At 40.7% G+C, this 72,089-nt stretch overlaps 1 long non-coding RNA gene across 1 annotated transcript; it reads right to left on the reverse strand.

The window, feature by feature from the left end:
- Window positions 1–2,647: 2,647 nt before the first annotated feature.
- Window positions 2,648–50,813, reverse strand: LOC135232412 (uncharacterized). The gene is made up of 3 exons (XR_010322916.1): window positions 49,949–50,813; window positions 5,607–5,695; window positions 2,648–2,901 (listed from the first exon to the last, which is right to left on the reverse strand). It is a non-coding gene; the product is annotated as an uncharacterized LOC135232412 (long non-coding RNA).
- Window positions 50,814–72,089: the final 21,276 nt, after the last annotated feature.

Genomic DNA, 72,089 nt, shown 5'->3' on the forward strand with positions numbered 1-72,089 from the left:
ACCATCCTTCCCCTCCTGCTACTTGACCAGCTGCTGAAGGGTGGGAAGCGAGCCCATACCACTCCCCATCCAACACCCGTGCCTACCTGACAAGGGACTTTGAAGTCTCCCACACCAGTGGACCAACATCAGGAGGAAGACAGTGCCTGCCCAGTCCACACTTGGTCACCTTGCTAAACCAGTGGACAACAAAGTGGGAAAGTGGAAGTATATTTGACCTCCTCCTTATAGGAACCATCCTTATGCTGATTCTGGATCACACTGTTGTCCTTACACCCTCCTTCTCACAACTCCTTGGCCCACGCCACACTCAGGACACCACCAATTGGCTTTGTGTTGCTACGGATTAGTTCAAATTTTGTACCATTATTTATTTATTTATTTTCCATAGTTGGGACCTTGAAGTGTTTTATTTATCTTTCTTTCCCAAAGTCCTAGGCACTGGATTTTCTATTCAGTAGGTGCTCAATTAAATGTCTGTTAAAGTGAAGGAAAAATTAATGCTTCGCAGTCCCCCTCTGTTTTGCCACCAGTGTTGACAGTTTAAAATGTGTTAGTATTCCTTACGCCTAGAGCCACGTTGTAAGGCAGAAGGCACAGGGCCCCTTACGGTCATTACTTAAGCTGAGAGGGCAGGACAAGTAGACAGTTATCCACATTCTCTACCATTTCATTCTGTGTCTCTCTGCTACATTCGCTAATTCACTGCAACGATCACGCAGAGCTCATTAACTCACAGACTATATTCACTGTTATGTGGTTTTATTAGGGCAATAACACAGAAGTAGCAGGATATAATCAGGGAAGCAACTCACGGTCAACATCAGAAAATTCAGGATACGGCTCAGGGGAAGCTAAATGGGCAAGGTCCAGGAAGGTCCCCGAAGAAGAGAGCATGTCTTTCCCTCCGTCAACCAGGGCAACTTCCGATAAACTCCCCACTGGACCAGGTCGGTCTCAGGGCTACTCTCTGGCAGCTCTCCTTCAGATCGGGACCACTCTGCCCTCTGGCTCCAGGGTTTTTATAAACTAGCCCATGTACTCCTTGTCAATTACAAGGCAGACCTCTCTAACAAATCCTGGCAAATGTCAGACTGCACAGGGGCCCCCAGTCAACCCTGATTAAGGTCAACCATTGGGCAAGGCCCCCAGCCAATCCCTTAGGAGGATAGTAAACCGACCAATATTTGCAAGCAGCTTATGCGGATAGCAAACAAATCAGTCTTTGCAAGCTGCTTATGTGGATAGCAAAGGGACTAATCCTTTGGCAGATTGCGACCTGATCAATCATTTTGGGAGAATTGCAAACCCAGGGTTAGAAAGGCCACGTAATGGAAACCACTGCATCACAGAAGGATTACAACAATGTCTGAGGAAACTCTTGGGGGTGATGGATATGTTTACTCTCTTGATTGTGGTGGTGGTTTCACAGGTTTATACATACGACAAAATCATCAAATTGTGTAAATTAAATATGTTTATGTTATCTTCATATCTCAATAAAGCTGTTAAAATTATACTACTTGGTGGAATGAATGTGCCCCTACAAATCAACAAGCCAAATATATTCAACTCAATAGAAAAATGGGCAAGAGACTTGGGGAAAAAAAAATAACTTCACAAAAGAGACTACCCAAATGGCCAGTAAACATAGCTCATTAATAAGTAGGGAAATGAAAATTAGGCTTATAAGCACTACATAGTCACCAGAACGGCTTTAAGAGCCTAACAATAACAATTGTTGGAGAAGATGGAATGGTGGGAATTCAGACACTTTTCGGGGGAAGTAAAGTGGTATAACTCCTTTTAAAAACAGTTTGGCGATATCAACTGATGTTGAACATACGCTTACCCATGGTCAACAACTCAACCCCTAGGTATATACTAAATAAAACTGTGTGTGTACGTGCAGAAGAACACATGTACAGATAGATTTGCACTCTCTGTAAAAGCTAAAATCTTGAAAAGTTTAGATGTCATCAGTAGAGGAAAAAATAAACTGTAGTGTGCTCATGCAATGTTCTGTTTCTTATTTAAAATACAAGCATGATCCCTTTAATACAGATAAGGAAATTGAGGCACCCAGAGATGAAGAAGATCACACCGTTTGTAAATGGTCATGTTAAGATACAAACGCAAACAGTCTGGCTCCAGACACCTTTGGTAAGTCCACGCATCACCTTAAAAAGGGAGAGTGTGTCAAGTGTTCCCAGGAGACAACAGACTAAATTTGATAAACAAATATGTGCTTTTGGACACTTACACTTAGTATCTGTAACCCCGTGAGGGTGAACCCTGCCTGGTGCACCCCTTGATTCAGTTGAGAGACACCAGGCCTTAGAGAAAAAGACAGTGGCCTTTATTGCAAGCCGGTCAAGCAAGGAGTTCTGAGACTGAGTCTCAAATCAAGCTCCTTGAGGTTGGGAATTCTAAGGCAGTTACAGGGTTAAAGAATTGTGCATATGGAACTTATGCATAATTCATTAAATCTTCTGGGAATTTGTAGGCAATTCCAGGAACTAATTTACGTGTATAGGCATGCAAGGGGGGGTTGCACCGTGTATAGGCATGCAAGGGGGGGGTTGCAATATGGCAGCTAGGGGGCATGTGTTTTGGGGGCTATGACACATGAAGTTTATCTAAGGACAGCTTTGCAGCTTATTGCTCACATCTGAATGGAGTGGGAGTGATTAATGAAGCGGCCTTGAACAGAGAAGCAGTAAGATGAATTCGGGCTGCTACACAGAATGTCTTATCAGGAACTCACAAACCCTGGTGTGGTGGGAGGAGGGGGAATAGTTTAATCCTGTTGGTTACATATTTGCCACAAATTTTTCTTTTATAAATCATCTATGTTTCAACTTCAACTTCCAGTAATATGGCAGGCTGCCGCGAACAATCCTTAAAATGAAACAAAAAATTATGAGACAAGAATGTTTATTTTATAAAATTTTCCTTAAATTAATTACAGAGCTGATACAAAAAAAACAAATCTTCAGAGACAAAAAAAAAAAAAAAAGAGTATGGTGGTGAGGGGACAGGAATCAGGAATCCTGGGAAGAGAATACCAAAGACATCTGTCACCAGGGAGACTCGCTATGTCCCGGAGATCTTAAGCTTCACTACTGATGGCTTCAAGTGCATGGAAAATGAGTTACAGTGCATAGGAGAAAACTGGGGATCACTCAGATTTTCCCCTGTGTGCAGGTGAAGAAACAATTAGTCTGCCACCTGGTGGGAGACCAGCCCATCTCCATCTTGACATCTATTGAAGGAAAGAATTTGAAACCAACCAGTAGCCCTCCATGGGGGGGGGGGGGTCAGCAGTTAGAATCCCCCAGCTGCTCCTTGGAAACCCAGTGGGGCAGTTCTACTCTGTCCTATAGGGACACTATGAGTTGGAATTGACTCCATGGCAATGGGTTTGGTTTTACTTTGAGTCATTCATCAGAGCCCTGGTGGTGAGTGGTTAAGAGCTCAGCTACTAGCCTGAAGGTGGGCAGTTTAAATCCACCAGCCGCTCCTTGGAAACACTATGGGGCAGTTCTACTCTGTTTGATAGGGTCTCTTTAAGTCAGAATCAACTCGAGGACAACAGGTTTTTGTGTTGTTTTGTTAGCCATCCTTCAGGGTGCCTTAGTACTGAAGCACACTGCCTGTGTGCTCCAAAAAGCTTTAAGTGGAGAAATTAAAGTAGTTTACAGTAGGTGGTACAACCATGGGACCATCAAAAATGAATGCTAATCCTCTCTGGAAGATAAAATTATACCCAGGGCCTCACATAAGGAGCCCTGGTAGAGCAGTGGGTTAAGCGCCTGGCTGCTAACCAAAAAGTCAGTGGTTCTGTTACAGGGCAGGGCTTCCCAGCTCAGGACTAAGCTCTGCTTAGGTTCTTACCTTCTTTTGACCAAGAACGACCAGGAGAGTTTCAGAGATTCCACACGAACAAAGGTTTATTAGGGACAGAGTAAAAGGCTCATGAGAGAGAGAGGGAGAGGGGTTCCCATCTATGCTAGCCTCCAGTCTCTCACTGGACAAAGGATTCCCTAGGACTTATAAAAGTTTTTAGGTGGGAAAAAGGCATTATCTTTATTCATTAGATGGGTGGAGATTTCCAGGAGAAGGGGAGGGATTATGAAAACCAAATTCATGCACAATTAGAATTCAAGATGGACTTCCTCAGAAAGGTTGCTGGAACCAAGATGGAGTCTGTCACAAAGGCTGCCAGCAGGTCAAACAGGACTTATTCCAGGATGGTGTGCATGCATGATGCCTCTGGGTCTTGGTTCAAGCCCCGGCTAGGGGTCCCTGTTCATGTTTGTCTTATGTGGAAAGTCATTCATAGTCCACGTTGATCATTACTGCACATGCTTTGTACCTGGTGAGGCCTTGAAAAACGACTCAGGAGGATTATTAGTAATTTATAGCTGGTCAAGCACACAGGGCCTTGAAATGTAGCCCCTTATATTGTCTAAGCACCTCGTTTGTTAATCACAAGTAGTTTTCAGGTGCCAGCAGCAAAAGTTATATGGTGGTCTGCACTTAGGTTTAGTCTCAGAGACTGTTTAATTACAGCTGGTCAAGTACACAGGGCCTTGAAATGTAGCCTTGATTTAGTTCAGCCAGCCCGATCTCTTCCCTGTCTCAGTTCGATAAAGGGGTTCCAATCAGTTCATTCTAGTTTGACCCCCTGCTAAGAATTTGCATTTATACCCCTGGGGACCTTGTTAACATGTACATTACAAGATTCCTGGGGATCTTGTGGAGCCCTGGTGGCACAGTGATGAAGCACTCAGCCGCTAACCAAAAGGGCAGCAGTTTGAACCCACCAGCCAATTCTTGGAAAAAAGATGTAGAAGCCTGCTTCCCTAAAGATTTACAGCTTTGGAAGCTCTTTGGGAGCGGTTCTACTTCAAAAAGCTCTAAGTGGAGAAGTTAAATTGGTTTACACTATGTGGTACCACCACGGGACCAGTGGAAATCAATGCAAACACTCTGTGGAGGACAAAATTATACCCAGGGCCTCACATATTGCTACAGATAAACTTTCCCCCAAAATTTGGCAGCTTAGAATTAAAACACACAGACACACACAAAAACACACACATTTACGCACAAACACATGTACACACAGAGAGACACACAAATGGAAACAAGACACTGTTTAGACTAATCACTAAATTGAGAGTAATACAGCATAAAACTTCCAAACACATAGGGGGGGAATAGAATGAAAAAAATAAACAGATAAATCATTCCAAAGTATTTTTAAATTCAAGAAGAAAAACAAAAGAGACAGAAAAAACAAGACAAACAGGTTGTATAAATGAAATTGAAAAAGAACAATTCCCATACCAAAGTAATCAAAATTAATGTATATGGATAAACTCTTCAATTTAAGATGCTAACCAGAAAAGGAAAATAATTAAAAGAATTAGAGAATGAACAAGATTGTTACAGATAATAAGACAGCCCACAAGGAAAAGTCAAAAGAGTCTACTGACTTAACAACAGAATTAAAGGAGAGTTTAGCAAATTGTCTAATTACAAGATTAGTAACTGGGAGATCCTGAATGGTGCAAACGGTTAAGCACTCAGATACTTACAGAAAAGTTGGCAGCTTGAGTTCACCTAGAGGTGCCTTGGAAGAAAGGCCTGTTGATCTATTTCTGAGAAGTCACAGCCATTGAAAACCCTAAGGAGAATGATATTACATGAGGTCATCAAGAATCAGAGCCAACTTGAAAAAAAAATCTATCCATAAAATGTATTCATGCATGTAGGGAATTATCAGTTTGAATTTTTAATCAAAACTACAATGAGATATCATCTCACCCTGACATTACCAGCACAAATTAAAAAAAAAAAAAAAAACGCAAATAGAAAATGACAAATGTTTGAGAGGGTGCAGGGAAGTTTGAACTCTTACGCACTGCTGGTTGAAATATAAAATGGTACAACCACTTTGGAAGACAGTACGGCACTTCCTTAAAAAGCTAGAAATAGAAGAGATGGAGTCAAGATGTCGAAATAGACAGACGCTTCCAGCAAGCCCTCTTTACAACAAAGACCCAAAAAAACAAGTGAAACGAGTATATTTGTGACAAGCTGGGAGCCCTGAGCATTAAAGGCAAGCTTAGAAAATGAACCGAGGGGGAGGGGGAGGGGGAGGGGGAGGAAGAGGCCATTCAGAAGTGGAGAGGAGTTACCGGACCTGAATCGCAGGGATTCCTCAGGCACCATTCCCGGAGCGGTGGCAGCAGGCTGGTACTAGCATTCAGCCACAGTTTCCTCAGGGAGAAGCAGCCAGCCACACAGCCTACTTAAACCTCCGGAACCTGACAAGAACAGCACTCTCGGCAAAAGATAAGTGCTTGCATATATTTTACCGCACCCCCCCACCCCCAAGCCAGCTTCAGTGGGTGGATCCCTGGACCTGAGATAGACCCTGGTGAGCACCTAGAGCCATCCTCCTGGCCTTGGGGAAGGAAAAAATCTGCAACTGGGGGGAAAAGATAATTTGCTAGCTCCATTAACTGGGGGAGCTCAGGACAGAAGCCGCTCCTGTCCAGGCATAAACTGTCCTTGGACCTTGAGCACCTTTCCTTTCTGCATGGACCTGTGTGCACCTATTTCGGGAGAATAGGCCCTTGTTGGCAAACTCCAACCATTTCAGCCGTGCAGTGGAGAGGTGGGTGTTTGATGTTTGACATTGCTCTGCCTATTAAACAAGTTCCTCACCTACCCACATCATGGACCTAAGGACTGGTAGCTCCACACAGGACACCCAGCCACCTGCAACAGATCCAAAGATAACTGGTACCTCCCAGTCCTTACAACCAAAAACTTTGAGCTCCCATGGTCCTTCTACAGAACCCACCCACCAGGACACCCTAGGAAACAGAGACGTGTTTTCCTCAGAGATACTTGGGGGTTGGTTCTCAGCCCCCTGCCTTGTTTAGAGCATGACCCCCTCCTGCAATCAGATACAGGTATATATGCCAATCACCCCTACCCCTCTAAGACTGTAGGACAGAGCCTGTACCACACACTTGATGATCAGCTACCTGGAAACCTAAGCTGAATTCATACAAGAAAATGAATGGACTCCTAGACTGATATACCTGGTAACAGCTCTAGCCAGCTGGGGTCAGGACACCAGAGCTACAAAGGTGAAAATAATCAAGCTAGCTCACTCAAGCAACCCATAGGGGTATACCAAAACAAAACAAAGCAAGCAGCTATGACACAGTAAGCAAGCATAAACTAATACAATAATGTATACATAGCTCGGAGACAACAGTCAGTATCAAGTCACATAAAGGAACAGACCATGATCACCTCAACAGGCTGTCAAAACAAAGAATCCAGGGATCTTCTAGATGAAACTGCATTCCTGGAATTAGCAGATGCAGAATACAAAAGTTTAATATACAGAACCCTTCAAGACATCAGGGAGGAAATGAGGCAATACGCAGAACAAGCCAAGGAACACACAGATAAAGCAACTGAAGAAATTAGAAAGATTATTCGGGAACATAATGAAAAGTTTAATAAGCTGGAAAATCCATAGACAGACAGCAATCAGAAATTCAGAAGATTAACAATAAAATTACAGAATTAGACAACTCTAGAGAAAGTCAGAGGAGCAGAATTGAGCAAGTAGAAGCTAAAATTTTTGAACTTGAAGATGAATCACTTGGCGCTAATATATTTGAAGAAAAATCAGATAAAAGAATTTTAAAAAATGAAGAAACTTGAAGAATCATGTGGGACTCTATCAAGAGAAATAACCTACGAGTGATTGGAGTACCAGAACAGGGAGGGATAATAGAAAATACAGAGAAAATTGTTGAGGATTTGTTGGCAGGAAACATCCCTGATATTGGGAAAGATGAGAAGATATCTATCCAAGATGCTCATCAAACTCCACATAAGGTAGATGTTAAAAGAAAGTCACCAAAACACATTATAATCAAATTTGCCAAAACCAAAGATCAGGAGAGAATTATAAGAGCAGTGAGGGATAAATGAAAAGTCACCTACAAAGGACAGCCAGTAAGAATAAGCTAGGACTACGTGGCAGAAACCATGCAGGCAAGAAGGCAATGGGAGGACATATTTGAAAAATTGAAGGAAAAAAATTGCCAGCCAAGAATCATGTATCCAGTAAAACTGCCTCTTAAATGTGAAGGTGAAAGTAAGACATTCCCAGATAAACACAAGTTTAGGGAATTCGTAAAAGCCAAACCAAAACTACAAGAAATACTAAGGGAGTTCTTTGGTTAGAAAACCAATAATATCAGGTATTGACCCAAGACTAGAACACTGGGCAGAGCAACCAGAAGTCAACCCAGACAGGGAAATCCAAGAAAAACAAAGCAAGATTATAAAAAAATCCAAAACAGGGTAACAGTGATGTTATTATATAAAAGAAGGCAACATTAAAATAATAAGGAGGGACTAAGAAATGTAATCATATACCTTCCATATGGAGAGGAAGATACGGTCATAGAAAGAAATAAAAGTTCGTTTTAAATTTAGAAAAATAGGGGTAAATAATAAGGTAACCACAAAGAAAAAAAACTATCCTACCTATCAGAATAAAATACAAGGGAAAAACAGAGACTCAGCATGAACAAAATCAATAACAACGAATATAAGGAAAGGATAATATATAAAGATAATCTACTCAGCACATGCAATTAGGTGGAATAAAGAAACTGTCAACAGCACACAAAAAAGACATCAAAATGATAGCACTAAATTCATACCTATACACAATTACGCAGAATGTAAACAGACTAAATTCACCAATAAAGAGACAGAGAGTGGCAGAATGGATTAAAAAACACGATCCATCTATTTGCTACCTACAAGAGACACACCTTAGACTTAGAGACACAAACAAACTAAAACTCAAAGGATGGAAAAAAATATATCAAGCAAACAACAATCGAAAAACAGCAGAAGTGGCAATATTAATTTCTGACAAAATAGACTTCAAAGTTAAATCCATCAGAAAGGATAAGGAAGAACACTATATAATGATTAAAGGGACAATACACCAAGAAGATATAACCATATTAAATATTTATGCACCCAATGACAGGGCTGCAAGATACATAAAACAAACTCTATCAGCATTGAAAAGTGAGATAGACAGCTCCACAATAATAGTAGGACACTTCAACACACCACTTTTGGTGAAGGACAGGACATCCAGAAAGAAGATCAATAAAGACACGGAAGATCTAAATGCCACAATCAACAAACCTGACCTCATAGACATACAGAACACTCCACCCAACAGCAACCAAGTATACTTTCTTTTCTAGTGCACATGGGACATTCTCTGGAATAGACCACATATTAGGTCATAAAGCAAGCCTTAGCAGAATCCAAAACATTGAAATATTACAAAGCATCTTCCCTAACCATAAGGCCATGGAAATCAATAACAGGAAAAGCAGGGAAAAGAAATCAAACACTTGGAAACACTTGGAAACTGAATAATACCCTGCTCAAAAAAGACTGGATTATAGAAGACAGTAAGGATGGAATAAAGAAATTCAGAGAATCCAATAAGAATGAAAACACTTCCTATCAGAACCTTTGGGACACAGCAAAAGCAGTGCTCAGAAGCCAATTTATATCAATAAATGCACACACCCAAAAAGAAGAAAGGGCCAAAATCAAAGAATTATCCCTACAACTTGAACAAATAGAAAGAGAGCAACAAAAGAAACCCACAGGCACCAGAAGGAAACAAATAACAAAAATTAGAGCTGAACTAAATGAAATAGAAAACAGAAAAACAGCTGAAAGAATTAACAAGACCAAAATCTGGTTTTTTTAAAAAATCAACAAAATTGATAAAGCACTGGCCGAACTGATAAAAGAAAAACAGGAGAAGAAGCAAATAACCCAAATAAGAAATCAGAAGACCGATATTACCCCAGACCCAACTGAAATTAAAAGAATCCTATCAGATTACTGTGAAAAAATGCACTCTAACAAATTTGAAAACCTAGAAGTAATGGATGAATTCCTAGAATCACACTACCTACCTAAACTCACGCAAACAGAGGCAGAACAACTAAATAGACCCATAACGAAAGAAGAGATTGAAAAGGTAATCAAAAAACTCCCAACAAAAAAAAGGCCCTGGTCCGGATGGCTTCACTGCAGAGTTCTACCGAACTTTCAGAGAAGAGTTAACACCACTACTACTAAAGATATTTCAGAGTATAGAAAAGGATGGAATACTATGAAACCCATTTTATGAAGCCACCATATCCCTGATACCAAAACCACGTAAAGACACCACAAGAAAATTATAGACCCTTATCCCACATGAATGTAGATGCAAAAACCCTCAACAAAATTCTAGCCAATAGAACTCAACAACATATGAAAAAAAGAATTAACCATGATCAAGTGGGATTCATTTTTTTTTTTTATGCAGGGATAGTTCAACATTAGAAAAACAATTAATGTAATCCACCACATAAATAAAACAAAAGACAAGAATCACATGATTTTATCAATTGATGCAGAAAAGGCATTTGACAAAGTTCAACACTCATTCATGATAAAAACTCTCTGCAAAATAGGAATAGAAGGAAAATTCCGCAACACAATAAAGGGCATTTATACAAAGCCAAGAGCCAACATCACCCTAAATGGAGAGAGCCTGAAAAAATTCCCGTTGAGATCAGGAACCAGACAAGGATGCCCTTTATCACCACTCTTATTCAACATTGTGCTGGAGGTCCTAGCCAGAGCAATTAGGCTAGATAAAGAAATAAAGGGCATACAGATTGGCAAGGAAGAAGTAAAATTATCTCTATTTGGAGATGACATGATCTTATACACAGAAAAACCTAAGGAATCCTCAAGAAAACTACTGAAACTAATAGAAGAGTTCAGCAGAGTATCAGGATACAAGATAAACATATAAAAATCAGTTGGATTCTTGTACACCAACAAAAAGAACATCAAACAGGAAATCACCAAATCAATGCCATTTACAGTAGCCCCCAAGAAGATAAAATGCTTAGGACTAAATCTTACCAGAGATGTAAAAGACTTATACAAAGAAAACTACAGTACACTTCTGCAAGAAACCAAAAGAGGCTTACATAAGTGGAAGAATATACCTCGTTCGTGGATAGGAAGACTTAACGTTATAAAAATGTCTATTCTACCAAAACTGATTTATACATTTAATGCACTTCTGATCCAAATCCCAACGACATTCTTTAATGAGATGGAGAAACAAATCACCAACTTCACATGAAAGGGAAAGAGGCCCCGGATAAATAAGGCATTATTGAAAAAGAAGAACAAAGTGGGAGGCCTTACTTTACCTGATTTTAGAACCTATTATACCGCCACAGTACTCAAAACAGCCTGGTACTGGTACAACAACAGATACATGGACCAATGGAACAGAATTGAGAATCCAGACATAAATCCATCCACATATGAGCAGTTGATATTTGTCAAAGGCCCCAAAACAGTTAAATGGGGAAAAGACAGTCTTTTCAACAAATGTTGCTGGCATAACTGGATATCCACCTGCAAAAAAATGAAACAAGACCCTTACCTCACTCCAGGCACAAAAACTAACTCAAAATGGATCAAAGACATAAATATAAAATCTAAGACAATAAAGACCATGGAAGAAAAAATAGGGACAACATTAGGAGCCCTAATACATGGCATAAACAGTACACAAAACATTATAAATAATGTAGAAGAAAAACTAGATAACTGGGAGTTCCTAAAAATCAAACACCTATGCTCATCCAAAGACTTCACCAAAAGAGTAAAAAGACTACCTACAAGCTAGGAAAAAGTTTTTAGCTATAACATTTCCAATCAGCACCTGATGTCTAAAATCTACATGATACTGCAAAAACTCAACTGCAAAAAGACAAACAACCCAATTACAAAATGAGCAAAAGATATGAATAGACACTTCACTAAAGAAGACTTTCAGGTAGCTAACAGATATATGAGGAAATGTTCACGATCATTAGCCATTAGAGAAACGCAGATCAAAACTACAATGAGATTTCATCTCACTCCAGCAAGGCTGGCATTAATCCAAAAAACACAAAATAATAAATGTTGGAGAGGCTGTGGAGAGACTGGAACACTTCTACACTGCTGGTGGGAATGTCAAATGGTACAACCACTTTGGAAATCGATTTGGCGCTTCCTTAAAACACTAGAACTACCATACGATCCAGCAATCCCACTCCTTGGAATATATCCTAGAGTAATAAGACCCTTTATATAAACAGGTATATGCACACCCATGTTTATTGAAGCACTGTTTACAATAGCAAAAAGATGGAAGCAGCCAAGGTGGCCATCAATGGATGAATGGATAAATAAATTATGGTATATTCACACAATGGAATACTACACATCTATAAAGAACAGTGATGAATCTGTGAAACTTTTCATAACATGGAGGAACCTGGAAGGCATTATGCTGAGCAAAATGAATCAGTTGCAAAAGGACAAATATTGCATAAGACCACTATTATAAGAACTTGAGAAATAGTTTAAACTGAGAAGAAAACATTCTTTCGTGGTTACAAGAGGGGAGAGGAAAGGAGGTTGGAAGAGGGGCATTCACTAATTAGATAGTAGATAAGAAGTACTTTAGGTGAAGGGAAAGACAGCACACAATACAGGGGAGGTCAGCCCAACTGGATTAAACCAAAAGCAAAGAATCTTCCTGAAAAAGCTGAATGCTTCGAAGGCCAGCGTAGCAAGGGCAGGGGTCTGGGGACCATGGCTTCAGGGGACATCTAAGTCAATTGGCATAATGAAATCTATTAAGAAAACATTCTGCATCCCACTTTGAAGAGTGGCGTCTGGGGTCTTAAACGCTAGTAAGCAGCCATCTAAGTTGCATCAATTGGTTTCAACCCACCTGGATCAAAGGAGAATGAAGAACACCAAGGATACAAGGCGATTACGAGCCCAAGAGACAGAATGGTTCACATGAGCCAGAGACTACATCATCCTGAGACCAGAAGAACTAGATGGTGCCCAGCTACAACCGATGACTGCCCTGACAGGGAACATAACAAAGAACCCCTGAGGGAGCAGGAGAGCAGTGGGATGCAGACCCCAAATTCTCATAAGACCAGACTTAGTGGTCTTCCTGAGACTAGAAGGACCCCAGTTTTCATGGCCCCCAGGCCTTCTGTTGGCCCAGGACAGGAACCATTCCCAAAGCCGACTTTTCAGACAGGGATTGGACTGGACAATGGCTTGGAGAGGGATGCTGGTGAGGAGTGAGCTTCTTGGATCAGGTGAACACTTGAGACTACGTTGGCATCTCCTGCCTGGAGGGGGGATGGGGAGGGGGGAGTTAGAAGCTGGTGAAATGGACATGAAAAGAGAGAGTGGAGAGAGGGAGTGAGCTGTCTCATTAGGAGGAGAGTAATTGGGAGTGTGTTTTTTTTTTAGCAAGGTGTATACGGGTTTTTGTGTGAGAGACTGACTTGATTTGTAAACTTTCACTTAAAGCACAATAAAAATTATTAAAAAAAAAAAAAGCTAGAAAAAGAAATACCATATGTTCCAGCAATTCCACTCCCAGGAATATAGCCTAGAGAAATAAGAGCCCTCACACAAATAGACATGTGCACATCTATGTTCATTGCAACCTTATTCACAATAGCAAAAAGATGGAAAAAGCCTAGATGCCCATCAACAGATGAGTGGATAAACTATGGTACATACACATAATGAACTATTATGCAACGATAAAGAACAATGATGAATCTGTGAAGGATCTCATAGCATGAGTGAATCTGGAGAACATTATGCTGAGTGAAATAAGTCAATCACAAAAGGACAAATATTGTATGAGACCACTACTGTAAAAACTCATGAAAAGATTTATATACAAAAAGAAACAACCTTTGATGGTCAAGAGGGAGGGAAGGGGTGGGGAGGGAAAAACACTTAATATACAATAGGTAAGTGGAAAGTTTGATGAAGGGTAAGACAGTACACAATACTGGGGAAACCAGCAGAGCCTGTACAAGGCAAGGTCATGGCAGCTCCATAGATACATCCAAACTCCCTGAAGGACCGCATTGCTGGGCTGAGGGCTGTGGGGACCATGGTCTCGGGGAACATCTAGCTCAACAGGCACAACGTAGTTTATAAAAAATATGTTCTACATTCGACTTTGGTGAGTAGCATCTGGGGTCTTAAAAGGACTTGAAACACTTACTGATGAAGATCAAAGACCACAGCCTTCAGTATGGATTGCACTTTCAGCAAGCAAGGCTGTGTCATCTGCATAACTCAGGTTGTTAATGAGTCTTCCTCCAATCCTGATGCCCCGTTCTTCTTCATATAGCCCAGCTTCTCGGATTATTTGCTCAGCATACAGATTGAATAGGTATGGTGAAAGAATACAACCCTGATGCACACCTTTCCTGACTTTAAACCAATCAGTATCCCCTTGTTCTGTCCAAACAACTGCCTCTTGATCTATGTAAAGGTTCCTCATGAGCACGATTAAGCGTTCTGGAGTTTCCACTCTTTGCAATGTTATCCATAATTTGTTATGATCCACACGGTTGAATGCCTTTGCATAGTCAATATTGTCAGCTATAGTGCTGGAAAATGAGACCCCTAGGTTGGAAGGCACTACATAAAAAAAAAAAAAAAAAATACTATCAATCATGAAGATGGTGCCGGACCAGGCAATAATTCCTTCTGTTATCCATAAGTTTGCAGTGAGTCGGAGTCAACTCAACAGCACCTGATAACAATATAGCTAATATAACAATACCTTGGGTAGAAGTCAATAGTTTTATGCCTCACACATGTATGAGTTGGTGTTTAATCCAACTGGGGGGTAAGCGATACCTTAGAATGTCCTTGAGTGTCCACTGACTCCTGGTTGATTATTCATACTTACTAATGAACGAGGGGCTGGGTTAATCAATACAGGCTTTTTTGTGTGGTTTTCCCCTGCCTTGACCAGCTTCCCCATGGGTAAGGAAGCTGACAGCAGGGCCTGCGAATGTGGCACGGTGAGTTAACTGTCAGATTTGCTTCAGTAGGTAGACCTGGGCACACAGAAGCAGGCCAGGCTCTTCCGGAGATGCCAAAACCAGGTGGCCATCACTCTGGGGCACAAACCCGCCTCTTGGACTGCAGTCCCTCTTCAGGGATATCATTCCACTTCTTTAGTGATTATTTCTTTGCTTTCATCCCAGGGTATAGCTTGCTATTCCACCTCAACATGGAGCAAGCAGACCCTTTCACCCCTCCTACAGAGAGTTTTTTTTCCTTTTTTAATTAATTACTTTGGTTTATCTTCCTCTCCCAACACCCGTTACCCATACCTCTGTACCCTGGGGTCACCACAGAGAGAAAATTCTCCTCTGCTCCAGTCTTCTTCTATGAAGCACTGGTCTGTAGTTCCTACCGCCATTACTATTCCATCAACCTAAACCCAAAATCAAACCAAACCCACTGCCGTCGAGTCGATTCCAACTCATAGTGACCCTATGGAACAGAGTAGAACTGCCTGGTAGAGTTTCCAAGGAGCACCTGGTGGGTTCGAACTGACAACCTCTTGGGAAACAGCCATAGCACTTAACCACTACGCCACCAGGGTTTCTGATCCTACACATAGAAAATCCCAAAGATCCCACAAGAAAACTGCTGGATCTAATAGAAGAATTTAACAATATTGCAGGATACAAGATAAACACACAAAAATCAGTTGGTTTGCTTTTAAGTTTGAGTAGTTCTCCCACTTTTCTTTATACTGAAACTTAGACTAGAGAACTTCCTAAGACTATTGCCCTGAGATATTCTTTAAACCTTAAGCCAAATAGTCCCTGAAGTCATCTTGTAGCTAAATAACAGATTGGCTCAAAAATAAAGAACATCGCTTGCAATTATGTGCTCTTTAAAAAATCATCTATATGGAGACTCAACAGCCAATGACGACCTTAAAGAAAAGATGAGAAGGTATGGGGGTGGGGAAACTAGATTACTGGAAACGAAACAACCAGAACAGAAATAACGAGAATACTGACACATTGTAAAAAATGTAACCAATGTCATTGAACAATTTGTGTAGAAATTGTTAAATGGGAACCAAATTTTCTGTGTAAACTGTCACCCAAAACACAATAAAATATATATATTTTAAATCTTACTGTCACTGTTAGTTACCATTGAGTCAGCTCCAATTCACAGCAACCTTATGTATAACAGAACAAAATGCTGCCCAGTCCTGCACCATCTTCATGTTCGTTGGTATGTTTTAGTTTATTTTCGTGCCTATTTGGAACTGAAAGGGAAACTAGAGATAATCTATTACACCTCTTTCAGGATATTAAGCCCTAGAGAAAGTGAATGGAGGGTCTGATCAGCAAAGTAGAAAATCCCTGATACCATTTGTTTCTTACAGTTGGTAGTTTTCTCACTCTACCACTGGGTTTCTCCAATACCTTATACCCCTTCCCTTCTCCTGATCTCCCAGTAAGCCTGGGAGGATGCTGCAAGTATGAAGCTAAATTATTACCAAGTTTAATTCCAAGAATCCTCCCACCAGCAATATTCTCCTAAGGCAGATATTTGAAAAACAGCCTAGTGCCCCTTAGGTATGTCTGCGGCTTGTTGGCTGCCTGGCCAGAACTGGACTGCAGCACACCTTCAGGTACCTGGATGGCAGCTTCTGTGGAGACTGCAGGCCAGGTAGCCTAAGGAAAGGCAGGAGGAGAAGCTCCCCTCTTTGCTGGGACTCTCAAGGCTTTGTCCTCTATATGTCACACTGGCCTTGCTGGAACCACAGCACGACCCCACCACCATCACAACAATGGGAGGGCAGGAACCTTGCTTACCCAGCCTCTGTGCCTAGCAAAGTCCTTTGAGAATCGCAGGCATTCCAATTAGAAGTTCCTGAATTAAATGTCAATCAATTGCTTATTTAAGCAGGTCCGAGTAACTGTGCGCAGTTTTTTAATTTAAGCTGCAAAGGGTAAACGTGGCCTGTGAAAATGAAGTAGAAGAAGTCACTGTCCTTGAATAATTAATTATTCCATCTTCTCGCACAGAAATTGGTTTATTATCTCAAATGGAACTCCTTCAATTCTCATTACCCGATGCATAAGTGACATTTAAATGAATGTCTTCTGGCATCCTGTATCATTTCTTTGTTCTGTAGAAGCCTCTTCTGCATGCAAGAGTGAGACTCTCATTGAGACCATCGTTTGGAAAGCATGCAATGCCACGTTGCAGTCATCCATCACTCCTTTGTTCTGTTATTGCTGTTCCAATAGCAGCCTGAACTGGGTTATTTGAACAGAAAAGATCGGAGAGATGGCATTTCTTCTCCTATTTTTGGCTATCTCAAGTCAAGTTGGAATTTTTCAGTTAGGTGAGAGAGGAAAATCGCAGTAAATGAACACCGGGCTTCAATTCTGCGTGTGCCTCTTCTGAATATATTCTTGATGCTCGGTATTTTTAAATACAGCTCTTTTGTAAATCATGTGTTACATAGCATTATATCTCATAAAATATTAATTATCATCAAAATTTTTTTAAAAAGTTCCACAGAATGTTAGAATTGGAAGTATGCCTCCCTTACAGTACAGACAATGGGATAAAAAAAATATAGGATTAACCTTAAGGAGCAAAAAGTATGCCTCTGGGGTAAGAGGAAAATAAAATGAGTTTACAAAAGGTCTATTTCAGAAAAAATAGGAAAAAGGAATTCTATGTCTAGTGGACAGTCCCTTTTGAGTAAACAAGGTGGCAATCACTGAGGTGTGCAAATATGATAATATAGAAAAGTAAAGAGCTTACCTCTGTACTTTGTGCATTTTTCTGAAAGGTCACTGTCTTTCCTGCCCCTTGAAGCAATCCCTGGCAACTGCCTTTGAGAACATTGTTCTCTGTGTGTACTCTTCTAAAATGATTCCCATAAGCTTGCAAGAGTAACGTGTGTACGTGAAACTGTCTCTGAACTTGAGGCGTTATAACAAAGCAAATGGGTGAGTGTGTTTCTTAAACACAGGGACCAAAATGCATGTCTTCCTGAAAATCTAGGGTGAAACTAAGAGAGCTCAGTACTTACCTAAAGAATACAGAAATGACTAATAAGAGAAAAAATGAAACTAGGGAGAAAATTTCCATATAAACAAAAGCTGAAATTAATAAACTTGAAATTAAAAATGGTATCGATAAATCCAAGAATTGCTTTTTTGAACAGGCCTACAAAATAGATAAATCTCTCATGAGCCTACTGAATGAAAACAGAAAGGGAAAATATTATACAAGCTTAGAAATGAAAAAGTATTCTGAAGCCCACTCTTCAGACAACGATTATTCGGGCTATAGAGCAAAAAGTCATACATATGAGGAAAGTGTTTCTTAGTTCAGTCAAATATACGAGACCAAATGGGCAGCTCCTGTCCAAAAGCAGTATGAGAAGGCAGGAAAGGATAGAACTGGTTGAATGGACGCAGGGAACCTGGGGTGGAAAGCGGTGTGTGCTGTCACATTGTGGGGATTGGAACCAATGTCACAAGACAGTGTGTGTATACATTTTTGAACAAGACATTAACTTAAGCTGTAAACTTTTACCTGAAGCACAATAAAAAAAAAAAAAAAAACAGAAAGAAAAACGAAATGAAAAAGGAGACATCATAGGTACAGGGAATTAAAAGAAGCATAGGAGAAGGCTACAGACAACTCCGTTGCAACACAATGTACGATTTCCTATCAAAATGTAAATTACAAGAAGGAAATATAATGATTTCCACAGAAAGACTGGAAATACAATTGAAGATCATCTTTTTTTTTTTAATAAAAGACACTAGGTACATAAGTCTTCACAACTAAATTCTATCTAAACTTTCAATAACCTGTTATTCCAGAGATATTTAAAATATTCAAGACCATAGAAGAAAAAAAAGGTAAGCCAATTTATTTGATAAGCTATTATATACTATAAGTCATCTTATAATAATAGAATTGAAAAAGAAAATACGTCAACCCAATTATGAACAAAATGTTCAAAAATAGAATATAGCAGTATCTTTAAAAAATCCAAAATGATAAAAAATATAAGGACAATTCAATAATAGTAAAATCATTGATATAATTTATTATATCAACAAATTAGAGGTGAAAAGTCATGTGATATTGTCAATAGATGTTAAAAGGTAGAATTTAGCAATTATTCCTAACAAAAGTTATAGATGAAACAGGAAGAGCCATCCAGCAACAAACATAGTTGTTGAAATGTTTGTCATTTTCGTTAAAATTCACTGCACTGTTCCAAGCCGCCATTACCTTCACAAGCATGACTACCTCGCCTTTGAATGCCTGCTTGTTTCCACTTTGCCTCTTACAACTGATTCTTTTCACATCAGCCAGTGTGATCTTTTAGAACTATGAGTCAGATCGCACATCTCCTTTGGTTAAAGCCCTCCAAACTAAGAACACTGGGGTTGAACCTCAGGGAGCACAGAACAGGATGGGAAGAAACAGGTCAGAGGGGCAGGCAGGGGCCAGAAAGTCACAGAAGAACAAACCGTTAAGTGACCTGTTAGCTTTAGAAACGTGCTCAGTACTCAGGAAGTAAAAATTAACATAATAACGATATGTCATCCTTTAGTGGATTGGCAAAACTTGAGATTAGACACCAATGCTTGGAATGATGTGGTCTCAAAAAGTTCAAGACCAGGGCAAGCGTCAAGTACAGAAATAGGACTTCCCCTAGCCCAATGATCACACACCTCGTTAGAGCAGAACCAGAAACCAGCTCACTTAGAAGCTTCCACAATACTAACTCCTTGTAAATGTGCCTTGTTTGTTTATTTATCTCTTCATATGCATGACAAATCAAAATTACTTGTATGTATATACTAAGCATCATTCTTCTACCCAGAAATGAGACTGGACGGCATTTGGCACACTTCCTTCCAAGTCATTCCTATGTATGCACAGTTCCATGTATTACCTCCATTTGTGTATTACCGTCACTGCGTAAGGCACAATCATGCTATACAAACCTTCTCATAAATACTACTTTTATGGCTTCATAACACAGGATCACTCCTTGTGGACTTGCCATAATTAACCGAAACATTTTCCTGTGATTGAGCATGTGATGGTACACAAGTTTCCCAAAACTATATGCCAACTTCCCTACATTCCCAGTTGGGGGCTCCAGATCTCAGTCTCTCCTAGCCCAAATATTTCTTCTGTCAGAGACCTACTCTTATGCAAATATCTGGGATTACTTGTTCTAAATCCAGCACCCTTGTCTTTGACCGCTCCCCTCTCCAGTATCCAACCCACACCCTCATTACATCTGAACCCAAAACCTTTCTCTATTTTCACCAAGGCCATAAGTAGCCCCCAATGGGTGCCTATGCACCACCATTGATTGAGGGCCACCCATGCTTCCAGTCCAACTCCAGGATGTCTTTTCTTCCCTCAAGTAGTTTACATTCTAGTTGGAGAAGCCAGACTACACCCATGCAAAGACATGCATGCAACAACCCCAGGTACTGATAAGGCTGATTTGAAAGCGAGTGACTGCCTCATGTAGAAGTATCTGTGGTGACATTCAAGTTGGTCTTCAGTGAGGAGAACAAAATGAGTGAAGATCTGTGGGACGTGACTTCTAAGCAGAGGGAAGAGCATTGTTCCAAGGCTCTGGATAGAGATAGCTTAGCATGTTTGAGAGGAAAAAAGGGCAGTGTGGCTGTAGTATAATAATCTAGGAGGACAGTGGAGGGAAAGGAATTCAGAGATGTAGGGCCTTTTAATCCTGTTGTCATCCAGTCAATTCTGACTCATGGTAAACCCAATATGCTAGAGAATAGAACTGTTTCATAGAGTTTTCTTGGCTGTAACCTTTAGGAAAACAGATCACCAGGCCTTTTTTCATGGACCCACTGGGTGGGTTTGAACTACCAACCTTTAGTTTAGCAGCCAAGCTCAAGCCATTTGTGCCACCTAGAAAAGTGAAGCACTTATATCTATATTTTATGCATTTTTCTGAAAGGTCTCTGTCTTTCCTGCCCCTCAAAGAAATCCCTGGGGACTGCCTTTGAGAATGTTGCTCTCTGCTGTGTAAATCCATTGTTGATGAGTTGATTCCAACTCATAGCCACCTTACAGGACAGAGTAGAAGTGATCCATAGAGTTTCCAAGGCTGTAATCTTTACAGAAGCAGACTGCCACATCTTTCTCCCACAAAGCGGCTGGTGGGTTCGAACCACTGACGTCTTCCGAAATAGTTTGTGTAAGTGTCCAAGAGTAAGATGTGTAGGGCCTTTTAGGCTCTGGTAAAGAATTTGATGTTCTTCATCGTGATGGGACTCTATCAGGGGTTTTTCTCTAAGCAGTAAGTAACTAGACCTGATTTATATTTTTGAAAAGGCATCAGGTGAATTTAGAAGTTATAAGGTGTTTAGTGAGTAACTAGATCTGATTTATGTTTTGAACAGCCATCAGGTGGATTTAGAAGTTAGAAGTTATTTTTAAAAATAACTGGAAATTCTTTGACTTTCTCCCATTAAGAAGTAGAGTCTGCATCCCTTCCCTTGATTTGAGTAGGCTTCGAATTGCTTTAACAACAGAGTTTGGTGGAGGTGATGTTATGCTGAGGTTGGGTCAAGGAGCTCTTGCAATGCAGTGGTTAAGGGGTTAGCTGCTAACCAATAGGTTGGCAATTTGAACCCACCAGCTGCTCCACTCCACAGAAGAAGGATGTGGCAGTCTGCTTCAGTAAAGGTGTATAGCCTGGGAAACCCTATGGGGCAGTTCTACTCTGTCCTATAGGGTCACTATGAGTTGGAATTGGCTCGACAGCAATGGGGAGACTGGGTCATAAAAGGCCATGAAGCCTCTCCCTGGCTGTCTTAGATCACTCACTCTTAGAAGCTTCCTCCTCAGGGTTCTCCCTTTTGGAACCCAGCCAGCATGCTCTGAGAAGTCCCACACGCATGGAGAGACTATGCTTACATTCTCCCTTCAACAGTCCCAGTAGATCCCAGACTCTGAGTTGTCCCAACCCCAGGCACCAGATATATGAGTAAACAAGTCTTCAGACAATTTCAGCCCTAGCTGCTCTCACCCGCAGCTGAGGCCCAGATGTCGTGTAGCAGAGACAAGTCATTCCTGTTGGGTTATGCATGAATTTTGAACCACAGAGTTTACAGCACTTAAGTTTGACATGCTTTAGTTCCTAGTAATAGTAACAGGATCTTGTCTCAATAGTACAAACTAAAGTGAACAGTGACTTGGACTAGGCCTGATGTGAGTGAAACTGGTCATACATTTGGGGATCTTTCCAAATATCCTGATGTTAGGTACAATGGGAAGAGGACTCAAGTACAACTTCTAGGTTTTTTGTCTAAGCGATAGGGGAAAAGGTGGGCCATTTACTAAAAATGGAAAGGCCTTGGGGAGAAAATATCTAAAGGGATAGAGTTAGAGGAGTAGGAGCCAGACACTTTTGGTTTGCTCTTTTGGCCATGTTAAGTTTGAGATGCTTAGTATACATTCATTTGGGAACAACAAGTAAGCAAGTGCATATGTGAATCTGGAACCCTAGGAAGTGATCAAGACTGGGGATATAGATATCATCAGAGAATAGAAAGCATTTAACGCTGTTGGAGTGAATTAGATCACGCAGAGATGACTGTGGACAGGGGGTTGATGGCTGAGCCTGTTAATTCTGACATAGGGGGATCTGGTAGAAGAAAAGCATCAAGAGATTAGAAACAAGTAGCCTGTGAGGTGGGTGAGAAAACAGTGGCATTACAAACACCATGAGAAGAAAGTGTGATGAAGGAGGGAGAAGCTGTCAACTCATACTAGATTCTGAGAAGCCAGTAAGATGCAGACTGAGAATCCACTGTTGGCCTTGGCCAGATGATCATCATGGGTGATGTAATAAGAGCTTTTGTAGAGGAAAATAAGACATAATAAGAGCTCTTGAAGAGTAGAAGTGAGGACCCAAACCCAATGACAGAACCTCAAGGAAAAAAGAAAAGATGGAGAAACAAAGGCAGCAAGTAGACACATCAGTTTTGAGAAGTTTTGCTGTGAAGCAAATGGTCCCTGTGTGGCACAGATGGTTTACTTTCAACTACTAAACAAAAGGTTAGCAGTTTGAGCCCAACAAGAAGTACCAAAGAAGAAAGGCCTAGAAATCTTTTTTTGTAAAAGATTACAGCCAAGAAAACCCCCGGAGCAGTTCTATTCTATAAAACATATGTTTGCCGTGAGTTGGAATCAACTCGACGGCAACAAGTTTGAGTTTTTTGGCTTGCTATGAAAGGTGTGTGTGAAAGCTAAATGCACACAAGGGATGCAACGACAGTTTGCATGGGATAGTGACTATAAGTCTTCACACCTGACTCTCCTGAAAGTTCCACCTCAATGTTTTCTTATGTTTCTTACTTTTCCTTGCCTTTTTGTGACCTTTAGCCAGTTAAGTTTTCTGAGCTGTGACAGACCAGAAAATGGTGGACAGGCCAGCAGTTTCTCCTGAAAAGACCCATTGGTATGTGATCTTGCAGTCACCTCTCTGCTGAGGTGAGGGACGGTGCTCCCTCCTCCCAGGTTTACTCTTTGAAGGGGCTGCCAAGATGAGAGGAAGAATCTCCCTCAGGTCCACAGGGCGCCTGTAGGACCAGGAACACCAGATGGACAGGCGAAACTGATTTTCATTATGGGCCTTGATAGGGGATAGGCCCATCCTCTACCTCTGACTCCCCAGCTGTCTCCTGAAGGTGGTGACAGAATCCAGGGCCCATGTGCTCCCTGCAGGCTCTGCCAGCATGCCTCCCTGTTGTTGAATTACTTCATAGAAAACTGGGAGGTGGGGAGAATGGAGCTAGAGATTCATGCTCAAACTGCAATATTTTCCAGGATTTCCCAGAGTGCTATCCCCACAACTCATTAATCTTTGAAATTTGCATTCATATTTGCTAAGGAGCAGTGAGCCTGAAAACGTTAAGCAGACATCAATCCTCTGCAAGCCACTGGTCTCCTCATGACTTTTGGTCACCATCGTGATACCTTCTGCTACCGGTTTTATACCACACTTTCCCCTCTCCACCTTTCAGAACTACTCAGGCAGCCATATTTTGCTTCTGTGCCTTACTGAACATGGCTATGGCAAAGAGAAATGTCAGCTTCCCAAAGCCAAGCCCTGAGAATGGAGGATGAGGAACCAGCATTGCCAATCCCGCCAACACTGGAGTGTTTCCACTTTCCACAACCCTACACAGAGGCCCTGAACACTTTTTACCATCTGATTCTTTTCACCCCAATGCTTTCTTTCTCTCTCTCTGCCTTTCCTTCTTTGCCTTCTGCCCTCCTTCCTTCCCTAAATCAGAGCTTTTCCATTCCATTCTTGTTGTATGAGAGCTTCCTTTACGTCATATCCCGAGTTTTTCATCCTTACACTTACAATAAGCTCTACACATAAGCCTACAAGCTTGAGTTTTGAGCTGTAAAAGTAGCTTTTACTTTTAGAAATTCCTTTTCTGTCTCTCAGAACCTAGATTTTTAGACGATCGTCTGCCTAGGAACCCAAAAAAATCAGCTTCAGGATTTAAAGTTAGTTAAAAACCCCTGTTTTCTATCAACAGATGAATGAATAAACAAATTGAGGTGCACACATACAAATGGAATAACACTCAATGATAAAAACTAAGGATGAATATGCAAAACATCTCACAACATGGGTGAATCTGGAGGACATTACTCTAGGAATGAGGTAAGTCAATCACAAAATGACAAATGCTGTCTGAGGCCACTATTATAATAAGGCAAGAATAGGGGTATACGCAGAAAGAAACATTCTTTGATGGCTACCAGGGTGGGGTGGGGAGGGAGGGCGAATCACAAACTACATAGTAAAAAACAAAAAATTTGTTATGGTAGACAGGTATTAATTCTGGTGAAGGCAAAAGCAATACACAATAAGGAGGAAGTCAGCACAATGTGCCTAAAGTAAAGGAAGACACTGGGAAGTATGCAAGAATAAAGGACAACTTTTTTTTTTTTATGGTAAATACTAGGAAACCCTGGTGGCGTAGTGGTTAAGTGCTATGGCTGCTAACCAAAAGATCAGCAGTTTGAAACCACCAGGCGCTTCTTGGAAACTTTATGGGGCAGTTCTACTCCGCCCTATAGGGTCACTATGAGTCGGAATCGACCCGACGGCAGCAGGTTTGTTTTTTTTTTTTTTGGTTTATGGTAAATACTATGGCATATGCAATCCTGCAACAATGGTAATATCAAACAATAATTTGTGAGTACATACATAGGTAGACACATATGCTAAATAGGTGTAGGAGGTCTTACGGGAGCATACCCACATGCATTAAAAAAAAAATATATAGGTACAATTGCAGATACTTCTACATACCTATTTGTGTGTGCTGCATGTATATTCACGTATACAGCAGAGCACATAGGGGACACAGTTATAGAAGCTTCTTAGACATAACCAATTACCTCACAGGACTAAGTCACTGGGCTTGAAGACTAAGAAGACATCTGGGGAGACATCTAGGTCAATTGGCATAACATAGTTCATAAAGATAATGTTCTACGTCCTAGTTTGGTGAGTAGCATTTGGGGTCTTAGAAGCTGAGAGTGGCCATCTAAGATACAACTATTGATCTCTTCCTGTCTGGAGCAAAGGAGAATGAAGAAAACAAAGATTCAACGAAGCAGTTAGTTCAAAGGACTAATGGCCCACAGGAATCACAGCCTCCTCTAGCTGGAGACTAGAGCTATATGGTGCCCAGTTACCACTACTGACATTCTCTGACCAGGAACACAATAGAAGGGCCCAGTTAAAAAGGGAGAAAAATGTAGAACAAAAATAAAATTCATAAAAATAGACCAGACTTAGTGGTCTGAAAGAGACTGGAGGAATCCCTGAGACTATTGCCCTAAGACGCCCTTCTAACTTGAAAGTTAAGCCATTCCCAGAGATCACCTTTCACCGAAATAATAGACTGGCCTATAAAATAAACAATAACACCCGTGATGAATGTGCTCCTTAGAACTATCAACTATCTGAGGCCAAAAGGGCAACATCCCCCAAAAGCAAAGACAAGAAGGCAGGGAGCGGCAGGGAAACCAGACAAATGGAAACAAAACCCAGGGTGAAATTGGGAACAGAAAATAACGCGTTGTGGGGATTTCAACCAATGTCACCGGACAATTTGGGTATGAATTATTGAATGGGAAACTAATTGGCTGTGTAAACTTTTGCCTAAAACACTATAAAACTGTTCAAAAAAAAAATTAAAAACTTCTTTTTTCTAGGTAATAACTATCCTGTCCCACTGAAGGGAACTATTCCTTTGAATGGATTGAAACCATCCACAGACTACAAGTTTTTTTTTTTGCAATATACCTCAAAGACATTTTCTCCGTTACATCAAAAATAAGTTTTACCTTACACTACACATCACAAAACCATACGGTTCCATATTCAGTCAAGTAAAATGTACATTCAGGTTTAGTAAAAGTAAATTTTTGACATTCACCAACATTAAGGAGCACAGTGGGAAGGGCAAAGTATTTCCATGACCCTGACATACCAGGCGAAAGGCCTGACCACCACATGATGGCCTGACGCGCCAGATGAGACCTCAACCAACCAGATGAGTTGGTACACTAGATGCCAGTCCTGAACACGAGGTGAGAGCAAACCACTAGGTGAGAGCGAAGCCACCAGGTGAGAGCTATGACAGATCAGATGGTCAGCCTGACATACCAGGTGGGAGCTTAATCACCAGATGAGACCTTGAACTAACAGGTCGGATGAGACCCTTGGCCACCAGATGAAAGCCTGATCACCAGATGAGAGCCCTGACACACCAGGTGAGAGTCCTGACACACTAGGTGAAAGCACAAGCCCACTAGGTGAGAAGCTCAACCATCAGATGAGAGCTCTGATACCCCAGGTGAGAGCCTTCTCACACTGAGTGATAGCTCCGACATACCAGGTAGGAGCTCTGACACACAGGGTGAGAGCCACTGATGTAGTCTATCCAATATGAGAAAGACTTTGTGTCAGCAATGAAGTAATTAAACTGCCCTGGTCTTAGCAGTAATTACAAGCTCCATGGAGATGGCTATGTTCTGTGAAATCAAGTTCTCCTACTTATCTGCACAGTGCTCATAGAATTTACCTCTATGCAGATTTTGGGTTCACCGGACCCCACAACCTCATAAGCCAGCAAAGGTCTCCAGCCTGTTGTCTGACCCATGGATTTGGGACTTCTATCCCACAAAATTGTGTGAGCCATTTCGTTGAAGTAAATCTCTCTCTGTTTATATGTGTTTCACTGGTTTTGCTCCTCTAGAGAACCCAGACTAAGACGTGGGGTCACGAGAAAACAGAAAGACTTTAATAGTGACTATTGATCATAATTAGGTAAAGTTCTGCTAGATGGACAGAAATGTGAGCCCCTGATCTGCTTCCGAGTGGTCGTGAAATGAGGGCATTAAAGTTACTTGAGACATTGAGCACCAGGGTAAGATTACTGTTGCAAATTAGGCAGCAGTCATCCTGGGTAGGTTTGAGGAACCTGAGATTTATTGCTGCACCCAGGCCACAAAGGAAAAGAATAGTTGAATCACATCTCAGCTTTATTAAAATGTGACAGAGGCCCTGTGCCATGAGACGTGCAGAGCAGGGTAGTTGGTGCTGCTGCTTACAGTCAGCTTGTATGGCACATGAAATTTTCAGTTCACTGACTATGCTGCTGCTGCAGCACTCCTCCAAGCCCAAGTCGGTCCAGATGGGAGTCCCCAAGAGACTCACCAGGCCCACTATCCATTTGCCCTCTTCTTGGATGCTGCCAGTGGAGAATGCAAGAGGGTCGTGAGAATGAAACACAATGGCATTTGGGGTTTGGTGAGAATGGGTGCACCAGGTTTAGGAATTTTGGAGCAAGCTACCCCAGTATGAGCTACCATTTCTCAGCTTTTGAGCCCTAAAATTAGGATCATTCCCAAGGGAAGCAGTGCCCAGAGGAGCTCTATCACAATAGTTTCATCTGTGTTGAGACCTGATATAGATCACAAGGTCATGGGCATCAGCCTGATGATGTGATGAGATGAGACTCTGAAGGTCTGGGCACAAACGTGAATCACTGGTGCCAGGCGGCAACCTGTGATAGATGGTTACAATGATGGCCCCTGGTGAATTATGCCTCCTTGTGTCCACATTCCTTTGCAAGGTGACTTTTCTGTTCTGTTCCCCCCCTTCAAGAATGGAGACTATATGTTTCCTCATCCCCTGAATTTGAGCTAGCCTAGTCATTTGCTTTGACCAGTAGAATCTGTTGGAAGTGACCATGTGCAACTTCCAAGGCTAGGCCCTAGAGTGGTCTTACAATGTCTGCTTTGGATATAACTGGAACACTTTTGGCAGCACACGCGAAAGCCCAGGACAAAGGACCATGTGGAAGAGAGGCCCAGCCGGCCCAGCCCAGGCCCTAGCTGAGGAGTCTATGTGGGACCATCCTAAGCCCTTCAGTCTCAGCTGAGGCTCCAGCTGACTACAGCAGGTGAGTAACAGGCAAGACTACTAGAAGGAAGCCCCAGAAAAACCACAGAATCACGAAAATGCTTTCTGCCATTAAGTTCTGGGATTTTGTTTTGTTTTGTTTTTATGCAGCAATAGATAACCGATTCAGAGATTAGCATCATTTCATCTACAAAGAACAAATGAACCACAGATGATAGATGGAAGGATGGATGGTTAGACAGATGGACGGACAGATGGATGGACGGATGGATGGACGGACAGACGGACGGACGGACGGATGGACGGACGGATGAATGGGTAGGTCGGTAGGTAGGTACACAGGTACATAGGTAGGTAGACAGATGGATGATAGACAGCTGCCATCAAGTTTACTCCAACTCATGGTGATCTTATGTACAACAGAACAAAATGTCACCAGGTCCTGCCTTATCCTCATGATCACCAGCATGTTCAAGTCCATCACTGCAACTACTGTGCTAATCCATCTCACCAAGAGTCTCCCTCACCCTCATTGACCCTATACTTCACCAAACATGATGTCTTCCTCCAGCAATTGATCCCTCCTGATGACAAAGCAAGCAAGCAAGCTGGACGGTGTTCTGTTGTGATCCGTAAGGTTTTCCTTGGCTGATTTTTGGAAGTAGATGATTAGGTCTTTCTTCCTCATCTGTCTTAGCCTGGAAGCTCCACTGAAACCTGTCCACCATGGGTGACCCTGCTGGTATTTGAAATACCAGTGACATAGCTTTCAGCATCATAGAAACACATAAGCCACCACAAATTGACAGACAGGTGGTAGCATTGAGCCATAGAGGCAGCAAAAAATAATGATAATAATAATAATAAAGCAAAGCAAACAAGATCATAGCTATCCACAAATGAGGAAACCGAAATCTAAGAAATAGCAACTTTCTAGGTCAGACAGCTAGTTAGTATAGCCAGTCTGAAGCCTAGTTCTCCCATTGCCTGAGGACAATCACCCAACCTCTCTGAACCTCTTCTCCCTAGCTATAGAATAGGAATAATAATAATATACCTGCCATTCACATCTGATATACGGAGCAAATGCAGTTCTGTAATGGAATTTTCTTTTTTATTGTAATGTACTATAAATGTGTAAGATTTGACTTTTATATAACTATCCATAGGTCTTGTATTTTTTTTCCTTCCATTTCTTTATTAGAATCAAAAAAACACTTTTGACAGTAAATCATCGTTAACTTGAGAAAAGCTAGGGAAGATGTTCTAAGTTAGGAAAAATTTGAATTATTGAAGACTTTTTATATGAGTATAATTTGGGGACAAAAAGAATAGATGTAAGAAAGAGATGGGGTTTGGCTATAGTTAAAAAGGGGGGGGGGCTTTTTTACTATTAAGCTATGTCCAAAAATGCAATGAACTGCCTCAGTTCCCCATCACCCAAGGCAGAGTCCAATAACATTTGCGCACCCTGAGCAAGAGCATAAATGGAAGCCTACATACTGTAGTTACACATTTAAATATTTAAAAGGTATAAATCAGGCTTCTTACAAGCTATTAAATAAAACATGGTTTCTATTACCTTGAAAAATAAGCCCCTACAACAAATTTCCTGATTCAAATTGAGGTTGTTCAAACTCTTTTGGGTACCAATCTAGAACATGGTGACACAGAAAGATGCATCCTTGCCCAGCCCCTCACACGTGTGGCCCCTCTCAGGATCTCAGGACACTCCACCCACTCATCCAAGCTCCTTCCAAACATCCTCAAATAGCCTCCCTTGACCACTCCTTTGGCCTAGGGGTTCACAATAATAAGGAGGTTGCCTTCTGGCCTCCAGTGAGGCATATGCCCTTGCCCCCTGGATTCCTCCCTCCAGAGGGAGTGGTCAGCTACGGAAAGGCCAGAGCAGGGCCTTCTAAAGGAGCAGAGAGTGGACCACCATTTATGAAGTGTCTTATAGAATAGACTCACGCTCAGTAGAGGGTTAGGCTACTTCACATCTTGATGCACCTTCCAACTTTGACTTTTATAATTCCATTACTTTCATATACTGTATAACATGTGAGCTAAACTATAGATTTTTTAATCACCTCATATGCATGCAAAAGCTGGACAATAAAAAAGGAAGACAGAAGAATTGATGGGCTTGACTTGGGGTGCTGGAGAAGAATATTGAACATATATCATTGACTGCCAGGACAAACAAATTGGTTTTAAAAGAAATACAACAAGAATGCTCCTTAGAAGCGAGGATGGAGAGACTTCCACTAGGTTAAATTAGACACATCATCAGGAAAGACCAATCGCTATAAAAGGACATCATGTTTGGTAAAGCAGAGGACCAGTAAAACGAGGGAAACCTTCAATGACATGAATTGACAATATGGCCGCAACAATGGACTCAAACATACCAACGATCATGAAGATGGCACAGGACCAGGAAACATTTCCTTCTCTTATATATAAGGTTGCCATGAGTCGAGTCAGAGCTGACTCAACTGCAGTTAACAACAAAAATAAAGGTATAAACAGGTGCATATAAATAAATTATAAAAATGTAGTTCACGGTAATCTAATGTTATAAAACAGTGTACCATAAACACAAGATCCAAGACCCTTGATTTTCACACACTAGAAGTTAAACATCTCATATACAAATTACCGTGTTTTCTTATTTAATAAGGCCTGAAGCATATTTGATATTAATGACTGTCACAAAACATCTAAAATACATATCAATGCTGATGTTCTTAAACTATAAAACAGAACAAAATCATCATACATAGATCACACTCTATCCAGGAAATTTCTAGTTTATGCCCACAGTCCTGGCAGAGTTATTAATATTGCTCCCTTCCAGTCTCAAAAATGACCTGGTTTGGATGATAAACTATATGATCATTCTACTCATGGATGTCAGCTAACACCCCCCAAATCTCTTTTCGCTGCTATGAGGGCACATGAGAGCCAGAAATAAAGATTCACATCTAACTGGAATATTTTTTCAATGGAAGGACTTCCAAGATCACCCAGGGGGTTCCATCATATTTCTCTGCATAAGGATTCTCAAGACTATGGATGTTATGTAACTCATCCAGGTTCAAGTGGCAGACCCCAAAATGATCCCAGCCTCCTAACCTTAAGAAATATGCTGTGCTGTTTTCTTTATTACAAATGTTGAATCGAGCTTTTATATTAGAATATCCCATGTAATGGGGATAATGTTTTGGGCATATTAAAAAACACAAATTTTATCCTCTGTTATTCCATTTTCTTAATCATCCCACTACTCTCAAATCAAAATTCTCACAAGCCCAATGCAAATCATCTTTGGGGAAAATCCTTATTGCCACTGAGGCCAAGCCACGAAGCTTGAAGTTCCCCAGAGAAAAAGGACAAGACAAGGCGGGGAGGGGTGGTTTTCCCGCAAAGAAAAAGAGAAAGTAAAAAGATCGATCTTTCAAGGCCAGGAGAAATTTGGAAAGAGAAAAACTGGGGCAGGAAGAGTAGATGAGCTACTTGAGACTTCTCTTGCTCTTCCCCTTTTGGAGCCAATCTCAAGGTCCCCCCAGGAAGGTGTGCAGCAAAGACCTCTAAAAAGGTGTGAAGCTACTTATTTACACCCCCAGGTATACCCTGAGGGAGACTGCAGACCTTTAGGATTTTGGTTGAGGAAGAAGTTTCCACTTAAGGAACCTACCTCCTAGTTCCACTGCAGGAGACTTTCTGTAGAAACTTGGCCTAGCAACCAACAGTTACAGGAGGGGTGGGGCACACTACAAATGGACCCCTAGAGTGGCCTGTCTTGTTGATTTCAGAGCCCCAGTGGTGATATAGTGGTTAAGAGCTTGATTGCTAACCAAAAGGTTGGCAGCTTGAATCCACCAGCCTCTCTTCGGAAACCCTATGGGACTGTTATACTCTGTCCTATAGGGTCCCTATGAGTTTTATTGGTAGTATGTTGACTATGGAAGCAGGCCCCACACAAGCCACCCACTTCCTAGCTCAGAGCAGCCTCAGTCAGCAATTCTTAGCACTGACCGGAAGGGGTGGCAGGCAGACTCAAACTTACTGCCAGAAAGATCCATCTTGTTGATTTTAGGGGCCTGTGCTATAGGTGTGAAGGCAGGCTATACGAGCAAGCTCTGCTTGCAGAGGGCCTTCTGTAGCAATTCTCAGCAACCTGGCAGCCAACAGTTACTGCTACTGTGGAGGTGGGGCTGGTATCCTCAGAAGGGACCCCCAGGGAAGTCTGCCTTTTTGCTAGTATGTTGACTGTGGGAGCAGGCTTCACTTAAGGTGACCGCTTCCTAGCTTACAGCAGCCTTGGTCCGTAGGATGGGAAGGGGTGACAGACAGACCTGAACTGACTCTCTGACAGATCTGTCCTTCTGATTTTAGGGGCCTGAGCTATGGGGTAGGCAGGGTAATGGATGTGGGAGCAGGCTCCCCTGCAAGAGGCCTTCTGTAGCAATAGGCAGCAGCCAGGCATTGGACAGTTAGCAGGTGAGGGAGGGGCTGGCATGCTCCGAAAGACCCCCAGGGATGTCTGCCTTGTTGATTTTAAAGGAGAAGCTTGGAATCCTGTCACTTTGCACAGGCAGATGGTGGTGCAGTGGCGGAGGAAATAGCTCCTTTACTGGGGCCACTTCTCCAGTTCACACCAGCCAGAGGCCCATGTGGCTGGGGGGGAAGGGGCAGGAATGTTGGGTAAGCAGTGTTCCCATCATTGACTCGTTGACTCTTGCCCATCTGCAGTTCCCTGCTGCTGCCCTCTGCTCCCCAGTTCAGAGTACCCTCTAAGTCAAGCAACATTTTCTTGTATTTCTTGGTGTATTTGTGAAGGAGGGTTAGAACAATGATCTGTTTACACCACCATCTTTCCAGAATCCCATTCATTCTTATATTTTAAATATTAATATAGGATCATTTTTTCCTTCAGTTCGCTCAGTATCTTTGTGGCTGCATCTAATCTACTGTTTCACCCATGGTCAATTTGATTGTCTCTGTCAGAATATTTCAATCTGATCTTTGAATTCATTTTTAATATGTTCTATACCTGATAATGTTCTACATACTATATTCTTCATCTAATAACCCTAATATCTGCCATCTTTGCTGGTTTAATTCTGTAGTGTTTGTCGCTGCTGACTTTTTCTCTATGAAGTCTTGTTTCCACATGTCTTTAATGATCTATGATTTTATGCTATTGTTTGGAACTTTATCAGTAGAAATTGTTTGAGGCTTGGTGTGAAGTGTATTGTTTTTAAGAGAGGGTAACCTTTGCTAACACGCATCTAGGTGCACCAATAGCTTGGGACCACTGAAAACTCATTTTTTGCTTTAGTTTGTTCAGGCAAAGATATAGTGTGAAGAAAGATCCCAAACTCACATAGTAACATTGCATTAGGAATTATCAGACTAGATTATTTTTTTCCCCACTGTGTCCAGAATCAAGTCCAACATCAGTATGTATCCACTTTGCCTCCCTCTTAAAGGCATTTTACCTCATGTTCACCCTTAAAAGGGGTCATCCATGAGGATTCTTTACTTTGTGGCCATTTCTAATCTGACCTCCCACTCCGAGGGCTCAAAGGTTTCCTCTGTCCCTATGTTTACCAGTTGACCGGTTGCTATCAAGTGGACTCCTGCTCATGGCAACTGTGTGTGTGCAGAGTAGAAGTGTTCTCCTTAGGGTTCTCAATGGCTAATTCTTCAGAAGTAGATCCCCAAGCCTTTCTTCTGGGTGGACTCCAGCCTCCAACCTTTCAGTTAGTAGCCAACCACTGTTTGCACCTCCGGAGAACTCCACCCCCTACGAGTGGCCCAATAATGCCCAGGCTCTAAGTCACTAGGAATGACCATATACCATTAGGGCAGGTACTGGTACCAGTGAAAATGTACTTGGTGGATTTTCACTTTCCTCTTGCTCCTTGACTCTAAAAAATTCCTTTACTTTTCTAGCTCATCCATGAATTTTTAATCTTGCATTACATAACATTTGCTGAACTGGGAAGGATTTCTGTGAGTGTCTAGACTTCTCTATTACTGGAAACAGCAGTGTATTCTTTTTCTAAAATAGCAACAACCAAAAAAAACAAGAGGGCAGGGAGAGAAGACGTCAAAGAAGTGAGTGAGTTGCCCTAGGCACACAGAGAAAATTTCAAAAGATATCAAATAAGCTAGTATAACAGAGGGATAAATACGCTTTAAAGGCAAACATGTTCCAAGACTCTCATTGATTGGAGATAAAACTAGAAGCTGCAAAGAAGCAACAGTTTCCTCGTGAAAATTAGCAAAAGGGAAGCTGGAAAGAGACCTGAAATCAGCGAAATAAGTTATTAAGAACTAAAGAGGGGAAAAGGAAAGGGGAAAGAATTATACTATATTCCAGTAGGCAAAAAGGAAAAGCATATGAGGTCAATAAGAAAAATGATAAGACTCATCTTGGAGTTTACACACACATACACACACAGTGTCTCTGAAAATAAGAAGATAAATGTGCTTTCTAGTTGGAAAACAAAAAAACAGAATTAATTTTTTTTTAATGAACTAATCATTTGAAATCATACTGCTGTGGATAAAATCTGAAAATATCTTAGAATACTTTCCAACTATTAGTTTCTTAATTCAGTCACTCTCAAGGCATGGAATGAGAACAAAGCCCACATACCACCAATAAAACAGCCCCCAAGTCCCACTCCAAACAAAGTAAGCCCGCTCGATAAGAATGCATTCACTTAAATCAACTGGGTTAAGGCAAGCCTGTCAGTCCCTAGAAGGTCAGAGCTTAATGAAAGTGTTCTATTAGGACCGATCCAAGAGGCATTAACGGCAAGTGGCACTGCCTTATTTTAAAACATGAATCTGTTTTTAGAACTGGTTCAGATTTGCTGAAAGTAGGACAGGCTTTCTTTCCTCACTGACTCAATTTGTTCCAGAGCCTGGAAGTAGGAAATCCATGTCATGGGGTCCTGCCCCTTCGGAGGCACTATGGTAATAGTAGTCTGCTGGCTCAATTAGGACACTTGATGTGCTTTGGTAACCTCTCTAGATGGCTCTCAATGCCGATGAGGACTCTGAAGATAAAGAGGGCTTAATGAAACTTGGGGGATGTTGGTAGTTCAGTGGTAGAATTCTCATCTTCCATGTGGGAAATCCAGGTTCAATTCCCAGTCAATGTATCGCATGCTGAGCCACCAGCCATCTGTCAGTGGAAGCTTGCATGTTGCTGTGATGCTGAACAGGTTTCAGCAGAACTTCCAGACTATGATGGGCTAGGAAGAAAGGCTGTGCAATCTACTTCTGAAAATCAGCCTATAAAAATCCTATGGTTCACAACAGAACAATCCACCAGCAATCACGGGGATGGTGCAGGACAAAGCAGCATTTTTTTCTACTGTTCATAAGATCGCCATGAGTCAAGGGCTGAGTCCATGGCAGTTAACAACAATGAAACTTGAATGAAAACTTCCCATGTTACAATCTGACAAAGAGAGGTATTTAATTCCTCAAGGTCACATTCTTCTGATAATCATCTTTTAAAATAATATTTTCTTTTTGGTTAAGGTTTATTAGAAAATCCATGTTGGCATTTTAAAATAAAAATCATACCTATCTGATAACATTTCAAACATGAATTGTGCATAGATAAATTTTCTGAGTGTCCTTAATAGAAAGAAAGGTTTTTATTCTTATACTATATCAAAATACTCATAGGGTATGCATTTTTAAAGTAAATTGATATACAGATTTTTTTAAAAATTCATACCAAAGTAACACAAATATACAAACCTTGCTATTTGATTTAACATGTTAAGTTAGGGAACTGTCCATGTCAACATGAGAGATGTAAATTATTTTTTTCAAATGCTGCATAATAGCCCACCATACGGACAAATCAACAGGGTATCTAGTTCCCCGTTGATAAATATTTTTATTTTTTCCAGATGTTGTGGTTATGAGTTACTTTTATACACAGGGCTACAAAGAACATCTTTTTGCACAGTTGTTGGTGTGCTTTTTCCAGGCAACACTTAAATAAAACGCCATATGTGTTGTTATTTCATTGAGTTGTTTGGTTTTGTCTATTCTTTGTTGAGTTTCACGATTGCTATATCTATTAGGATTACTACACAAAGGACAGGGAAGAGGAAGGATGTAGGAATGTTGTTTTTCAAGGTGGTTGCTCAGAAGTCAGATACTATTTGCCAGAACACGCTGCGTAACTTATACCTAGCTGCAAGCAAGGCTTGGGAACACCACGTTTTGGCAATGTATATTGTGCTCCTGAATTTAATAAATCATATTGCTCAGGAGAAGGAGGACAATGGATGTTAAACAGCTAGCAGATTCTGCCACAAAAGGCTTCGTGAATTGGGAAAAAGCAATTTCTCGTGTTGTCATTGATGTTGTGTGTCGTTGAGTCAATTCTGACTCATGGCAATCCCAGGACAGAGTAGAACTGCACCACAGGACTTCCAAGGAGCGGCTGGTGATTCAAACCATGGACAGTTTGGTTAGCAGCCTGAGCTCTTAACCAATGGGAATTTTAATATTATTTTATTGACTTAAAAACTACATTATGACTGGAATCATGTCAAATTTTAGGTTAATTTGTCCAAAGTAAATGTTTTTACATTAGGTCAATATTTCTTTTTAATGTGTCTTCTTACCCAAAAATTCAATATTTTCTTCCTTCCTTTCTTTTTCATTCTTTCATCTTTTCTGTTTCTTTCATAAGCATTTTTTTGGTATGTTCCTTGGTAGAGTAGTAAAGTCTGAGTCCTATGTTTCTTGCTTATGCCTTCTTAAATTCAGTTGTAAGAGATTTAATATTTTCATTTTATCCATTAATGGTATTGTAATATAAATTGTTCCCAGCATTACAATTCCTAATTTTCTTGCCATTTGCATATAAGAAAGTTAATTTTGTTTTTATGTTGAATTTATACCCAGCCAGCTTACTGATTTATATTCGTTCTATTTTCTAGTTGATTCCTTGGCTTTTCTGGATAAACGATCAGGTCATTTACCATTAATGATTACTTTGCCGCCTGCTTTTCAATATTTTTACCACTTACATCTTTTTCCAGTCTATCATCATCAACTAGTTCTTAGAGGATAAACTTGATTCGAGTATACTGAATTTATTAAGAAGGAGTGCGGGAAGACAAAAAAGACCACGAGTAGACGTTTAACAGTTTTAGTAGTTGTGGTGGGCTAAAAGTGAAAACGAAGGTGCAAATCATAATGATCACGTAATGGAAAAATCAACAAGACTTAAGATGGACTGAGGCACAAGTCAAACAAAAGACAGCAGTCAAAACTGCAGAGCGTATATGGAGAACGATGGTACCTCTGTGCCAGAAGAGGCTAGCAGACAAAGTTCTCTGAACAGAGCGGTTGATCAAGTACCTATACCTGTACAGAATTAAATAACCCTAACGTGGCTATTAAACAGTTACGTGACAGGCACTACCCTCAAGAGGCTTATACACCCATCCTCACTTACCAACATGGTTAGGCTCCAAAGGCCCGGTGGTTATGGGAAAATTGGCATTATTTGAGAGTCTAGGCCATGTCCCATCTTCGGTGCTGGTGTCCTCCCCGCTCCTGCCCCCAGGAGCTCACCACCCATCAAGCACCCCCAGCACATCTCTGGATGTCCATGGAGCAGCAGTCCCCCCTTTCCCACTACCTCGCCTTCCCCACCACGTTGAGCCCACAGGGGCTGGGATGGTGGTGGTGGTGGTCTAAGGTTGCTCGCTGCCTCTGGAGCAGCAGGGGTCCACAATCACCTGGCCGTATTCCAAGCCTCGATGTATACCCCTGTGCCTCCTCTCTCCACCTTCCCACTCCATCTGCCCGGGAGACAAGCCTTGGCCACAGACTGCTCTCAGGCCTGTGGGCAGGTAAGCCCGTCCACCTGGGCCCAGCAGAGGCTGAAGAGGTGGCAGAGAGACCTCTTCAAAGAAGAGACTTCCAAACCCCCTGCCTGGCTCCTACAGCCCGGCTCCCACTGCCTCTTAAAGACCCAGTCTTCCAGCCTCCTGTACGCCACCGGCCTGTCCCATAGTCGCTGTGGGTCCCCCCGGGTCCACTGCCTGACCCAGGTAATACGAACTGCTGGCGGCCTATGCGATCTCGCTCCTTCTTACAAACCTCGCCCTCCTTCTCCTCCTCCTCCTCTCCCCTTGGCTGCTCATTCATGCACAAAATTGTTGGATAGTAGATTTTTTACTCTTGTCATAAATGCAAAACTTTGATAACGAGATAGTTGATAAGTGAGAAATAGGTGTAGTTTTATTAGGGTGCATTGCAACTTTGCAGTGATCTCCAGTGTCTTTCAAATTGTTTTTAAACTGCATCTTTGTTGAAATAAAATTTTACTTTGGATCAAAAAATGTGCAGTTCAAAAATATGTAAGTATTACATAGACACAAGCATCTGAAGACTGCCCAGGGCATAGGACATGTATTGTAAAGACATAAATTGCAATTAAAGATTTACATTACAAATGCATTTCAAAGACACGTCCATTAAAAAGACATGCCCGTTAAAAAGATATGACTCTTGCTGCCATTTCATGTACTGGTGCATTACATTGGCCAAAAAAAAAAAGGAATACATACATATATACATATATATGTATATATACTCATTTCTAACTTTATGTGTTACACGGGATTACTTCAAAACTAATTGTGCTTTCCAAAGATACTTTTACTTCAAGGACAAATCAGTGTCACTTGATTTTCTAATATTTGTGCATTTAAAGAAGGAACATTTCAAGCACGAATGTAGTTTTAAGTATTAGGCTTTGAAAAATTTTGCATTTTCCATTTCTAAAACAGATGTATTTCAAAGGTACAGGATATATTTCAAGATGGGTATATTTGACAGGCAACTTTAAGGGAAATTGTTATTTCAAAGCCTACACTTCATGGGCTATACATTTTAAATACATGCCTTGGTTTCAAAGGTAGGTGCTCTTGAAAAACGTGTATTTCAAACACATAACATTTCAAGAAAACCTACATTTCAAAGGCATGAGCATTTGAAAGACACTTGAAAGGAGGTATGGCTGGACAATGTTTTGCTAATAACTCAGAAAGATCAAAAGGTCAGAGTATTTAGTCATGTAGAAGACACTGTGAGGAGGTTAAATGTGTGATTAATGGATATGCTTAGTCTTCTCAGCAGAAGCAAAAAAAAAAAAGAAAAAGATGGGATTATCTAGAAAAGGCCTGTGAAGGAGCCTCTTGTCTAATGGAGTGAATCCCTGTGACATACATGAGAGATTCATAAGGCTTTTGACAATGTTGTATCAGTAGAAACACAGCCTTCTGGACTGAAAAGGACAGAAAAAGAGTGAGCAAAACAAAACTGTCACATCCTCAAAACTATAGGCAAGAAACAGGCTGGTAAGACTACTTAGCTGAAAATATATGCTGCTTTCATGAAAGAGAAGGGATGACTCAGAGGGCAGAGAAGCAAGCCCAGAGGGTGGATCTGTAAACCAAGAGGGCAGAGTTTAGAGACCAGATGCAGAGCCAAAACCACAGAGGACTGAAACCTAAAGTACTGTATTTTTACACAAATAATGCACACGTTCTGTGTTTGTTTGCCAACCGTTCACTCCCCCGACGAGGTATATTCGTAAGTGCCACTATGCCAATTTTTTTACATGTTGCTGTAAAAAAAAAAAAAAAAAAAAAATTTAACATAGCACACTTACAAAAATACCTCAAGGGAGGGAGCAGTTCGCAAGTAAACGTAGTTATTTAAGTGTAAAAACATGGTAGTTTTCCCAACTGATTTTTGAAATTGTTTGTTACGAGGGGCTCCTTTTTCCTTTTATTTTCTCCATTTTTGGACAGAAATGTTTATAACTCCTGTCTTATACCTATTGCACCATTGTATTTTGGGAGCAGGTAACTTGTTTCTCTGGTTTCACAGATTCTGAGATGGAGAGCAATTGTGCCCCAGGATGAGTCACTCCGAAAGTCTCCTCCATACCTAATTTAGGTATTTTAGAAGATAAGATTTAGAACTTTTGAGTCGATGAGACTTAGTTGAAATATTGAACTTTGAGTTAATGCTATAATGGATTGAGAATTTGGGGGACCTTGAGATTGGGGTATGTAGAATAGATGTGCATTTAAAGGAGTCAGTGGGCAGACTATGGTAGGGAGAACAATGGGCGCCAAATATGGGTATGCCCGGATCCCTGGAATCTCTGAATATATTACATTACAAGGCAAAGGAAAACTAAGGTTGATAATCAGCAGAGCTTAGGATAGGATGATTATCCCAGGTTATCTGGGTGGAACCAACGTAATCACAGTAGTCTTTATAGAGGAAGAGGGAAACAGAAGAGTACAGAATCAGAGTAATGCAATGTGAGAAACATTAAACCTGCAACTGCTAGCTTTGAAGAGGGAGGAAGGGTCTGGTAGGCCAAGGAATGCAGAAAGCCTCTGTTGTTGTTGTTGTTAGGTGGCGTCAAGTGGGTTCTGACTCATAGCGACCCTGTGCACAACAGAACGAAACACTGCCCAGTCCTGAGCCATCCTTACAATCGTTGTTATGCTTAAGTTCATTGTTGCAGCCACTGTGTCAATCCACCTCGTTGAGGGTCTTCCTCTTTTCCGCTGACCCTGTACTCTGCCAAGCACGATGTCCTTCTCCAGGAACTGATCCCTCCTGACAACATGTCCAAAGTATGTAAGACACAGTTTTGCCATTCTTGCGTCTAAGGAGCATTCTGGCTGCACTTCTTCCAAGACAGATTTGTTCATTCTTTTGGCAGTCCATGGTACATTTAATATTCTTCGCCAACACCACAATTCAAAGGCGTCAACTCTTCTTCAGTCTTTCTTATTCATTGTCCAGCTTTCACATGCATATGACGTGATTGAAAATACCATTGCTTGGGTCAGGCACACCTTAGTCTTCAGGGTGACATCTTTGTTCTTCAACACTTTGAAGAGGTCCTTTGTAGCAAATTTGCCCAACGCAATGTGTCTTTTGATTTCTTGACTGCTGCTTCCATGGCTGTTGATTGTGGATCCAAGTAAAATGAAATCCTTGACAACTTCAATCTATTCTCCATTTATCACGATGTTTCTCTTGGGTTTTTTTTTTTTAAGATTATCCTGGCTATTGTTTTTATACCTCAGGGCACAGTTGATGTGTCATTGTGAACCCTAATGAGCTCAGCTCCAACTGGGTCATATTCTTTATACTGAAGGATAGAGAAAAATGGCTCCAGTTTTAACTCCTAAGTCATATGCCTTATCTTTGCATAACTAAGAGCCAACAAGAGTACCTCTTGAAGAATAAGAAGTGTTCCCAAAGTGCCTGTCCACTTCTACCTAAATAGCACAGCAGTTGGCACATAAATTAGACTTAAAAAGGGCTCATTTGTCAAAATTTGGAAACAAATAGACCATTTTTACCAATGAGCACAGCTTCTGGTTTCCCTCTATGTGTGCGCGCACACACACACACACACACACTTATGTTGGGGATGGTGCAGTCTTTTTTTTTTTTAACTAAGCCATTAAAAAAGAAAAGGACTGGGGAGAGGAGAAGGAGTAAGAAGGGAGGGAGGGGAGAAAAGAGAAGAGAAGGGAAGGGAGGGGAGGGGAAAGGAAGGGAGGGGAGAAGAGAACTTTAAAGTCGAATTCACAAATTCAGAAGTTTCATCTTCCTGCCAAATACTGAAATTGAATTCTGCTTCAAGGGATCCAGGCTCTGTTGGAACTATTTTCACTGTGATAGCTGCTAAACCAATTAGGGAGGGGTCTAAATTCTTCTTTGTAAGAAGTCTTCATCTAAATCAACCAAAGCAGCCCATTCCTAACATTCCTCGTTTTTATTATTCAAATCATCCCAGGAGGCAGAGAGGAAGTATTTACTGGGCCAAATGTACAACATCTGCATAGCAAAGAGATCTCGGCCTTGTTATTACCATAATAATACAGAATTGTTCTGGAAATACAAGTGGAGCTGGGAATATAGCAGGATTCTCAGTCCGAAAGGGTCATTTTATACACCCAATTATAATGTATAGGAGCCAGGCAGATTTGTGAGAATAAAATAAGAAGTTGCTTTTTACAAGAAATATAGTTTACCCAACCCAGTGCTGTCGAGTCAATTCCGACTCATAGCGACCCTATAGGACAGAGTAGAACTCATAGAGTTACAAAAAGGACTTTTTTTTTTATAGGTTTTTAATACAAAATCATTGTTGACAATGGTAAACCCCCACATGTGTTAGAATGCAAAATGTGAGAAATACTAGGAAAAAACTGGTGACTGTAAGTATCTGTGGAGCTTTCCAACTTTTTTATTTATTGAAATAATAATAAATGATTTTTAAATGAGCTTAAGTTAATAAAAAATGATCAGATATAAAGTCTGGTTCTTCTCAGCGCTTTTTTCTTTTTATTGCGCTTTAGGTGAAAGTTTCTCATACAAAAATTTATACAAACATTGTTATGTGACCCTAGTTGCTATCCCTATAATGTGACTGCATGTTCTTCCTTTCCACCCCGGATTTCCCGTGCCAATTCAGCCAGCTCCTATCCCTTTCTGCCTTCTCATCTCACCTCCGGACAAGAGCTGCCCATTTAATCTCATGTATCTACCCGAACTAAAAAGCACAATCTTCACAAGTATCATTTTGTGTCTTATAGTCCAGTCTATTTTTTGTATGAAAGGTTGGCTTTGGGAATGGTTTTAGTTCTGGGTTAACAGAGAGAGTCAGGGGGCCATGTCTACTGCGGTTCATCCAGTCTCAGTCAATTAAGTCTGATCTTTTTACTAGAATTTGAATTCTGCACCCCACTTTTAACAGGGTGTTGTTCACAGGGACTTTCTTTTTGTGTTCCCTGTCAAGGCGGTCATTGGTGGTAGTCTGGCACCATCTAGGCCTTCGGGTCTCAGGCTGTTGGAGTCTCTTGTTTATGTGGCCCTTTTGTCTCTTGGACTAATATTTGCCTTGTATCTTTGGTGTTCTTCATTCTCCTTTACTCCAGGTGGGATGGGACCAATGGGACCGACCACTTGCTGGTTTTTAAGACCACAGATGCCACTTACCAAGTGGGATGCAGGACGTTTTCCTAATACATTTCGTTACGCCAATTGACCTAGATGTCCCTTGAAACCATGGTTCACTGATTCCCACCCCTGCTACTCTGTTTCGCAAAATGTCTGCTTGTAATCAGGAAACAGCTTTCGGTTTCATCCAGTTGTACTGACTTCCCCTGTATAGTGTGTTCTCCTTCCTTTCATTTAAACTCTCATCTACTATCTAATTAGTGAATACCCCTATCTCTCCCTCCCAAGCCTTGTAACTATCAAAGAATGTTTTCTTCTGTGTTTAAACCTTTTGTTCAGATCTTATAATAGTGGTCTCATACATTATTTGTCCTTTTGCGACTGACTAACTTCACTTGGCATAATGCCTTCCAGATTCATTCATGTTATGAGATGTTTCACAGATTTATTATTGTTCTTTATCATTGTGTAGTATTCCATTGTGTGAATATACCATAATTTGTTTATCCATTTGTCCATTGACGGGCACCTAGGTTGTTCCTACCTTTTTGCTATTGTCGACAGTGCCGCAATGAACATGGGTGTGCATATATCTATTCTTGTGACAGCTTTTATTTCTCTAGAACATACACCAAGTAGTGGGATTGCTCAGTCATACGGTACTTCCATTTCTAGCTTTTTAAGGAAGTGCCAAATTGATTTCCAAAGTGGACATTTGACATTCCCACCAGCAATGCTAAGTGCTCCACTCTCTCTACAACCTCTCCAACATTTATTATTTTGTGTTTTTTGGATTAATGCCAGCCTTGTTGGAGTGAGATGGAATCTCTTTGTAGTTTTGATTTGCATTTCGCTAATGGCTAATGATCGTGAGCACTTCCTCGTGTATCTGTTAGCTACCTGAGTGTATTCTTTGGTGAAGTGCCTGTTCATATCCTTTACCCATTTTTAATTGGGTTCTTTGTCTTTTTGTAGTTGGAGTTTTGCAGTATTTTGTAGATTTTAGAGATTAGACGCTGATCGGATTTGTTGTAGCTAAAAATTTTTTCCCGGTCTGTGGGTTGTCTTTTTACTCTTTTGGTAAAGCCTTTAGGTGAGTGTAAGTGTTTGATTTTTAGGAGCTAGAAGTTATGTGGTATCTTCTCTCGTGTTTGTGCATTGTTAGTAAAGTTTTGTATTCTATTTATGCCATGTATTACATGTATTCAAAAAAAAAGTAGGGCTCCTAATATTGTGCCTATTTATTCTTCCATGATCTTTATCGTTTTAGATTTTATATTTAGGTCTTTGATCCATTTTGAGTTAGTTTTTGTGCATGGTGTGAGACATGGGTCTTGTTGCATTTTTTTGCAGATGGCTATCCAGTTTATCCAGTTATGCCAGCATCATTTGTTAAAGAGACTGTCTTTCCCCCATTTAACTGTTTTGGGACCTTTGTCAAATATCAACTGCTCATATGTGGATGGATTTATGTCTGGATTCTCAATTCTGTTCCATTGGTCTATGTATCTGTTGTTGTACAAGTACCAAGATGTTTTGACTACTGTGGCAGTATAATAGTTTCTAAAATCAGGTAGTGTGAAGCCTCCCATTTTGTTCTTCTTCTTCAATAATGCTTTACTTAACCTGGGCCTCTTCCCTTTCCATATGAATTTGATGATTTGTTTCTCCATCTCATTAAAAAATACCATTGGAATTTGGATCCAGATTGCATTGTATCCATAGATCACTTTGGGCAGGACTGTCATTTTCACAATGTTGAGTCTCCCTATCCATGAGCTAGGTATGTTTTTCCACTTATGTAAGTCTCTTTTGGTTTCTTTCAGTAGTGTCTTGTAGTTTTCTTTACACAGGTCTTTAAAGTCTCCGGTTAGATTTATTCCTAAGTATTTTATCTTCTTGGGGACTATTGTAAATGGTATTGATTTGATGATTTCCTCTTCAAAGCTATCTTTGTTGGTGTAGAGGAATCCAATTGATTTTTATACATTTATCTCATATCCTGGTAATTTGCTGAAATCTTCCATCAGTTCCAGTAGTTTTCTTGTGGAGTCTTTGGGGTTTTCCGTGTAAAAGATCATATCATCTCCAAATAGAAACACTTCTACTTCTTCCTTATCAATGTGGATGCCCTTTATTTCTTTTTCTAGCCTAATTGCTCTGGCTAGGACCTCCAGCAAAATGTTGAATAAGAGTGGTGATAAAGCGCATCCTTGTCTGGTTCCCGTTCTCAGAGGAAATGCTTTCAGACTCTCTCCATTTAGGATGATGTTGGCTTTGGCTTTGTATAAATGCCCTCTATTACAGTGAGGAATTTCCCTTCAATTTCTTTTTTGCTATTTTTATCATGAATGGGTGTTGGACTTTGTCAAATGCCTTTTCTGCATCAATTGATAAGTTCATGTGGTTCTCGTCTTTTGTCTTATCTCAGTGATGGATTACGTTGGTTGTTTTTCTAATGTTGAACCATCCCTGCATACCTGGTATGAATCCCACTTGCTCATGGTGAATTATTTTTTTGATATGTTGTTGAACTGTATTGGCTAGAATTTTGTTGGAGATTTTTGTTTCTATGTTCATGAGGGATATTGGTCTGTAATTTTCTTTTTTTGGTGTCTTTACCTCATTTTAGTATCAGGGATATGCTGGCTTCATAGAATGAGTTTGGCAGTATTCCTTCCTTTTCTATGTTCTGCAATACCTTTAGTAGTTTTTTTTTAGTAGTGGTGTTAACCCTTCCCTGAAAGTTTGGTAGAATTCTCCAGTGAAGCCGTCAGGACCAGGGATTTTTTTTGCTGGGAGTTTTTTAATTACCTCTTCAATGTCTTCTTTTGTTATAGGTAAATTTAGTTTTTATACCTCTGTTTGTGTTAGTTTAGGTAGTGTGTTTCCAGAAATTTGTCCATTTCCTCCAGGCTTTCCAATTTGTTGGAGTACAATTTTCATAGTATTCTGTTATGATTCTTTTAATTTTAGTTGGGTCTGTTGTGATATCGCCCATCTCATTTCTCATTCAGGTTATTTGCTTCCTCTCCTGTTTTTCTTTTGTCAGGTTGGCCAGTGGTTTAGCAATTTTGTTGATCTTTTCCGAGAACCAGCTTTTAGTCTTGTTAGCTCTTTCTATTCTTTTTCTATTATCTATTTCATTTAATTCTCCTCTAATTTTTATTATTTGTTTTCTTCTGGTGCTTGAGGGCTCCTTTGTTGCTCTGTTTCTACTTGTTCGAGTTGTAGAGTTAATGTTTTGATTTGGGCTCTTTCTTCTTTTTGGATGTGCACATTTATTACCATAAATTGATCTCTGAGCACTGCTTTTTTCTGTTCCAAAGGTTCTGGTAGGATGTGTTTTCATTCTCATTTCATTTTATGATTTTCTTTGTTTAGTCCTTAATTTCTTCTATAACCCAATAGTTTTTGAGCAAGGTATTGTTCAGTTTCCATGTATTTGATTTTTTTTTCTTGCTTTTTCCATTATTGATTTCTACTTTTATGGCTTTATGTTCAGAAAAGGTGCTTTGTAATATTTCGGTTATTTGTATTGCTTTGTGGCCTAATATGTGGGAATCATGGCCTAGCCAACCTGACACGCATTTGGGGGGGACTCAATTCAAGCCATAACACATACCAACAATGGAGAAGATGGTTCAGAACCAGGCAACATTTCGTTCTATTTTAAATGGGTCGCCTTGAGCTGCAGCCAAGTCGACAGCAACTAACAGCAATGTTTAAACAGGATGGCTCCTATTCCAGAATCAGTTCAGTCACTGCCAACATATACTTTATCTTCAGAAAGCTCCAAGTCACTGATAAATGTCAATACTTGCACCAATGGACATTACTTAAACTCTCCTTGTCCAGAGGCAGTTCCAGAGACAAGATTCCTGTGTAAAGAGTTTATCAGGAGGTACAGGCAGATCAGGCATGGAATCAGGGATGTCAGATGGGGAGGTAATGCACCGACCAAAGGGGTGTTATCTGGCCAGCCAACACCACAAGGAAGTTTGAGGAGCAGAGAAAAATCTACACCTCAGAGCTGTCCCCCATGAGGGGCGAGGGAAATGGGGCATTTATGCATCAACTCCCTACAGTCATTGATTGAAGAACACTGCCGGGGAATTAATTCCCCAGCACTCCTGGGCCTTAGGAGAAAGTGGCCCCCTAGGGCTTAGGAGAAAGCTCTCAGGCAAAGAGGAGATGCAGACAGAGGGAGTTGGAATTTGGGCAGAACCCACAAGCCAGAGGGATGTGGGAGGGTCAGTAACAGCTTCTGCTACATTTACAACGAGGGAGAAGATTCTGGAACCCACCATAGATAAATTCAGGTAAAGAGTGTCCCTTGCAGCAGGTGGGCTGGATAGGCTGAAAACGCTAACCCTCACAGGACTCACTGTTGCTGCTGTTGAGAGGCAGGAAAGAGGAGGAATGGAAAGAGCAGGAGCTGAAATCAGACTGTCTGTGATGGAATTCTGGCTCTGTTACTTACTAGCTCTGCGGTCTTGAGCAAGTTCTTGGTGTGTATGTGCCTCAGTTTCCCATGTGTAAAATAGGCATGATAACAGTAATTACCTTGGAGCACTGTTCTCTACTTAAGAGTCCCTGGGTGGTACAAAAGATGCATGCGCTCAGCTATTAACTGAAAGGTTAGTGGCACAAGTCCACCCAGAGGGGCACAGGAAGAAAGGCCTGGTGATCTGCTTCTGAAAATCATCCATTGAGACCCCTGCGGAGCACAGTTCTACTCTGACACACGTGGGGTTGCCATGAGTCAGGGTCGACTCAATGCCAAGGGGTTTAGGGGTGTTGTGAGGGTTAAATGTGCTAATATAAATAAAACACTTGAAAAGTGTCTGGTCCATAATGAATGTTCAAACATTTTTTAATTCTACATCTTTTGTGAATTGCTTTTGTTTATAAGGACTCTGACAGGGTGGGTGTGCAAAGATTTTTTAAAGTAATTTATTCACTGTAATGCACCAAGAATTGAGGGTGGCATTGCTGAGAAAATGAAAAATAGGCATTTATTTTATTATGAACAGGTCTTCAGAGAAATAGGGCAGGACCATGGCCAACGGGTCGACCGTAGAGGCTACGCTCTGAGCAGTTCTGTCACCTGAAAAGCCTCCGTCTCGTTTGTTGATATAATCAGATATTCAGTGGAGATATCTGACCACATCTAATGCTTGGCAATAGGGGCTTATCGTGCTGTCATTTAACATCACCATCCGTTCCAGCGAAGGCAAAATAGCTTCTGTTTTACACAAGTTAAGAACTTCTACAAGTAGAAGTGAAGGAAAGCACAAAACCTTTATTATTTCTTTTCAGGTATGATGAGTTTTTTGTTTTTGGGTTTTTTTTTTTTTTTTTTTTTTTGCCTTTCTAATGTCTTCTGAGGAACAATATTCAACTTGTGCCTCCTGATGAGATAGGATTTCATCTGAATCTACTGCTATACGCTCTCAGAGTCCTCACCAGGTAAGACGAGGCACTTTCCAGCTCAGACTGCTGTTTACAAGGTGCCAGTAAATTTAGCTTTCCCATCCAGCAGGAGAAAGGACACCTACCTGAGGCCGTACTGCCCTCTGCTGGACAGCAGCTGCCAAGTCGGAAGGAGAAAGCCCTGGGAAAGAGTCGTCAGTCTTCCTATTTAATAAAATCATCCGTGAGCGTTTCATGGAAAGCAAAGTCGGACTGTTGGGGCGGCAAAGCCTCTCGCTTTCCGGAGGCAAACTTCGGAGGCCGGTGGTGAATTTTGGAGCTGGGGGGCCTGTTAGGGCTGCATGGACAGCGTGGGGTTTGAGCCTACTGTGCGGTCTGGGGCAAGTTAGTCAACCCCCCTAGAATTCAGCTCTCACATTTGTAAAATGGGATAATGATAGGTTCTAGCTCATAGGGATGTTCAAAGATGAGAAAAGGAAATGGATGTAAAAGAGTTACCAGAATATGTGACAGTGTTTCGACAAATGTGGGTTGTCATTACTCCAACTTCCTCATTTTAAAGATGCAGAAACCGAAATCTCCAGGGCTTGACCAAGGGGCCCAAGAGCTCACGCCTCTGCTAGGGACGGGGGAGGGGCACCGCAGTCCAGGACCTCTCATGCTCCCCAGGTGTCCTGGCCTCTGGGGAGTGCCTGTATCTCCCCCACCTAGTCACTGCCCCTCTCAGCGGACACGTGGTCCCGGCATTTGCCCGACCCACCCTCCCGCTCTGCACAAGGAAGTGTTACCTGCGGGCTGGGTGGAGCTGTCTGCCCACCTTTCTCCCCAGCAGAGGTAGCTTACCTGGAGGGTACTGCACGTGCTGCTCCTGTGAAGCTCGCACAGTTCTCCAAGTGGGGAGAGGACTCAACATGCCATGAACAAATTGGGGAGAGCATTTAAAGTCAGGGGTCATCAACTGACGGAGCCGAACCACAGAAACTTCATTCTCTTGCTTTTCCATTGATTCATTTGCAAAGATTGGTTGAGCGCCCACTATTTGCCAAACACCCTCCTGGGCCCTCACGCTGGAGACAAGAGCGAGGCAATGGGGCCCAGATGGGCTCTGAACGCTCTTGAGCACCTGGTGGGTGGACTGGTTCTGCTTTTGTGTGGTTTGTCACACTCCCAAATCCGTGACCGAAACTGTGGGTGGTGCAAACGGTCAAAGTCCCTGCTGCTAGATGAAAGTCTGGAGGTTTGAGCCCACGCGGAGGTGCCTCTGAAGAAAGGCCTGGCAATCTACTTCTGAAAAATCAGCCACTGAAAGCCCTATGGAGCACACTTCTGCTCTGACACGACACACATGGGGTCACCAAGAGTCAGAATCCACACTGTGGCATCTGGTTTACACCAAATCCACAGACTAAGTCTATACACAAATCCACATACACGCATCAATGCAGACAGAAACAAGCAGGCCAGTTCCTGTGACTGCAGACAAAATATTTAGTCTACACTCAGAAAAAAGAAAGAATGTACACTTTTGATATTACAAGGGATAAATAGATGTATTTAGCTAAAATGAAAAATACAGAAAGATACTGCTTTGGGCCGTGACGATGGCTACTTTCTGATCTCTTGAGACAAGGAAAATATATTTTACAGAGAGAGAGCTGTGGAGATAGCAACTAAATAGATAAGATTTAAACTTGTTTCAAGGGATGAAATTACTGTGTTTTTTTTTTTTTTATCTTTGTGTCTTAAATATTCCAAGGAAATAAAAGAGAAATCACATCTCTGCACCTGCATTTTAGGTCAACTTACTTACATTTCTGCAGTGCAGGAAGGTGCAACCACGCTGTGGAAATGCACGGGTACCAACACATGTAGCAGTCATTCTCTGCCCCAACTCCCAAAGAAGGCATTGTTCGGTAAGACCTGCTCTTTCGGATGGGCAAGTAAAAGCAGAATGGGTTTACAGTGACGGCAACCCCCACATGAAGAGATGGGGCAGCCAGACTGCACAGCTCTGCCACCTCCTAGAGTCTGACCCTGGGCAAGTTCTCAGCCAGCCTGTGCCTCAGTTTCCTCTACTATAAAATGAAGATAATACCATGCCAACCCCTATGTGAGGATTAAATGAGTTAATACTCAGAACAGCACACCGTTAGCACTTAGTATTTACAAAAGAAAACTTTTGGCTTTGTTAATGTTTTAAAACATCTTCAACTCAAAAGCAGACCTGAAAGCCTCTTAGAGAAGTTAGACTTAATGATGGTAAGTAAATAGGAAACTTTGTCAGCTCAGAAAGGACATCTATGAAAACCCTGTTCAGCATCATAACAACACACAAGCCTCTACTGACCGATGGGTGGTGGCTGCACATGAGGTACGCTGGTTGGGAATCAAACCCAGGTCTCCAGTAGAAGGTGAGGACTTTACCACTGAGCCACCAATGCCCCCCAGATTTCAGAGGAGTTTCCAGACAAAGACTAGGAAGAAAGGTCTGGTGATCTATTTCCAAAAATCGGTCAACAAAAACCCTGTGGATTATAACAGAGTATCATCTGATATAGTGCTGGAAGGTAAGCCTCTCAGGTTGGAAGGCAACACTGTACACAATAATGGCAACAATGTATCCAGACATGCCAACAATCGTGAAGATGGTGCAGGACCAGGCAACCTTTCACTCTGTTATGGGTAATATCAACATGAGTTGGAACCAACTCAATGGAAAGTAACAAAATTAATGGAGACACATATTATGCTCATGCATTAGAAGATTCAATATTGTTAAAGTGTCACTTCTCAAACTGACCGATAGATCCAATAATTCAGTGCAATAACAATCAAAAGTCAAGGAAGTTTTTTTTTTTTTTTTGTAGAAATTAACAAGCTGATTCTCATATTTATATGGACATGCCGAAGCCCTAGAACAGCCAAAACAATCTCAAAGAGGAAAAAACAAAATGGAGGTCTTACAATACCTAATTTCAAATCCTACTATAAAATACAGTTATCAAGACAGTGTGGTACCAGTGTTAATATAGATAAATAAAATAGATCATTAAAATGGAATAAAGTCCAGAAGTAGAGCCACACATATATGGTTAAGTGATTTTTGACAAACATACTGAAATAATTGAAAGGGGGAAAGGAAAGTCCTTTCAAAAAATGATGCTGGAACAACTGGATATTTGGATTAAAAAATAAATAATAACAACAAAAACTTCAACACTCACATTACACCATACACAAAAATTAATTCAAGACGGATCAAAAACCTAAACATGGAAGCTAAAGCTATAAAGTTTCTAGAAAAAAAATAAATAAGAGAATATCCTTATTACCTTATTACCTTGGGGTCATCATAAAATAAGAAAATGGATAAATTGGACTTAATCAAAATTAACAACTTCTCATCAGAAAGCAAGAATATAAAAGGTGAGTGTCAGCCATAGACAAAAAATAGTTGCCACACACATATCTGACAAAGGTGTTGTATCCAGAATATATAAAGAAATCCTACAAATCAACAATAAAAAGACAAAAAAAAATCACATTTTTTAAATGGGCAAAAGCTTGGACAAACACTTTATTAAGGAAAATAACGGTAAGGTCAATAAACACATAAGAATATGTTCAACATCATTAGTTATCAGGGGAACTAAAATCAGAATGAGATACAATATATCCCTCCTAGAGTACTAAAATCAACAAGATAGACAGTTGGGTAACATCAAGTGTTGGAAAGGATATGGAGTAACCGAAATTCTCATACGTTGCACAAAATCTCACACATAAAATGGTGCAATTGCTTTGTAAACATTTTGACAGTTTCCCTTAAAGTTAAACGACACCACTCCATGACTCCGCAATTCCACTCCTCCTATTAGGTGCAATCCAGTCAACTCATATCGACCCCATGAGACAGAGTAGAACTGCCCCATAGGGTTTCCTTGGATGTAATCTTTATGGAAGCAGATCATCAGGTCTTTCTCCCACAGAGCCACCGAGTGGATTTGAACCACCAATTTTTAGTTAGCAGCTGAGCACTTAAGCCAGTTGTGCCACTCCCACCCCAGTGCCCTCTAGTCGATTCCGACTCATAGCGACCCTATAGGACACAGTAGAAATGCCCCATGCCACTAGAGCTCCTTATTCCACTCCTAGATTCTAGGTGTTTACATAAGGGGAATTAAAATATAAGTCTGCAAAAAAGAATTGTATAAGAATATTCATGCAGCTTTACTCATAACAGCCCCAAACTGGAAGGAGCTTAAATACCCATAAACAGTAAATAAATTGTGGAATATCTAGTAAAAAGGAATGAACTAGAAGACAGAGAAAACATGGTACCCTCAACAGACTCATCATGCCATCCATCTGCAGCAAAGGCCCAAAAAACTAAGTAAAACAGGTACAAACATCAACCCTGGAACCCCAAGCATCAAAAGAAGGGATTAAAAAAAAGTAGATCAAACACTGAATGGAAGAAAAAACTGAAGGAAAACAGAAAATGAGGGGAGATACAGAGAGGACGTCCCCTGCCAACTAACATGGCACAGCATCACCATCTTGGAACACAACCAGCAACAACCCTGGACAGGGAGTATGGAAAGGCAACTTCACGGAGCTCCCAACAGGAGACAGAGCACCAACTAACCAGAGAAACACACTTTCCCATCCCTCACCTTTCTGTCCTGTACACCACTCCACCCCTTCCTGCCAGGCCACACCATGCCACCTTGGCTAGAGAGCCACTGACATGCTGCCACCCCAGAACTACCCCTCCACCACCTGCTGGCTCCCACTGTCCCATTTTTTCCCTTTCTTCCTTTTTTTTTCTCCCTCCCACCTAGACCCATACGCCACATCTACCCCTTCCTACTGGGCCACGTCACACTGCATTGGCTACAGAGCCACTGGTCCACTGCTGTCCAGGGTTCACCCTGCCCCTACCTGCCACCTCCCACCACATCATTTGTTTTTCCATTTCCTCCTTTTTTTCTCCCTCCCACCTAGCCCTATCTACCCTTCCTACTGGGCGACACCACACCACCATGACTAGAGAGCCACCCACTCATCACCACCTCAGGTCCGCCCTGCCCCCATTCACCAGCTTCCACTGTGCTGCCATATTTTTTGCTTTTTTTCTTTGTCTTCTTTCTTCTCTTTCTTCCTCCCATGTAGCCCTGTACATCACCTCAACTTACTTCTGTCTCTCGAGTCTGCCCCGTCCCCATTCACTGGCTTCCACCATGCCACCAGTCTTTTTTTAATCTATTTTATTTTTTCTTTTTCTTCCTTTTCTTTCGCTCTCTCACCTAGCCCCATACACCACCTCAGCCCCTGCTGCTGGACCCTGCCATACAACCAAGGCTAAATAGCCACCAGCCCACTGCTACCCAGGTTCTCCCAGCTCCCACCCACTGGCTCCCACCATGCCATTTTCTCTCTTTTTTTTTCATTTCTTCCTCACACCTAGCCCCTTATGCCACCTCCACAGCTTCCCACCAGCCCTTGCAGTGCTGTCACAGGTAGAGAGCCAGCAGATGCTGCTGCCCCAGGTCTACCCTGCCCACACTTGCTGGCCATGACAGTGCAGTTGTTTTTATTTTTATTTTTTCCTTCTTCCTTTCTTTTATCCATCCCACCTAGCCCTGTAAACCACCTTCTCTCCTTCCCACCAGATCTCACTGTACCATCGTGGCTAGAGAGCTACCAGTGCACTAGACTACCACAGCCCAGGGTCCATCCTGTCCCCACCCGCAGCCCCCACCATACTGCTATTTTTTCCTTTTTCCCTTCCACCAAGTCCAGTATGTCACCTCCCCTTCCTTCCCACCAGCCCCCTGGTCCACTCACTGACACCTGCCACACAACCATTTTTTTCTCTTTTTGCCTTTCTAACTTTTCTTTCTCCCACAAACTTAGCCATATATGCCACTTCTTCCCCTTCCTCCCAGCCCCTACCAGCTCTTCATGCATACAGTAGCACTGGTGCACCAGCTTGCCACTGCCTCAGGGCTGACTCACCCCCACTCACCAGCCCCCCCTGCACCACCATTTTTTTCAATTTTTCTTTTCTTTCTTTCTTTTCTTTCCACCTCCCACCTAGTCCAGTACATCACATTCCCCCTTTCCTGCCAGCTCCCAGCTCTGCACCACTCCACCCGCCAGCTATCCTTTTTCTTTCTTTCTTTTTCTTCTTTCTCTCCCTTTAATTTTTGCCCCATCTAACCCTGTATGCCATCCCCCTTCCTGTCAGTTCCCGCCATGCCACTGTGGCTACAGTATCCCTGGCACTCAGGCCAACCACCTCATTGGGCATGCATTGCCCCTCCCCTCGTACCTCTCTTCATCTGACACCACTACCTATCTAGCAAGGGGCTCTGAATGCTGTCACATCACTAGATCAACATCAGGAGGAAAAGAGTACCTATCCGGTCCACATTCAGCCACCTCACCAAACCAGTGTACAGTCAAGTGGGTTCACTCAGCTTGCTGCTGCCTGCCCAGACAAGGTGGTAAGAGCTATTGTGCCCACAGGTGAGCAAGCAGCAAAGCACACCTGGCCCACCCAATCTGATACATCAAAACAAAGCAAACAAGCAGGATGCAAAAAAAAAAAAAATGAACCTACTATCAATAAATAAGGAAAATAATACCTTAATGCCTCAGAAACAGCAGACAATATCCAAACATATGAAAAAGCAGGGCAAGATGGTCCAACATATGACCAAAATAAAAACTCAGATGACCTTCTGTTAGAAGAAAATGCAGTGGAACTACCTGATACAGAATTCAAAAGGCTAATATTTAGGGCTCTCCAAGAGATTAAGAAAGAGATCAAGGAAAACACAGTAAAAAAAAAAAAAAAGGAAAAATAGACAAAATCAAGGAAAACACAGACAAAGCAATTGAATACTTCAGGAAAATAATACATGAAAAAAATCAAAATAAACAATTAGAAATCATACCATTGGAGATACAATTAGAAATTCAAAGATAAACAACAAAATTTCAGAAATAGACAATTTAAGAGGAGGTTAGGAACAAGTTTGAAACAACAAAAGACAGCATCAGCAAGATTAAAGAAAAATCCATAGACTCCAGTTTATCTGAGGAAATAACAGAGAAAAAATGATGAAAGCCTAAGAATTATGTGGGAAAAAATCAAGCAAAAATTTGAGTGTGATCAGAGTTCCAGAACAGGGGGACAAAATGAAAAACATAGAGAAGATTGTAGAAGCTTTGCTGGCAGAGCACTTCACAAATATCATGAAAGATAAAAAGCTGACCATTCAAGAAGCTCAGTGAAGGCCATATAGGATAGGCCCCAAAGAAAATCACCAAGACATATCATAATCACACTTGCCAAAACCAAAGACAAAGAAAGAATCCTGAGAGCAAATCAAGAAAAATAAAACGCCACTTACAAAGGGGAAGCCATAAGACTAAGCTCTGATTACTGGGTAGAAAATATACAAACAAGAAGGTAATGGAATGACATATATAAAACCTTGGGAAAAAAAACTACCAATCAAGAATAATAGACCCCGAAAAATTCTCAAATACAAAGGTGAAATTAGGACATTTCTAGATAAACAGAAATTAAGGGAATTTGTAAAAACCAAAACAAACATGCAGGAAATATTAACAAAAGACCTTCAGTTGGAGAACCAACAATATCAGACAACAACCAGAGCCTAGGACACAAGACAGCATCAGCCATATACCAATCTAGGTAAAGAACTCTCAATAATAAAACAAAGCTAAAATACTTAAAACAGAGAAACAGAGGCACCAGTCTGTAAATGGTGACAATGACAAAACAATAAAAGGTTTGGGGGTGGGGAATGGTATAGGCACATAACTTTCCAATGGTGAGACCGTAAACGTGTTATCAAGTAATAAAAGACTGGTTCAAACTTAGGAAGATAAGGGTAAACTTCAAAGAAACCCCAAAGAAAATTAACAAATCTACTCACCAGAATAAAAACATAAAGACTCGGTAAACACAAAATCTATTACAAAAGAAAAGAAATCCACAAACAAAAGGAACTCTGCACAGTAAAGTAAGAGAAAGAGAAACAAAGAAAACATCAGCACCACACACACAAAAAAAAATACAACAATATGACAGCAGTAAAGTAATACCTATTGATAATCACACTAATGTGAATGGCTTAAGTGTATCTGTAAAGAGATAGAGGATGGCAGAATGGTTAAAAAAAGCATGACTCGTTAATATGCTTCCTAAAAGAGACACACCTTAGACACAAAGATATAAATATATCAAAAATCAAAGGGTGGAAAAAATATATATTCAGCAAACAGTAATCAGAAAAGGGCAAAGGTGGCAATACTAATGTCAGATACGAGACTTTAAGGAAAAATCAACCCTAAAAGACAAGGAAGGATATTATATAATGATTAAAGGGACAATCCACCAAGAAGCCATAACCTTAATAAATATCTACACAATAACAGGGCTCCAAAATACAAAAAACAAACTCTAGCAGCACTTGAAAAGAGAACTAGACAGTTCCACAATAACATTGTGAAACTGAAACACGCCACTCTCAGTAAAGGAAGAACATCTAGAAAGAAACTCAGCAAAGATACAGAAGGTCTAAAGGACACAATCAACCAACATGACCTCACAGACATTAAGAACACTCCACCCAAGAACAGCAAAGTATACATTCTTTTCCAATGCACAAGAACAATTCTCCAGAATAGACCACAGTTTAGGCCACAAAGCAACACTGAATAAAATCCAAAACATTGAAATAATATCAAGCATTCTCTCTGATCATAATGCCATAAAATCAGAAATTAATAACAGGAAGAGCAAGGGAAAAAAATCAACTTGGTGATAGAAGAAATCAAAGATTGGATAGAAAAATTCCTAGAATCAAATGAGAATGAAAACACATCATTCCAAAACCTCTGAGACACAGCAAAGGCAATGCTCATGGGTCAATTTACAGCAGTAAAAGCACACATCAAAAAAGAACAGGCCGGAGGCGGGGCCAAGATGGCTGACTAGGTCGAAGCTGCCTCGGATCCCTCTTGCAACAAAGACTCGGAAAAACAAACGAATTGATCACATACATGACAATCTACAAACCCTGACCATCAAACACAGACCTAAAGAGTTGACCTGAGTGACAGAGACAGAGAACAAACAACCACGGGGAAGCAGCGACTGTTTTCGGAGCCTGGAGCCAGCGTCCCAGTCGGGAAACCTTGGCGCCGGGCTTTGGACTGGGTGAAGGGGAGCTGAGCAGGGCATCCTGAGACAGCACACACACGGGATGCAGCCCTAGCCCCCAGAAGTGACCTCAGGGGAAGCCCAGCCAGTGCACGCATTCAGCGCAGGGACTCGGCTGACAGGAGGAGAAGTCACCGGGAGGCAGTGACTGGTTTTGAAGCCTGGAGTGTGGCGTCCCAGCCGGGGAACCTTGGAGCTGGGCTTTGGACTGGGAGTGGAGGAACTGACCAGGGCTTCCAAGACAGCACAAGCACAGGACACGGGCCTGACCCTTGGGGGCAATCTCTACCCAACCAGCGCACACAGTCAACACGCCCCTCAGGAATATCACATAAAACACTCATCCCAAGCAAGATAAGTAACTTTGTCTATATTCCAGGGTGCTACTCTCTCCTATTTATCTGAACCCTCCTCTCCCCTTCCCAGGCGGCTTCATTAACATTGGAATTTCCTGAGCCAGAGAGAGAAGTGCACTGCGGTTTGGTTTTCTTTCTTTCTTTTTTTTTTTGTTCTTTTCCTAACCCATTCTCCTGGCCTGAGAGAAGCAGCTACAAAAAACCCAGGGGCCAAAAATCCTTCCCTAATTGGACTAAAAACACAGAACCAGCTCCAGCCAAACATATATGATCCACAGTCTTGGCTTTCATCCCTACAGGGAACAAGGTGGCTATTATAATGCAAAGGCCTTTCTGATAGGGATCTGACTGTAACTGTTTTAGGGGATTACTGGAAAGACAAGTTTCCCAGGTCTGATATCTCTGCGTATTCAACAGAGCCCTCATTGACCCACAACAGGGAACTGAGGGCTGAAGCTCCCCCCAGACCACCTAGCCTCCTGCCTTAGGGGTCTAAGGAGGGTGACACGTACCAATCTGTAGAGGTACTGGCATTGGGGGCCTAAGGTACAGCTGCAGAGCCCACCCACCAAAGTGCTTTAGGAACAGAGACACACCTACCTCACTGGCACTTGGGGGAAGCCTGTCAGCATCCTGCCCCCCCTGGAGTGTCAAACCCTGCTGCTACTAGAATCTGGTGCACACAACTATCACCACTACTTCTCAAGGTGGATAGGTGATAGTCTGCACCACACACTTGATGACCCAAAATCAGACTCTACTCAAGAACAGTGAATGGACTGTTAGGCTTATATATCTGGTAACAGCCCAAACCAGCTGGTAATAGGACATAAGTGATTCAAGGGCTACAACAATCAAGACAGCGCAATCTACTAGCCCATCTACGTATATTGAAAGAAAACAAAACAAGATAAGACTCAGTGAGCAAATATAGAATAAATCACTACAATATCTTAGAGATGGCTTGGAGACAGCAGTCGATATCAAACCACATAAAGAAGCAGACCATGATTGCTTCTACAACTCCCCAAACAAAAGAATCAAAATCTTTCCCAAATGAAGATACTATCCTGGAATTGCCAGATGCAGAATATAAAAAACTAATTTACAGAATGTTTCAAGACTTCAGCGATGACCTCAGAAATGAAATAAGGCAATCTACAGAAAAAGTCGAGGAACACACTGATAAAGCAATTGAAGAACTCAAAAAGATAATTCAAGAACATAGTGGAAAAAATTAATAAGCTGCAAGAATCCGTAGAGAGACAACATTCAGAAATTCAAAAGATTGACAGTAAAATTACAGAACTAGACAAATCAATATGAAGTCAGAGGAGCAGACTCGAGCAATTGGAATGCAGGGAGGAGGATCTGGAGGACAAGGGAATTGACACCAATATAGCTGAAAGAAAAATAACATAAAAGAATTAAAAAAAAAAATGAAGAAACCCTAAGAATCATGTGGGACTCTATCAAGAAGGATAACTTGCGTGTGATTGGACTCCCAGAACAGGGAGGTATAACAGAAAACACAGAGAGAATAGTTGAAGATCTGTTGGCAGAAAACTTCCCTGACATCATGAAAGACGAAAGGATATCTATCCAAGATGCTCATCGAACCCCATTTAAGATTGATCCAAAAAGAAAATCACCAAGACATATTACCATCAAACTTGCCAAAACCAAAGATAAAGAGGAAATTTTAAAAGCAGCCAGGGATAAAAGAAAGGTCTCCTACAAAGGAGAACCAATAAGAATAAGTTCAGACTACTCAGCAGAAACCATGCAGTGAAGAAGGCAATGGGATGACATATATAGAGCACTGAAGGAGAAAAACTGCCAGCCAAGGATCATATATTCAGCAAAACTCTCTCTAAAATATGAAGGTGAAATTAAAACATTTACAGATAAACACAAGCTTAGAGAATTTGCAAAAACCAAACCAAAACTACAAGAAATAATAAAGGAAACGGGTCAGAAAACCAATAATATCAGATACAAGCACAACACAAGGTCACAGAACAGAACATCCTGATATCAACTCAAATAGGGAAATCACAAAAAGAAATTAAGATTAATTTTGAAAAGAAAAAAACGCTCAAAACAGGGAATCATTGAAGTCAATACGTAAAAGATCACAATAATCAAAAAGAGGGACTAAATACAGGTGACATAGAACTGCCATATAGAGAGGGACACAAGGCAATATAGGATAACACAAGTTAGGTTTTTACTTAGAAATATAGGGGTAAATATTAAGGTAACCACAAAGAGGTATAACTCCATAACTCAAAATAAAAACCAAGAAAAACATAATGACTCAGCAAACATAAAGTCAAATACTATGAAAATGAGGAACACACAATTTAAAAAGAAAAATGTCTCAGCACAAAAAAGTAAGTGGAAAAATGAAATTGTCAACAACACACGCAAAAAGGCATCAAAATGACAGCGCTAAACACATACTTATCTATAATTACGCTGAATGTAAATGGCCTAAATGCATCAATAAAGAGACAGAGAGTCTCAGACTCGATAAAGAAACATGATCCGTCTATATGCTGCCTACAACAGACACACCTTAGACTTAGAGACACAAACTAAAACTCAAAGGATGGAAAAAAATATATCAAGCAAACAATTAACAAAGAGCAGGAGTAGCAATACTAATTTCTGACAAAATAGACTTTAAAGTTAAATCCACCAGAAAGGATAAAGAAGGACACTGCATAATGATTAAAGGGACAATAGAACAGGAAGATATAACCATATTAAATATTTATGCACCCAATGACAGGGCTGCAAGATACATAAAACAAACCTTAACAGAACTGAAAAGTGAGATAGACACCTCCACAATTATAGTAGGAGAGTTCAACACCCCACTTTCGGAGAAGGATAGGACTTCCAGTAAGAAGCTCATTAGACACACGGAAGACTTAATTACAACAATCAACCAACTTGACTTCATTGACTTATACAGATCTCTCCACCCAACTGCTGCAAAGTATACTTTTTTTTCTAGAGCACATGGAACATTCTCTAGAATAGACCACATATTAGGTCATAAAACAAATCTTTGCAGAATCCAAAACATCGAAATATTACAAAGCATCTTCTCAGACCACAAGGCCATAAAAGTGGAAATCAATAACAGAAAAATTAGGGAAAAGAAATCAAATACTTGGAAACTGAACAATACCCTGCTCAAAAAAAGACTGGGTTATGGAAGACATTAAGGAGGGAATAAAGAAATTCATAGAATGCAACGAGAATGAAAATACTTCCTATCAAAACCTCTGGGACACAGCAAAAGCAGTGCTCAGATGCCAATTTATATCAATAAATGCACACATACAAAAAGAAGAACGAGCCAAAATCAGAGAACTGTCCCTACAACTTGAACAAATAGAAACTGAGCAACAAAAGAATCCATCAGGCACCAGAAAAAAACAAATAATAAAAATTAGAGCTGAACTAAATGAATTAGAGAACAGAAAAACAATTGAAAGAATTAACAAAGCCAAAAGCTGGTTCTTTGAAAAAATTAACAAAATTGATAAACCATTGGCTAGACTGACTAAAGAAATACAGGAAAGGAAACAAATAGCCCGAATAAGAAACGAGAAGGACCACATCACAACAGACCCAACTGAAATTAAAAGAATCATTTCAGATTACTACGAAAAATTGTACTCTAACAAATTTGAAAACCTAGAAGAAATGGATGAATTCCTAGAAAAACACTACCTACCTAAACTAACACAATCAGAAGTAGAACAACTAAATAGACCCATAACAAAAAAAGAGATTGAAACAGTAATCAAAAAACTCCCAACAAAAAAAGCTCTGGCCCAGACAGCTTCACCGCAGAGTTCTACCAAACTTTCAGAGAAGAGTTAACACCACCACTACTAAAGGTATTTCAAAGCATAGAAAATGACGGAATACTACCTAACTCATTCTATGAAGCCACCATCTCCCTGATACCAAAACCAGGTAAAGACATCACAAAAAAAGAAAATTACAGACCTATATCCCTCATGAACATAGATGCAAAAATCCTCAACAAAATTCTAGCCAATAGAATTCAACAACATATCAAAAAAATAATCCACCACGACCAAGTGGGATTTATACCAGGTTTGCAAGGCTGGTTTCTGGTTTAATATTAGAAAAACCATTAATGTATCCACCATATAAATAAAACAAAAGACAAAAACCACATGATCTTATCAATTGATGCAGAAAAGGCAATTGACAAAGTCCAACATTCATTTATGATAAAAACTCTCAGCAAAATAGGAATTGAAGGAAAATTCCTCAACATAATAAAGGGCATCTATACAAAGCCAACAGCCAACATCACTCTAAATGGAGAGAGCCTGAAAGCATTTCCCTTGAGAACGGGAACCAGACGAGGATGCCCTTTATCACCGCTCTTATTCAACATTGTGCTAGAGGTCCTAGCCAGAGCAATTAGGCTAGACAAAGAAATAAAACGGATCCGGATTGGCAAGGAGGAAGTAAAATTATCTCTATTTGCAGATGACATGATCTTATACACAGAAAACCCTAAGGAATCCTCCAGAAAACTACTGAAACTAATAGAAGAGTTTGGCAGAGTCTCAGGTTATAAGATAAACATACAAAAATCACTTGGATTCCTCTACATCAACAAAAAGAACATCGAAGAGGAAATAACCAAATCAATACCATTCACAGTAGCCCCCAAGAAGAGAAAATACTTAGGAATAAATCTTACCAAAGATGTAAAAGACCTATACAAAGAAAACTACAAAGTACTACTACAAGAAACTAAAAAGGACCTACTTAAGTGGAAAAACATACCTTGCTCATGGATAGGAAGACTTAACATCGTAAAAATGTCTATTCTACCAAAAGCCATCTATACATACAATGCACTTCGATCCAAATCCCAATGACATTTTTTAATGTGATGGAGAAACAAATCACCAACTTCATATGGAAGGGAAAGAGGCCCTGGATAAGTAAAGCATTACTGAAAAAGAAGAAGAAAGTGGGAGGCCTCACTCTACCTGATTTTAGAACATATTATACAGCCACAGGAGTCAAAACAGCCTGGTACTCATACAACAACAGGCACATAGACCAATGGAAAAGAATTGAGAACCCAGATATAAATCCATCCACATATGAGCAGCTGATATTTGACAAAGGACCAGTGCCAGTTAATTGGGGAAAAGATAGTCTTTTTAACAAATGGTGCTGGCATAACTGGATATCCAATTGCAAAAAAATGAAACAGGACCCATACCTCACACCATGCACAAAAACTAACTCCAAATGGATCAAAGACCTAAACATAAAGATTAAACGATAAAGATCATGGAAGAAAAAATAGGGACAATGCTAGGAGCCCTAATACAAGGCATAAACAGAATACAAAACATTACCAAAAATGACAAAGAGAAACCAGATAACTGGGAGCTCCTAAAAATCAAACACCTATGCTCATCTAAAGACTTCACCAAAAGAGTAAAAAGACCACCTACAGACTGGGAAAGAATTTTCAGCTATGACATCTCTGACCAGCGCCTGATCTCTAAAATCTATATGATTCTGTTAAAACTCAACCACAAAAAGACAGACAACCCAATCAAAAAGTGGGCAAAGGATATGAACACGCACTTCACTAAAGAAGATATTCAGGCAGCTAACAGATACATGAGAAAATGCTCTCGATCGTCAGCCATTAGAGAAATGCAAATTAAAACCACGATGAAATTCCATCTCACTCCAACAAGGCTGGCATGAATCCAAAAAACACGAAATAATAAATGTTGGAGAGGCTGTGGAGAGACTGGAACTCTTATACACTGCTGGTGGGAATGTAAAATGGTACAACCACTTTGGAAATCTATCTGGTGTTTTCTTAAAAAGTTAGAAATAGAACTACCATACAATCCAGAAATCCCACTCCTCGGAATATACCCTAGAGAAATAAGAACATTTACACAAACAGATATATGCACACCCATGTTTATTGCAGCTGTGTTTACAATAGCAAAAAGCTGGAAGTAAACAAGGTGTCCATCAACGGATGAATGGTTAAATAAATTATGGTATATTCACACAATGGAATACTACACATCTATAAAGAACAGTGACGAATCTGTGAAACATTTCATAACATGGAGGAACCTGGAAGGCATTATGCTGAGTGAAATTAGTCAGAGGCAAAAGGACAAATATTGTATAAGACTGCTATTATAAGATCTTGAGAAATAGTATAAACTGAGAAGAACACATACTTTTGTGGTTACGAGGTGGGGAGGGAAGGAGGGTGGGAGAGGGTTATTTACGGATTAGTTAGTAGATAAGAACTACTTTAGGTGAAGGGAAGGACAATACTCAATACAGGGAAGGTCAGCTCAATTGGACTGGACCAAAAGCAAAGAAGCTTCCAGGATAAACTGAATGCTTCAAAGGTCAGCAGAGCAAGGGTGAGGGTTTGGGGACTATGGCTTAAGGGAACTTCTAAGTCAATTGGCAAAATAATTCTATTACGAAAACATTCCGCATCCCACTTTGAAATGTGGCTTCTGGGGTCTTAAATGCTAACAAGCGGCCATCTAAGATGTATCAATTGGTCTCAACCCACCTGGATCAAAGGAGAATGAAGAACACCAAGGTCGCACGATAACTATGAGCCCAAGAGACAGAAAGGGCCACATGAACCAGAGACTTACATCATCCTGAGACCAGAAGAACTAGTTGGTGCCCGGCCACAACCAATGACTGCCCTGACAGGGAGCACAACAGAGAAGCCCTGAGGGAGCAGGAGATCAGTGCGATGCAGACCCCAAATTCTCATAAAAAGACCATACTTAATGGTCTGACTGAGACTAGAGGAATCCCGGCGGTCATGGTCCCTAAACCTTCTGTTGGCCCAGGACAGGAACCATTCCTGAAGACAACTCATTAGACATGGAAGGGAGTGGACAATGGGTTGGATAGAGATGCTGACAAAGAGTGAGCTACTTGTATCAGGTGGACACTTGAGACTGTGTTGACATCTCCTGTCTGGAGGGGAGATAGGAGGGTAGAGAGGGTTAGAAACTGGCAAAATTGTCATGAAAGGAGAGACTGGAAGGAGGGAGCGGGCTGACTCATTAGGGGGAGAGTAAGTGGGAGTATGGAGTAAGGTGTATATAAGCTCATATGTGACAGCTTGACTTGATTTGTAAACGTTCACCTAAAGCTCAATAAAAATTATTTAAAAAAAAGGAATCAAAATAGAAACAAGGAATGTTCGAAACAACACACACACACACACAAAAAGAACAGGCCAAAATCAAAACATTAACCCTACAATTCTAACAAATAGAAAGAGAAGGGCGAAAGGAATCCACAACAGCCACAAGAAAGGAAATAATAAAGATTAAAGCAGAAATAAATGATGCACAGAACAGAAAAACAATAGAAAGAATCAACAAGATCAAAAGTTGGTTCTTTGAAAAGATCAACTAAATAGACTAACCACTGCCCAAAATGACAAAAAAAAAAAAAAAAAAGAGAGAGAGAGGAAGCAAAGAACCCAAATAAGAAATGAGATGGAGGACATTACAACAGACCCAACTGAAATAAAAAGGATCATAACAGAATACCATGAAAAACTCTACTCCAACAAATTTGAGAAACTAGAGGAAATTGACAAATTTCTAGAAACACACTACCTAGCTAAACAAACACAGACTAAGATAGAAAATCTGAACAGGCCTATAACAAGAGAATCAAGATAACAAAAAAAAAAAACTCCCAACAAGAACAACAAAAACGCCCTGGCAAGGACAGCTTCACTGGAGAATTCTACCAAACGTTCAGAGAAGGGTTCATACCAGTACTACGCAAACTATTTCAGAGCATAGAAAAGGAAGGGATACTACCGAGTTCATTCTATGAAGCCAGCGTGGCCCCAAAGCCAGGCAAAGACAACACAAAAAAAGAAAACTACAGACCAATATCTCTCATAAATATACATGCAAAAGTTTTCAACAAAATTCTAACGAACAGAATTCAACACCATATCAAAACGCCATAACTAAGTGGGATTCATGCCAGGTATACAAGGATGGTTCAACATTAGAAATTCAATCAACGTAAATAGAACAAAAGAAAAGAAACACATGATCATCTCAATCGATGCAGAAAGGTCATTTGATAAAGTCTAACACCTATTCCTGATAAAAACTCTCAATAAAATAGGAATACAAGGGAAATTCCTCAACGTAATAAAAGGACTCTCTACAAAACAAACAGCCAACAGAGAGAGGCTGGAAGCATTCCTCTTGAGAATGGGAACAAGACAAGGATGCCATTTTTCACCACTCCTATTTAACATTGTGCTGAAAGTGCTTGCTAGAGCAATCAAGGCAAGAAAAAGAAATAAAGGGCATCCAAACTGGAAAGAAAGAAGTAAAACTATCCCTATTTGCAGATAATATGATCCTATACATAGAGAACCCCAAGATTTCACAAGAAAACTCCTGGAACTAATAGAAAGATTCAGCCCAGCAGCAGGATACAAGATCAACCTACTAAAATCAGTTGGATTCCTATACACCAGCAAAAAGAACTTCGAAAAGGAAATCAGGAAAACAATAACATTTATAATAGCCCCTAAAAACAATAAAATACTTAGGAATAAATCTAATCAGAGACATAAAAGACCTATACAAAGAAAACTAAAAAACATTATTGCAAGAAACCAAAAGAGACCTACCTAAATGAAAAAATATACCATGCTTCTGGATAGGAAGACTGAACATTGTGAAAATGTCAATTCTACCCAAAGTGAGCTACAGATATAATACAATCTTGATCCAAATACCAACAGCATTCTTGAACGAGATGGAAAAACTTATCATCAACATTATATGGAAAAGAAAGAGACCCCGGATAAGAAAAGTATTATTAAAGAAAAAGAACAAAGTAGGAGGCCTATCACTACCTGATCTCAGAACCTACTATGCAGCCATGGTAGTCAAAACAGCCTGGTTCTGGTACAGTGACAGACACATAGGCCAATGGAGAAAGAAGAACCCAGATGTAAACCCATCTACCTATGGTCAGCTGATCTTTGACAAAGGACCAACATGCATTAAATGGGAAAAAACAGTCTTTTACAAATGGTGCTGGCAAAATTGCATGTCCATCTGTAAAAAGATGAAACAGGACCACCAATCACCGCTCTGACATGGATCACAATAGAGGGTTCCAGACAGAGTGGGTGAAAATTGTGGAATAATATTTAAATTCACAAAAAAGACCAGACTTATGGTATGACAGAGACTGGAAGAACCAACCCCGCAAGGCTATGGCCCCCTGACACCCTGCTAACTCAGAAATGAAGCCACTCCCAAAGTCCACCTTTCAGCCAAAGATCAGACAGACCTATAAACCAATAACACATGTGAGGAACATGCTTCTACATTCACTTAAGTGCGTAAGACCTAATGGGCAACACCTGACGCAAAGCAAAGATGAGAAGGCAGGAAGGGACAGGAAAACTAGACTACTGGACACAGAGAACCCAGGGTGAAAAGGGAAAGGAGGAAAGTGCTGATACCTTGCGATGATTGTAACCAATGTTACAAAACAATTTGTGTACAAATTTTTGAATGAGAAACTAATTTGCCCTGTAAACTTTCATCTAAAACACAATAAAATTATTATTTTTTTTTTTTAAAAAAAGGAATGAAGTAGTGATACACACAATGTTGTCTTTAGTTGTTGTAGATTCGGCTTGACTCATGGCAACCTTATATGTAACAATGAAATGTTGTCCAGTCTTGCACCATCTTCATGATCACTGACACGCTTGAGTCCATTGTTACGGATATTGTGTCAATCCATCACATTGAGGGTTCCTCTCATTTTTATTGGCCCTCTACTTTACCAAACATGATGTCGTGTTCTTTTCTAGTGATTGGTCTTTCCTGATAACCACCCATCCATCAATTTGTCCTATTGTGGTGGCTTGCATGTTGCTATGAAGCTGGGAGCTATTTCAAATACCAGCCGGGTGACCCGTGGTAGACAGATTTCAGAGGAGCTTTCAGACTAAAACAGACTAGGAAGAAAGGTCTGATGATCTGCTTACAAAAATCAGCCAATGAAAACCCCATGGAACACCACAGAAACACAAAATAGCATGGATGAATCTCAAAAATATGCTGAGTTAACAAAGCGAGACACATAAGAGTACATGAGTGTATGATTCCATTTAAATAAAGTTCAAGAACAGGAAAAACTAAACTAAAATGATAAAAATGAAAATTGTAATTGTCTCTCAGAGAGAGGGATTTGTTACAGAGAGGCAATTTCATGAGTGATGGAAATGTTCTAGTTCTTGATTGTGGTGGTGGTTACCAGGTACATATAATTATATACATTTGTCAAAACTAATCAAACCATGCACATAAGGCCTGTGTATTAATTGTATGTAAATGATGCTTTAATTTTAAAAATAGATCTGTATCTAATAATGTATTTTAAAATTAATCAGATGAAGCCCCTCCCCTTACCAAAATCTTCCTATGGCTTCTTATTTCTGTAGTAAAATCACAGTATTTGTCATAACCTACAAGACATTGGAGTCTTTGGGTGGTGCAAACAATGTGCTCAGCTACCAATCAAAAGGTCAGTGGTTTGAGTTCACACAAAGGCACCTCAGAAAAAAGACCTGGCAATCTACTTTTGAAAAATCAGCCATGGAATGCCCTGTGGAGCACAGTGCTACTCTAACACACATGGAGTCATCACGAGTCAGGATCTACCTCACAGCACCTGGCTACTGGCTATAAAACCCTACCTGATATGGCCTCTTTCTTTGTCTCCACACTTACCCTCGTACTTAGTCCATCACAAACACCCTAGGTTTTTTGATCTTCTTTGAGTACTCCAGGTTCTTTGAACATCCCTTTCCCTCTCTCTGGAATGTTTTCCCCTCACATCTTCCCGTGGCTCATTAATTCATAAATCTCTTAATTCATTCACATCCTTGATGTCATTGCTCCAGAAACACTTTCTCTGGCCAAACTAACTCTTCCATTCTCACCTTCTGTAATTCTTCATAGGGCTAATTCTACCTGAAATTATATTTAATATATTAACATTCTGGTATTCTCTGTTTTCAGCCAAGATCCATTTTGGCATCAACAGTGATATCCTTCATTCCACATTCTCTTCTGAATCTGACTTGAATTTCTGGCAGTTTCCTGTCAATGTATGGCTGCAGCTATTTTCAAATTATCTTTACCAAAATTTTGTTTTCATGTGATATTAATGATATTGTTTGATAGTTTTCATGTTCCATTGGATTGGGATGGGCATGAATATAAGCACAAAATGATGCCAGGTGACTGTTTTCAAATTTCTTGGCGTAGACAAGTGGGCACTTCCAGGGTTGCAACCTTTTGTTGAAGCATCGCAGTTGGTATTCTGTCAATTCCTGGGGCTGTGTTTTTCACCAGCCTTCAGTGCAGCTTGGACTTCTTCCTTCAGTATCATCTGTTCTTGGTCATATGCTTGCTACCTCCTGAAAGAGTCGAATTCACCAATTCTTTTTGATACAGTGACTCTCTATTCCTTCCATCTTCTTTTATTGCTTCCTGCATCAATTTTTTACCCATAAAATCCTGCAATATTGCAACTCGAGGCTTGACTTTTTTCTTCAGTCCTTTCACCTTGAGAAATGCTGAGTGTGTTCTTCCCTTTTGGCTTTCTAACTATGCAAAGACATTCATTTGACTGTGTAGATCATAACAAATCATGGGTAACATGAAGAATGGCGATTCCAGAACACTTAATTGTGCATAGATCAAGAGGGAGTTATTCCAACAGAATAAAGGAATACTGCGTCATTTAAAATTGAAAAAATCTTGTCAAGGTTGTATCCTTTCACCATACTTATTCAATCCGTATGCGGAGCAAATAATCCAAGAAGCTGGACTATATGGGGACAAATGTGGTATCAGGATTGGAAGAAGACAGATTAACAACCTGTGATATGCAGATGATACAATGTTGCTTGCTGAAAGTGAAGAGGACTTGAAGTACTTACTGATGAAGATCAAAGGCTACAGCCTTCAGTATGGATTACACTGCAACATAAAGGAAACAAACATCCTCACAACTAGACCAATAAGCAACATTATGATTAGTGAAGAAAATATTGAAATTGTCAAGGATTTCATTTTATTTGGGTCAACAATCAATGTCCATGGAAGCAGCAATCAAGAAATCAAATGACATGTTGCATTGGGCAAATCTACAAAAGACCTCTTTAAAGTGTGCAAAGATGTCACTTTGATGACTAAAATGCACCTGGCTCAGGCCATGGTCTTTCCAATTGCCTCGTATGCATGTCCAACAAGAGCAGAACAATGAAAAAGGAAGATCGAAGAAGAAGCGATGCATTTGAATTATGATGTTGGCAAAAGATATTGAATATACCGTGGATTGCCAGAAGAATGAACAATTTGTCTTAGAAGAATTACAACCAGAATGTTCCTTAGAAGTGAGGATGGCGAGACTTTGTGTCGCTTACTTTGGGCATGTTATCAGGAGGGGCCAATCCCTGGAGAAGGATATCATATTTGGTAAAGTAGAGGGTCAGAGAAAAAGAGAAAGACCCTCAACGAGATGGATTGACACAACGGCTGCAAGAATGGGCTCAAACATAGCCACTATTGTGAGGATGGCACAAGACTGAGCAACGTTTCATTCTATAATATATAGGGTACCTATGAGTCAGAGCCAACCGGCTGGCACCTAATAACATATTAACATTCAATGCATTACATTTATTTGTTTTCTTGTTCATTGCCTATCTGCCCACTAAACTGTAAGCATCTGTAGGACAGAGATCTTGCCTGTCTTATATCCCCAGGGCTTAGAATTTCCTGGTGTACAGTGGACATTGAATGCATACATACATGCTGAGTGAAGAGAGAGTTATCAGGGCAATGTAATGACAATTTATCAGTGGTTTGTCAACACAAGGTATTTATGTTCATACTAGAAAGCTGATATATTTTAAAACTCTACATATAAATCTCTGAAGAGAGGTCTCTGTTTCTCCATATGAGCTTTCCATTGTCCATAGGAGTGTGCTGTAGAATAGATCATACAGTTTTTTGAAGATAAAGAACTGTGTCAAGCTCATAATAAAGTTCAGTTGATCTTGACCTTAACTAGGAATAAAAAAGCTATAAGCATCTGGTTTGACTCATTTTCCTCAAAGAATAAAAAAAAAAATGTTTAATTTGTAAGGATTCATCTTAGAGTATCATGTTAAGTTGTAAAGATGAGAATG

Source organism: Loxodonta africana, chromosome 9 (genome assembly GCF_030014295.1).
Source record: "Loxodonta africana isolate mLoxAfr1 chromosome 9, mLoxAfr1.hap2, whole genome shotgun sequence".
NCBI classification, from domain to species: domain Eukaryota; kingdom Metazoa; phylum Chordata; class Mammalia; order Proboscidea; family Elephantidae; genus Loxodonta; species Loxodonta africana.